The following is a 72,089-nucleotide window of genomic DNA, read 5'->3' on the forward strand; positions in this document are numbered from 1 at the left end:
AAAGGGCTCATTAACAAATTAATACATCCAGACCAAACAGGGTATGTTCCGCGTAGGAACATATCCGATAACCTCAGACGACTCCACCGGGTCATATAACACAACAGGAAGCTCAGATGAGATGGCAATTGTATCACTCAATGCGATAAAAGCCTTCAACTCCGTCAGATGTCCCTGGCGGATGGCGGCCTTGACTTACTATGTGATGGGACCAGGGTACCTCAAATGGGTTAAACTACTGTATAGCGCCACGCTTATCAGAGTCAAAACTGGCGCCATCATATTCGAGAGATGGCAACTGAGCAGAGGTACCAGACAAGGATGCCCATGGTCTCCGATGCTGTACATCTTAGCACTGGAACCCCTGGCAATATACCTGAGGAAGCAGTATGAGATAATAGGAATTGGGATAAAAGGGGAGCTGCATCTAATCTCGCTATACGCAGATGACATGCTGTTATATTTACGATACCCTGAAGAAAATCTCCAATATGTGTTGGAAGTGATGGAGCAATTTGCGTTGCTATCCGGTACAGCGGTGAATCCCAGGAAATCATGTATATTCCCATTTGGGAGGTATTTAGGGGTCCCATGCGATAAATTACCGGTCCAACAAATACCGTGGGAGCCAAAAACTTTTAGCTACCTGGGGATAGATATTTATCATACGGTGGAAGCAAAATATCAGAATAACACAAAGAAAGCGGTACAAAAAATCGAAAATAGCATGAGGTTCTGGTCCAAGCTCCCCCTAGCAATGATGGGAAGGAGAACGTTGCTGAAGATGGTAGTATTGCCAAGACTATTACATTTTTTTGCCAACATACCAAGCCTGATATCGAGGCGATTCTTTCTGAAACTACAGAGTATATGCAGGGAGTTCCTATGGCATGGAACAAGGAACAGAATAGCTCTTTGGAAATTGCAAAACACATACGATAAACGGGTTATAAAACTGCCGAACTATACGATCTATTACTTAGCAAGTCAACTGCAATATGTGGCCAAATGGCTGACGGAAGACCATACCTCAGAATCGAGATTGTTCCGTCTAGAATGCACCCCGTTCTTCCTAAGGGAAATAATCTGGTTACCTAAAGCAGAGATAAAAGAGCGCCCAAAGATGCTGGCACTAGGATGGGAGATATGGCGAAAAGCTTGCCAGGTCATGGAGAACCCGACACTGTGTTCTCCACAAATACCGCTGGTTGTACTGATGTGAAGGGATGAGCAATTAATAAGGACAATTAGGAGACACTGGGAACCAATGGGAATCGTAACAATGGGAGATATATGGCAAGGAGGGGAAATAAAAGTCTTTGGGAGGCTGGTTGAGGAAACAGGGCTGCATGGGGGGCAATATATCACATATAACAGAATGGTACGGCGGATCAAAGAAACATGGTCAGACATAATTATCGAAGAGCAGCCTGACACCACCATTGATACGAAATATGATATTGCAGAGGGTGGGCACGAAATATCTAGGCTATACGAACTTCTGATGACCAAAGCGGGGAAGGAGGTGACACAATTGAGACTGGACTGGGAGGAAGAGGTGGGAATACCAATGAGCGATGGGATGTGGGAACGAGTGCCACAAAGCACCACATAGAAATATCTAGAAATGCGAGGCTACAGCAAATACAGCCATATATAACCCACAGAGCATATATGACCCCCCAAAGAATAGCCAAATTTAAGAATGCGGAACGACAAACATGCCCCAAATGCAGGGAAGATAATGTGGGGATGACACATATGTTTTGGCCATGCCCAGAGATTGGGAAATTCTGGGAGGAAATAACCCTCCGGCTTGAGGAGGAAGGGATTAAATTAAATGTCGAATCAGTGTGGGCATGTTTTTTAGGAGGAGTTCCTAGGCCACACCAACTAAAACATGTGAGCAAATGAAAGGACTTGGCATACATACTTCACCTCCCAGCCTCTTTGTAATGCCCTGGCCTCCCACTTTAACTCTTGTCCACCTTCTGCTCTGACCCCCCTCCTCTCCCTTCTCCCTCCGGGCTTGCTCAACCTCCCTCAGCCGCTCCCCCTTTCTCCTCCTTTCCTCTTTTCTCCCCAGATGAGATTGCTAGAGAAGTCCGATCTATGAAAGCCTCATCAAAACAGGTCCACCCCTGTTCCTCTAAAATTATTAAGGATCACATTGATACCCTTTCTCCGAACCTTGCCGATTTCTGCAACCACTCCTTTGCCGCTGGATCTTTCCCTTCCCTCCTGAAGCACTCCCTTGTGAATCCTCTCCTTAAGAAACCCACAGCTGACCCCTCTTGCCCTGCTAACTACCACCCAATTTCCATTTCTCCCTTTTTAGGGAAGTTCCTGGAAAAGCTAGCCATCTCTCAGCTTAACCTTATTTCTTACTCTGTTGGCTCTCTCCATGACCACCAATCTGGATTCACAGTTGCCAGAAGTACGGACACTGCTCTCCTGAACATCCGTGAAGACCTGCCCTCTAACCTTGACTCTAACATTTCCTCCGTCCACATCCTTCTTAATCTCTCCTCTGCTTTCGACACGGTCAACCATTCCATCCTGCTCAATCGCCTCTGTGACAACCTGGGTATTACTGATCAGGCTCTAGTCTTGGGTCCTTCCTATCCGCTATCTCCCTCTCTACCTGTGGTGTTCCCCAGGGGTCTAACCTCTCGCCCTGGCTTTTAACCAATACTTGGCAACTCTCACCTACTGCATTTCCATTTTCTGCTCAAACTTCTAGTGCTACGCTGATGACACCCAACTCAGCCACCTCCTCGACCTCCATTGCCTAATCGCCATTCAAAATTGGTGTGCTGATAACGATCTTTGCCTAAATGCCAACAAACCTGAGATCCTCCTCATTGGGAAACCTTCACCATCCTTTCCACTCACTCTCTGGCTGGCCTCCTTTGGCCCTCCTCCTACCCCGACCTGCGAGGCTAAGAACCTCTGGATCATCTTTGACTCCACACTTTGCTTTTCGGCACACATCTCTTACATCTCTAAAAAGTCAAACTTCCTACTGCACCTCCTTAGAGGTACCAATCCTTTCCTCTCCTTCCCCCAGAAGCTCACAGTCTCCCAAGCTCTGGTTCTCTCCAGGTTGGACTATTGTAACAGCCTCCTTCTAAATCTACCTGCCTCCACTCTTCACCCTTTACAACTAATCCAGAACAGGACTGCAAGACTTGTCCTTGGCCTCAAGCCCTGGGATTGTGTATTTCCAGCTCTGAAATTCCTTCATTGGCGCCCAGTGGATGCAAGGATTCAATTTAAAACCCTCTGCATTGTTCACAAGGATTTCTGACTTATCAGATATACCCTATCTGACTAATCATGCACTTGCCACTTGTCTGGCTGCACTACTCTTTCACTGCATTTATTTATCCCACTTATTATTTAATCTGTTCTCTCCTCTGATCTGCACTTTCCACTTCTCCCCCTCCACGCACTTATCCCCTGTTTTCCCCTTTCCATGCATTTGAACGTTCTTAGTGTCACTGGGCCAAGTAAGATCATATGTTTTTTTGTTCTCTCCTGTTCCCCTCCCTTTGCTTGGTCGCGCTCTGAAATATCTGTGTATGAGTGTGATATAAATAAAATATCATTTCATTTCAACATTTACCAATATTTGTTTACAATAAGACTCCCAAGAATAAAGTGGACTAGTCTGCAGGCCATTGAGAGCTGTGGCTAATAGTGGGAGTAATGTCAGAACCTTAGTATGGGTGCTTAGGCATTTCCTATACAAAGATAGAGCTTGCCAAACCACCATGGTTGAAAAGGAAACTAGGCCTAGTTCAAACCGTATGATTGTAATTGGTATACTCTGTGGAACATACAAGATTTTTTTTCCAATAAATTCCTTCAATAAGGTCACATTCTGGATGATTTTCTAGTTACTTACATTGAGCTCCATATATGATAACAGGGACCACCTTCTGTTTACAAAAATGAATGACAGGGACATGGGAGCACTTGCCATATTTGTTTTGAATGTTTCTGCTTTGAGCTGTTAAAGTGCACATTTTTAATTGTAATTCAGCTCTGTATGGAAGTTCAGGTGTACTATCGGTAATATTCTGACACAAGTGCCTGTATTCATTAACAACACAGAGAGTGGTGTTAGCAAGTGTCCATCGGAATTTGCATTTAGCTTTATTAGTGCTGGAATGCAATATCAGAGTGTTTGATTTTCGGATATTGATGACTAAACCATTGATTTGTACATAGGTATTGAGAGCATTGAATTTTGTTTTTTTGTTGCAGACCCACTGATGTTTCATCAATTAAATGTGAATAGTCAGTTTATAAAAGCCAAGATACATGTTTCTTGCCAATTTTCAGGGGGAAGGAGCGAGTCGGATCTAAAACAAGGTTAATTAATATCTTTGATATAAAAGTTAAAAAGAATTGAAGCTAAAACACATCCTTTTTTAAGACCAGATGTTGTGGGAATTGCTCTTTTTAGCAGTACATTCCTTGTGAGCTTTATTGTAATGGATGTATCCGTATACAGTTGGTGTATTTAGTGTAGAATGGAAAGTGGGCAGCCTGCTTTTATTAACTTCGACCAAAGTAGCTCACAAGAGACTGAATCGAAGGACTGTTTAAAATCTATGAAGGCTAAACAAATGGGTTGGCTTGCAGTGATGACTTGTTTTTTAATGAATGATAAAAGCAGTACATTTAGGGATGTAGCTATTCCCTTTACAAATCCTGACGGGTGACAGTCAAATAAATCAGCCATTCGAAATCCATTCCATTAGATCTCCTAAAATCAGTTTTGCAAAGATTTTGCCCGGGATGTCCAAGAGGGCCATGGGTTGATTGCTTATTGGATCATCAAGGATGCCCTTCTTAAAAATTGCTATTATGATGGACTCCTTCCATGATTTTGGTATCGGCCCTGTTTTAAGCACATTATTAAAAATGATTTTTAAAATTATAGCTCATTCATAAGAATGTTTTTTGAGGATAGCGTTTGATAAGCCATCTGGGCCTGGAGCTCGAGAATGACTTAAATTGTTAATAAGTGACATAATGTCTGCGTGGTCAAAGATTAAAGTAATAGAGTTTGCATTTGGTACGGCTGTTACTGGGATTTGCGATGGCCCTGGAGCAAATAGCAATGACAAGTGAGTAATCCAAGCTTGCTCACTAATTGAATTTATTAAAACACTTGCTGTTGCAGATGTAGGTTCTTCTTTTAGGAGACTCCCAATACGAGCAGTGGAGTTCCTAGCTATTGCTCGCAGCATTCTTTCCCCAGTGTTTGTCTTGCATTAGCTCATATTTGGCGAATTGCATTCCTAGAACAAATTGAATAGTCAATCTTAGGTTTTTATCATCGACAGAGCAGCATTGTCTTGGATTTTTTCGTAATTAGATTTTTAACGCTCAAATAGTTGGGTGGAAAACTTTTTTATGCTTGAACATTGGACGATTATGATCACCAGGAGGTCATCCAGCAGCATAAGCGTGTCTATGTATCCAACACAGTTTTGCATACATGAAGCTTTGAAGGACTCTGCAAGAGTGACTTCCTCGTAATTAACTTTGGTGTGTGACCAACTCACTCTGTTTCTTCCTGGATTAAGTGTCATGCACCCATCATAGACTTCACAGGGAAGGATGGATCGAGGGGCCCATTTAATTTCCAAGATGTTATGATCACTGGCATCTGAAAAAAGAAAGAATTTATCCTGCTGATTGCATGAGAGGAAATAAATGCTTAGTCTAGGGTAGTTTCGGATGCTCCTCTGGACCAGGTAGGCGTGGGAGGGACATCACCAGGGATAGTTCCATTCAAGAGGCTGAAGTCATGCGCTTTCATAAAGAGTGTCCATCTCATTGCACGCTGGGAAAGAGAGGTGGACCCACTGGGGAAACATTTAATGTTGATATCAGCCACTATGAACGTGACACTAGAGTGACCATCAAGAGCTATAAGATCTAGAAATTGTTCAATGTAAATAAAGCAAGTGTGATCATCAATAGCGACTGGGTTCCAATATATATTAAGTAGCGGTGCTTAAAGATGATTGCTATTTGGTGTTGTTAATTTAGTTTATTGGATACCCGGGTAGTGTGAGGCCCAGACTTCAAGAGAAATGTCTGTATCTAACTTTAAGCCATCAACAGATCTGCGGCAGGGCGATCTTTTGCTTGTTTCAGGGCTGGAATCCAGGCTATTTGTTAGTCTGGCCATAGTGGTTCGCCAGTTATCCATGTCTCCTGCAATGCTATGATATCATATGAGGCTAGCTTGTTCTTCTTAGAGTGGAGTAGATGTGCAAGTCCTCCCGTATTCCATATGGCTTGATAAAGATGTCATAGGCACAGATGTTAAACATTAATGTTGAGGAATACAATTGGTCTGGTTAATCACTTTAGCAAGCCAAGATCTTTTTGTCTGAGTAAGATGTATGGGATCATCTTTAAAGTGGACCTCCCACCCTAAAGTACCTTGGATGGTGGCATATCTGATTGCAAATGGCTGGTATTTTACTTGTGGCTCATGCAACACAGAGTCTCGCTTCTTTTTGTCATGGTCAGAGGAAGAAAACCTCTGTTGATGTCTATGATGGTTCTTGTTATAGTTCTCTTCAAGGACCCCACTATCTGAATTGTGGGGCCCGGTGACCTGTTGTTTTTGAAGTAGAAATCCAGTCTGTAATAGATCATATTTTGTATGACATAATAAGTCGGCTACAATTTGGGACGGTATCACAAGCTACACCACATCATGCATAAGGGTATTTATATATCTTATTGCTTTAATATCACTCGAACTAATGTGCTTCAGCTTTGGAAAGCATGGAGGTTCTGATGTCCAGGCTGGGTAGTCCCCGATGGGAGTGGTGGTGGTCTCCCGGAACCTGGGGAACACAGTGCAGGTGACCGTGGTGGGCGTAGACATCTTGTCAGCATTGCACATGCACATAGGATCAGCTCCCCGGTTCTGTGCACTCAGTTGAATCTGTAAGGACATTACTTTAAGAACATATGAGAAGACAAATGTCTAGATATATAGCATCTTTTCAATATTTCAAATTCAGTGAACAAAAACAACTAGTCTAGATATGTCAGTAAAGGGAAAAAAGGGAGAGCCAGACATGTGATGTCATCAGTGATGTCATTAATGACATTTGTGATGTCATCTTTGATGTCCTGGGTGTCAGTCTTAGCAGTGCAGGGTGGCGGTGCGAGTTATACTTGCTTAATTTACCATAAATGGTGATTTTCTGGGGGTTTTAGTTTTTGCTTGTAACCATAAGGTCCCTTTAACAAAGTTTCTTTAACTAAATTTCATAGGTTTTTACCAGTGCACACTAATCTGATACAACTTCCTAATATCAAAGTCATCCCCAATATTTCAGCATGTTCATCCAATCTAGAACGTTTAAAGTAAAACCTGTGCCATTCCCCACCTCCTAGTAACATTCTAAACACTTCTTTCAACTTTCCACACATTTTTACATTGTTTTTTGTTCGTCGACGTTTACGAATGTCTGACGGCACTGAAAACGTCCTAAACAGCATCCCGTAACTGTGTTTGGTGATGTGTTTGTGAACGGATCTGTGCTTCGCAAATTGGTCCCTGCTCTGCGAACATTTTGCAACTGTATTTTCAGCCGATCTAGGAAATTTCAGGTTCAACGTTTACCCTTCTACAGCTCCTAGACCCATACTTACTCATTTTCCATCTGCAATCCAGGAGAGAGCAGCTACTTGGAAGCGTATAGGCACACCTGCTATTTAACTTCATAAATTGCCTCAGCCCTGGCCATCCCTCCTCCCTAAGGGCCACCAACACAAACAAAACCACCAGCTGGGAGGCCTGGACAAAGGAAAAAGCGCAATCATACAGTCAAGGTGCAAGAGGACAGGAGATGAGATAAAGGAAATGCCTACCTCCAGCACACAGATAGGATGATGGGTGTGGTGGTCCTTTAAGACCATACAATGGTTACCAAAGGCTGGGGCTGCTCATGTTGAATGCATTGTGTGTGGAATCATACTCAGTTGCGGACAACTCAGGCAGTACTCTTTTGGTACCACCTCCATGAGCCGCCACACCCGCTCCTACCACCAAGCTACTCTAAGAAATGTTGTTCCTTTCTCAAGAAGTAGTAGGCTGTCTTCCTCTACCTCAGGCTTGTCCAACCTTTTTGAATGAGGGGCCGAAGCAGTAACTTTTTGTCACCCGGTGGGCCGGCGAGCCAAAAGTCAACAATCTCACCCAAAGCTGTATATTAAAAAGTGGTGTTGTGTGACCTTTGACACAATAGCATCACAGGCAGTGATAGCCATGCAGTCCCAAAGATAGCTTTTGGTGTCCAGGGCAGTGATCAAAGGTTAGTTTCTTGTCATTTCTTCCAGTGTGTATGTGTTGATATTTTTCAGAAATAGTGGGGGCGTCCGAGCATAGCAAGAGCACTATAAGGATCTAGGGAGGGATTGCCCCCCCCCCAAGATATTTTTCCAAATATGGGGCTGAACTGGTGCATTTTACAGCAGGAAAAGTGACCAAAAAGCCATAAGTTTGCAATCTGTTCTAAAGGGGAACATGTACATTCCATGTCACCAACAGCAGACAAGTGTTGGTCTGCTGTTGGTGAAGAACACAACACATTTTAATGATCAATGTGTCCACAGTGTAAGACAGCACTGTCACTGATGTAACACATTGGCATGCTGGTTGTGCCCACAATATGCTTCTGTAACAAAAATGTCTATGCTGGCTGTTCCCAATTTAGGCCAGCATTGTCCTGCACAAAGCATGATTGATGATGCCTGAGCATGTGCAGTGTGCCCAATAAATATGCCAGCTTATCTCTGTGATACCATTCATTACTTCTGTGTTAATGGTGACGCCACTGCTGCCACGGCCCGGTTAATGTATTTATTTCTGCAATGTTGGTCGGATACCTGTATCCAACCAACATTGCAGAAATAAATACATTAATCGGTTGGGCCTCCCCACAGGGACCTGGGCTGAACAGAATTGCTGAAGCCTGCCTTTCCTGGCGCACTAGGCATGTAGTGCTGGTGAAAGGGTGAAAAGGTCTGAAGGTAAAACCTGGCAGAGGTAACTGTGGATCCTCCACATTGCCCAACTCTAGAAGATGTGGAGAGCACCCGGTAATGCAAGACTCCACACGGCTGGCCTACGGCCACATGCCCCGTAAGAGGTACAGCCAGCCTCTGCTTACCCGACAACATTTAGGGCTGGGTCCCCATGCCCAGGCTTCATGTGGTCAGGAAAGGGCATGGGTAAGTTTGCAGCAAACCGTGTTCGCAGTGTTCCCTCTTGGGATCTTTACCTGCGGTCAGGCTTCCAGTCGGCCAAACCACAACGGGCCATCTCCTTCCTCTACCCATGTAACGTGGAGTGGCAAACCGGGCATAGTGTGTGGTTCACAATGGCTCCTCGCAGCCGACATGTGGGAGTCAGGCATAAGACACGGGGCAGACAAACATTGCCAAAATAAATAAATAAAACAGGCCATTGCTGAGGCCTGTAACTGCCTCTGGTGCCCCCTTGTCATGTTCTTGCCAAAGTGGTCTAGTGGCTGCTTTGGAACATGGCCTAAATGCATCAACTCTGCATCAAAGAACGTTTCATTTTCTTAAAATGCCAAACACTGCCTGATGGCTCCTCAGTGTGAATTGGCACCTTGATTAGGTAAGCAGTGTTCATCATGTCACTGTGCAGACCATAGTTCACGGCAAATCAATGCAGTGATATGTGTGCAGCGATGATTTGTGTGTTGCCCTAGTCACCACCCTGTTTGTTAAGGTGTGTATCTGCTGCTCCTCTATCTAACAGGACATATCTCTGTTTTTATCTTATGAGACCCATGTCCATTCACACAGGAATTGTTTGTGCATGTAGCTCTAAGGAGTGTGCCATACTGTCCCCAAATTACATTGTGTGGATGATCACTAGGCACACTACTATGTTGCAACACACCACTTGTCATTCGGCAGAAGCTCATCCAGTCTTGTTTTTCTCTTGGCATTCTGGGACTTGTAGTCTAGGTTATAATGAGAAAACAAAATTACAAGTCTTGGAATGCAAAGAGAAAACAGGGCTACATTAACATCTCTGACATAGGATATGGTGACAAACCCGAAGAGTCGACAGGATGAGGACCGCGACTCCGAGACCCTACATACACTTGAAGATAGGGCTCGAGTGATTACACATCATTTTAACCTTATTCAACAGTAAAAGTACATTTACTGATAGATTACAACAATAATCTTTAAGCTGAACCTGGCCAATTGGCCGCAACTGTTTTTGATATAAGACACATCGGGCCTCATTATGAGTCAGGCGTTAAGGGGTTAACGGCGCCGTAAACGGAGCCGACCCTTAACGCCTGATTACAAGGTCCCTTAGCGCCATGGTGATTTTAACGCCTGCTTTTTGCAGGCGTTAAAATCCATGGCGCTAAGGGACCATGGTGCTACTTACGCCACCGTAATTTACGGTGGCGTAATTAGCACCTTCCCCACTCCCATTATGCCCTATGGGGCAAAAATGGGAATGGGGAAGGGTAAAATGGGAAATGGGGATTTACCGCCCCACTCACCTTGGAATGGGGAGGTAAATCCGCCAACCACCATGGCGTAAACATAGTTTACGCCATGGTGGTAAGGGTACGACCCAGGCGGTAACTTACCGCCTGGGTCGTAATGAGGCCCATAGACTGTGGGCGGTACAAATAAAGAAAAGAACCGACCACCAAGAAATGTGCACATAACCATTCAGTTTTAGGAAAATAGTGAGGGAGTTTAGGGCAAGGATCTCCACACCCCTTTGTAGGCGGTACACCATCGCTAACCTAGGGCTGGCTGTGCCATACAATGGGGACATGAGATATCCAAACACAGGGCCAGAGAGCTACCAGGAATAAAGTTTTTTGTTTTAATGAATTAACTAGTGTCGTTTTTGTGTTATACACATTGGAGCATAGACAAGTAGTGGAAGCCCATTGACTTCTACTGATAGGATATGGTGACATATATATATATATATATATATATATATTTGTTTTTTTTGCCAAAATAACTTTGTCGTGTGCAGTTGTGCTCCATTGCACCCCTGCCTGGGCAACAGCTACCCCATTATACTGAATGAGAAGAATTGCCTGAATAAGATGGCTGCCGTGGATGTAGTCACCTCCACTTGCATCCTTCCTAATCAGGATGCACCTCTGGCCATGCTGCGACCTGATTGGGTGAAGCCTGAAGCAGATGGAAAGCCCTCCCTGAGCCACGAGGTGAAGCCAGCCCCTCTCGATGGTCCCTGTCCTAGCCATCACCAACAATATGTGCCTCCTTTGCCTCATCCCTTCTCCTTCCAGACTTTACCCTCTCCCCCACCTGCCTGAATTGGTGTGCTGCGCTACCACTACCCTCTCTGTTATGTGCCCTCTCAGCCCATTACTAAACCTACAACATGTCCAGAATCGTACTGATTTTGTCTTTTAGCTCATCGCTAATCTTTCAATATGTCCCCAACGCGCGTGAATTGATTTTCTAGTCTAGTGCTAAACCTGCAACACAGATGGAAACATATGATTTTGACGTTCTTGCTTTTTACTAATCCTGTAAAATGTATGCAAAACAGATGGAAACATACAAGTTTTTGCTTTCCTGCTTTTAGCTAATCCTGTAACATGTCTGAAACGTGCCTGACTTTGTCTCTCAGTCCTACCACTTATGTTTACTTACTTACCTGAAGTAGCTCCCCTGTACCATGAGAGCGAGGCTCTGTCGGAATGTGCACTCATACTCATTTTGTCACTCATGTTTACATACGTGAAGTAGCCCCGTACCATGAGGCGAGGCTTCATACTTATTTTGTCATTCATGTATGCTTGCACACCTGAAGTAACCCCCGTACCACGAGGCAAGGCTTTTCAGGAGTGTGCTTTCATGATATTCCCTAATGCTTGTGATGCTTTGCTTGGTCGTGGACCCAGAACCGTACTACTGCACTTACTGTAACTAGCGCCTAGATGCCTGTTAGGGAGAATAGTCAGTATTGTGCTAAATTCCTCCCACCTTAGAGACCCCCAGCTCTTTTGCTGAACTTTGGGACTTTGCACTTTTAATTCTATGTGTTTTCTGTGTTTCTTTTGGTTGTGGAGTTTTACAAACTCCATAGGCATCATCTTTTACATTGTGTCACACAGCACCTTCAGTGTAGTGGCACAGGGAAGTCTTTCAAATTTCCCAAAGGTTTAAATACCTTCTCTTGGACAAACTACTGTTTCCAGGAGCAGTGAAGTGAAATTTACTTTACTTACATTTCTAACTTTCTAGACCCAGCACACTCTATCTTGCAATCGGGTGCTGGAGGGGTTACTTAGTATCCCCTCTGTCTAGTTTCTCATGTAACATTTTAATGTTACCCTTTTCTCGATAAATGGCTGGTGGCAGTGGTTTACATTTAAATACCGTGGTGGTGTTTACCAGGGGCTGTGTTTATAGCTGCAGTAAAGCCCCCAAGGGTCCCATTTTTGTCAAAATGGCCCGGTCTTCTTTTTTTGCCATTTCTTTGTGGAAAAGTCCTTCTTGAGATTCACTCTGCGCGCCAAACCAGGTTTGGTCCCTTTGCTCATTTTATCTTCGGCGGGATATGCGAGTGAGGCCCGCCTCTGGCTCCAGAGTGTCTGGTGGGAGCAGGAAGCGAGGGCGATGCCGGAAACTCCCTGTGCTTAGTCTCCTAGGAGACAGAAATGGACTCCTGGTGATTGGCCAGATTGCTGTACGGCAAGGACAGCCACCCTGCCGGGTGACTGATAGCTGAGCTGGATTGGATTGGAGAAAGCTGCATAAAAGGCAAGGCTTTTTGGCTTGGAAGACAGAGTTGACCACTAGACAAAGGAATCCGAAGAAGACCTTAGTAGAGACGCATGCTGCAACTCATGGACCGTTGGTTTGCCCGGTGAAGCCCTGCTGGTATGCTGAAACTCAGAATTCGGCTCAACTAGAGAAGCCCTGTAAGGACGACTTCTCCCCTTGAGTTGGTGGGACCAATCAACTCCAAGGTAAGCCACCTGGACATCCTCTTGAAGCTAGTTGCATTTCCACTGCAGTTGCTGCTGGAAACCGAAGAGCCAGGGAGAGGAACACCAGTTAATGTGTGTTGCTTTTAAGTTGGCCAAGAGCTCCAGGAACATCCTCCGGACTGCCAGGAAGCATGACTGACCAAGCTGAGCAACCTCAACAGAGTGCTGGACCCCAGATGCAAGGAAAGCCATCTCAACAGCCAAGAGTCCTCTGTTTTGCTATTTGGTGAGACGCGAGGAACTGAAACTGTGAAGTGTCACTGAATAGAAGTTGGTCCTTTTCTGTCACTGATCATCCCATTGTGGTACAGGAGTCCTCCAGGCACCCTCCATCTTGTCCCCACGACTGAGGCCCGGGAACACAGGATCTCCAGAGCTGCACAGGAACAGAAGCCAGCCAAAATCCTTTTCTTCTAACCAAAGGTACTTTAAAGTCTAAGAGAACTTACCTCTTGTTGAGTAACCTCACTTGTTCTCAGTAGAGAATTGTCTTGTTGGTGCTGTAGAGTTGCTAACAGCTTCTTTACCTCACAAGCCTAATCAGTTTGCAGCCATACTTTGATGTATTCTTATTCTACACAGACTTCTTAAACATTGTGCAAAATCTTTTTACCTACCTGCAAGAAATACTTCAGCTCGCCTTGACTTGTGCCCAATTGACTTTGGCCTGGCCAGGCTCCCTGAATAACTCTTCTTCCCTCTGACTCTGTGTTTAGCCCTCCTTCCAGGAAGGGGTTTACTTATTTTGCATTGGGGGTTACAAAAAGTACTTAGCTGCTTCAGAACGTTTGTTAGATCTCTTGTTTTATTCTAATAAGCTTTTTCTTTGACATGCTCCTAAGTATTTCCCTAAATGCAACAGTGGTATATTAATGTCCACAGTGTCCTAGCTATTGAAGTTACTTTAGGGTGTAGGAAGTGTCTGTGTGCCATCCCAAATGGGTATTTGCTGATTTAGGGAAACTCAGAGTGTGAATTTTGGAGTGTATGTGTGTGTTACTATTATATTGCCCCTTCTGAAGAAGGCCTACTCAAAATTACGGTTAAATAAATTAATACATGTTTAATCAAGAAACTTTGTGTGTAAGAGTTTATTTGAATACTTGTCACTGTGAATCTCTGTGTAACTCCCCTACAGCTCACATTGACCCCTCCTGAGATAAGCCTGGCTGCTCAACACGCTAACAGCCTGTGTAGTACAGACTTATACCAAAAGTTGGGTTCCTACTGCCAGGAGGTCAGGGCTGTTGTAGTGTACCCAAAGGGTACTGCATACAATCTTGCCTAACAAACAATACACCTTCAATAGCAAGACTCACCCGCATCGCCCCAATACAAATGATGTCTGTGTACAGCACAATTGACCGCAGACTCGGCAGCACCTGTACCCTTTTTATCACCTATAAAAGACCTCCATATCACCTTTATCCACTCTCCAACCTTTTCCAGCCCCTCTTTCGGCCACCAATTAACTCAAATGTGTTTTCCACACTTTTTCCTTCACTGCGCTATTCACAGCAATCGTTCCCAAAAATATGACGCAGCTCATGTTTTTGACCATCCAATCAATGGGCGCTTACGATGTTTGTGGATGTCACGCCGGCCCCTGATTGGCCCAGAGGCATCCGTGGGCTCCGAATCCAGAAATGAGTGCGGGGACCAGACACAGATATCACACATTTGTATTACCTACTTTAAGCCCATTCAAAAAACAACAAAAAACTATTGCATGGATTTACATCAAATTTATAAAAGCCCGCTTTTGGAACCAAGCCGCCACTCCTCCCAAAAATATTGTGAAAATCTGTCCAGCAGTGTGGGCTGTAGGCGTGAGCCAAAAATGTTTTCCATTGCGTCTATGAGAATTTCCACAAATGTTGGGAACTCCAATCTAACTTTGCTTCCCTTTAACAAGACTGCACCAAACTTAGCATAATCATTTTGAGGGAGCCGTATACATTTATTACAAAGTTTGGTGAGGATTCATCTCAGGGGCACAAAGTTATAAGCCACACAAAATGTGCTCTTTCTATGAGTTGAGCAACTTAACCATAACCGAAGGGCTGCTACCGCAGGCACTCTAATATTACATACATGTAACATTGAAAATCAATAATTTTGAAAGCTGTCGTGTATGCATTCCTTATTTTATCTTTGTTTATACTAAGTGCTGTTTATGAGGGTTCATCTTTCAGTGTAGGGTATATCTATTTTCCCGTAAAAGGGGTTGCTGCCTATTTTTCCATGAATAATAAACATCAGATATTGTCAGAGGTAACAGGGAAAGCGACTATAGAAGTTCATTGAATTCATTGTTCATGAAATCAATAAAAAGAGCTATACAAGTAGAAGTGCTGCTGCTGAGGTCTTTCTACCTCCCCTTAGGACCCTATTGTTGGAGCTACACTCACAAAGTCAATGCCTATGTGGCCTTGATTCCTCTTTCATGCCAGGCTCTTCCTTTCTCTAAAATGTACAATGGCACAGTTTTGAAATATCGTAATATCTCAGAAAGGCTTTAGTTCCCCATTTCTTTTTCCCATTAAACAGAATAATTTTTTCTTCGGTGTACCATATATTATTGAATGGCATTGTAGGATAAATCCTGACACTTCACTTTCTGCTACAGTTAATTATACCACAGGATCTTAGCTAGACATCTACAGACCATGTACTGTGCATTTCATTTCAGATTTGCATTTACCTCTAGGTGCAACACAAAGGAAAAACAAAGTAGACACAATAATAACCACCACACACTTTCAGTTGTGTACTTTTGTATTCCCTCGAAATAAATAACAGATAGGTAATAAAACCAACTCATATTCGGTAAACATGGAAAGATGTGTGGTACGTGTTTGCCTTGGACACTAGTGAGAATAAAAGAAAACACAATATAACGCAAAGCACTTTTCATTGGGTTAGCATAGTAATTCAAATGTAAGCGATCTTCCTTTAACCCCTTAACTGCCATGACCCCCCACCCCCAGCGCCAAGGCCTTTTTTGTGGTTTTGGTATGTCACCATTCAATCCTTTGTAACCTTTTTGTTACATGAGATAATTTGGTCAATCTGGCCACTTTTTTTCCCACATGTAGACGGTCGTAAAGCCACCAAGGAATACTAGTTTGCTGTAGGGGGTGAGAGAAAATAACCAAAAAGGGAGAACATTTTTTTTTCTTCAGAAAATGGCAATAAAATGATGGACAAAGAAGACAATGGGCCTCATTACAACTCACCTGGTATGGAAACAACGGTGGTGGTAAACCCGCCACCACCGGTGTTTCAATACCGGGTGATCAGGACTCCTGCAGACAGAGGCGTCAATCCTGCAAGGTCTGACCTGGCGGGTTTAACACCGCCCGCCTGCAGGCAGGCGAGGAAACACCGGCACCATCACGAGATGGTGCCAGTGTTTATATGATCCCCATTCCCATTGAGTTCTATGGGATTCAATGGGAATGTGGATTTACACCATTCCGCCTCCGGAATTCCCGGGTCACTGGGGTTGTATTGTCCCGGTAATTCCGGGAATCATGGAGGTGGAATGGTAATATGAGTCCGGCGGTAACAGGCGGTTTTACCGCCTCGGTTACCGCCAGACTCGTAATGAGGCCCTATGTTTTTTTCGTTGTAAGAGCTAGGAACCAATGGTTTGCTCTGATGACTTTACCATTTTCCAGGATTTCAAGAACAGGTTGAGTGGAAACCAAATAAACATATTTTGATATGCTAGGCAGCCGTTTTGTGAGAGGTTGGTGATTTTGGCCTTTTTTGTCCAATAGAATATGCGTGGACAGAATGTAAGAGAAGGGTAGGAAAACTGTATGGGAATACAGAAAGGCATACATTTCTAAAAAGTAGACACATTTCCAAGTCTAGAAAGGGGTGATTTGCAAAGGTCAGGCAATAACTATGTAGGCGAAAAGTCCATAGTTTGGGTAAAAATCGGGAAAATGACAGAAAAAAAGGTATGTGGTGGACGAGGTTGGCCCAGTTAAGGCAATACCTTCTGTGAATTTGGAGAAAAACTATGCTCCGCTACATTCCCCTGACTCTTCCAGTTAGAAAATCACACATTTTTTTGTAGTGTTTCACAAAACAAGCATTGCCACAAGCCAAAAACCTAGCCATGGTACACAGGAATTTTATACTTACAGCCTAAACCGACATACTTTGCATGTGTAAATAAGGAAAACAAATGTGGTGAGGAAGGGCAGGCATACATTTTCTGAATGAGCACAGGCAGACCTTTTGAAGGGTAGGTGACTTGTCCAGGTTACAGAAGTGTACAGTGCCTAAAGCAGCGACTAAATGTATGTCACATTTGGGAAATGAAAGGGTTGTGGGACAAAGGGCAGCTCCAAATGTGTCGAAATATTATGAAAACCAAGCAAACACAACAAATGTTATACCTTCCTGCGTTCCCACAAGTATCCCGACAAAAACAGCCCCTCTTTTGCTCATGTGGACAACCTACAGATTTGGGCCTGGGGTGTCGCAGCCACCAAGGTAAAACAGGGAACCCCATGCATTTCCAAAAAGAGTACATCTGTGGAAATCCACAAAGGTCTGACTTGCGCGAATCGACCCAGAATGTATTACCCACATCCCCCTGCAAAGTCCACAATGTGGCAAAGTAAATCTCAATTTTCGGACATTTAACTCTGCCCACCAATCGAAACATGCGCCAACAGCACATGTCCTACCTTCCCGTATTCCCACAGGTGTCCCAACAAAAACAGTACCTCATATGTGTGGGTGCAACTACCTGGGCGCAAAAAGAAATGGCTAAACAACTGGTAACCCCAAGTCTTTCAGCAGAGCAGATTTTGAGGAATTTGCTCTTGTGGACAACCTACAAATTTGGGCCTGGGGTGTCGCAGTCACCAAGGTAAAATAGGGAACCCCATGCATTTCCAAAAAGAGAACACCCGTGGGAATCCAGAAAAGTATGACTTGAGTGAATCACACCAGAATGTATCACCCACAACCCCTGGCAAAGACCGAAATGTGACAAAATGTGGTGACAAATCCTGGTGCTCTAATCATCTGCCTCCAGGGGCCCAATTCATGTGGCCCCATGCTTGGGGGGGGCAGCACCAACATTTCTGGTGGCCCTCTCCACCACTCCAAATGGATGGTGGGGCATTTCATGTAGCCCTTTTTGGAGGTATATATGGGCAGAAATCTGCCCCCAGGGAAGGCTACATGAGCTGCCTCTCATCCACTTAGGATGGGGGGAGGGCCACCCCCCTTTCAATCCTGAAACATCCTGGTGGTCTAGCGGGCCCCCATGGGACCCGCTACCCCCAACCAAATGCTGTAACAATTCGTTTTCTTTCCCCTGGGGACAGATGGGCACCGATCTCCCCCGAAGGGGCCCAATATTTGTGGCCCCATTCTTGGGGGGTCTACAACAACATTTTTGGTGGCCCTCTCCCCCACCCCAAATGGATGGGATGGCATCTCATGTAGTCCTCCCTGGGGGCAGATAGGGGCAGAAATCTGCCCCCAGGGATGGCTACACGAGGTTCCACCATCCACTTGGGGTGGGGGAGAGAGGGACACCCCCCTTTCATAACACAAACATTCCTGTTGGTCTAGTGGCCCCGAATCCCCCTCCCCAAAATGAAACATTTATAATTGTTTTTTGTTTTTTGTTTGGCCCCTTCCCTAGGAGCAGATTGGCACCCATCTGCCCCCAGGGGTGCCCGAACCTGCAACCCCATGCTTTGGGGGGCCTTTCTGGTGGCCCACTCCCCGACACCAAATGGATGGGGGTGCATCCCATGTAGCCCTCACTGGGGGCAGATGCTCATTCCTAGGGGCAGAAATCTACCCCAGGGAGGGCTTCAAGAGGTGCGCCCCATCCACTAAGGTGGGGGGAGAAGGCCACCCCCTTTCATAAATAAAAAAGCCTGATGGTCTAGTGGGCCCACCCCCTCCTGTATGTATTTATCATTTTTTTTATTTGTATTTTTTATGTTCCCCCTCATAGGGGCAGATGGGGACCATTCTACCCCCAGGTGGATCAATACATGTTGCCCCATCCTTTGGGGGCTGGAGTGGAGAGGGAACCCTCTGCCCCCCACCACCCCCACTTTACAAAAAGATCCCTGGTGGTCTAGTGTGAATTTCTGGGCGCAGATCAAGCGATCCATGCCCAGCAATGTTTCAAAAAAGGTGTTATTGGAAAGTGGAGAGGTTCCCCTTTCCAATGACACCTGCCCCGATCTGAACGGCACAATAGTGCCGCAGATCGAGGGAGCTAAAGGTGGAAACTCACCTCTTATTTTTAGTGTCACGTCAGCACGCCTTCTGCGTGCTGACGTTAAACTGACAGAAATCGAATCCCCGGGCCGCGAGGAGGAACCTCCTCCTCACATAGCCCGGGGGTCGGATTTCAGTTTTGTGCAATCGCTCAAAATGGAATGCCAAAAAGGGTGAACTATCTTGTCCTTGGCACTACAAACGTAATGTCAAGAATGAGATACCTCATCCTTGGCATTTAAGAGGTTAACTTGAAACATCCTAACTATCACTCTTTGGCTATGAAAGCAATGTAGTATGAACACATTGTCAGCTCTCAGTTACTCCCCTACCCTTGCCCACCATTGGATTAGTAGTAAGATTATGAGATTATGACCCCCAAATAATACTTTAATTCTGGCTACTTTGTTAATCCTTTGGTACCAGAAGGATTAAAAAAGTTCTGCCTTCCTTGTCCCCCCGGACACTTTGCCAATTATGATACCCTGCAGAAAGGGTCCTAAATGATTGTTGACCTATTTATACTCACACTGAACTCTCTACTTTTCAGAATAATTGTAATGCCCATGACTAGCTATGCCCTTTCTGCAGCCAAGTACAATACAACCTATTTCTGCCAGGACACTGCCCCCGATTCGAACTGCAGCCTTCCAGAACTCCCTCTGCAGTTGCAACAATCTGTCCAGTGGAGAAACTCAGAGCCGGCTACCCAGGACAGCCCCTTCTTTCAGCCAGCCAGCAGCCTCTCTCTCTCTCTCTCACCAGGCAGCTCCCTGCGCAAGATAAAAACCAAAGAACAGAGAACCCTCTTTTCTTCCTCTTTTAAACCATTCAGCGAAAGCCACCTCTCAACCTATGTCTCCGCACATTTTCTTTATCATTTTCCATCCTGTTGCGTGGGGTCATTTTTCATCCGACACACCATGTGCCAGAACCTTCTAGCACTCATCCTGCCCCCTTCTGATTCCACTCATCTAACTTCCAACCCCTGTCTTAAATGACCTTTGGACAGTGTTCTGCATATCACAGCCTCCAAACAAGGCTCCATCGCCTTCCACTCTTCCTGCTCGATTTTGATGAATCCTGCAGAATCATCACTGATTCCCCAGTGGTAGTCTCCTCCCACATGGCCATGGAAAGGCAGCCGCCACCTGATCCTGACCCTCAGGGTGGTATCAGGAGGGAGGATCACATGGGTGAAGGTGAATATCTGGGGGAAAGTGATGACTCCAACAGGAGAGATGCAGTATTATTCCCTTTACTGTGAAGAAGACCCCCTCATTTCAGAGTTTCTGATGGCATACTCATTGTATGTAATAACACCTCTAAAACACATTTATCATCTAATGTTTATGATGGTTGTTATTTAAACAAAAGTTTCCAAAAATGTAACTTGAACTAGTCTAAGGTTCCTTGGACTCCAAGTCCCAGAAAGCCTTAAGTACTGAGACGAGGAAGAGGGGTAAGGAGTCAATGTGAAGTGAAAGTAACATCAAATTCAATGTGTATTTTAATTCTCAGATTCACCATCAGCTGCACGGGACATTTAAACCTGAAAATCATTGGCAAGAGACAAGAATAGAGGAGAGCTGCCGAGAGTGCCGAGAGGGAAGCAAACCCAGAGGCAGATTCACAGAAACGAGCCATGCATGACGAAGAAAACGCTTACAGGTAGCTGCTTGAAAGTGTATCATACCAGAGGAGAGGAACTCAGGTAAAGTCATAGCAGGTGCCTTGGAGGGACCACTAGAAGTGAGACATTCGCCACGGGTCCGGACGAGACACAATCTTGTGGAGTGGTAATGGATCCATCACTGAAAGGGTGAAAAGCCAAAGCAAGTACCGAAAGAGGCTCTGTCTGACAGGGGAAGCCTGCCCAACAAAAAACATTTGCTGCAGCTGCACATTACATCAGTGAGTCAACCGAGAGGAGTTGGGGGCCCCAGAACATGCCGACAAGTTAATGAATACTTGGGGAATTATTTTGAATACCGACCAAGTACAATTGAAGGACAACGACAAAAGTGGTACACATCTCCTTATATAAGATATACATTTGATGACACTTGGAACCCGCATTGCCATGAGCCAAGAGACACTAAAGAAGAAATTAAAGGGCAACAGTTGTACAATTCTCCTTATATGAGATGTCAATTTGGGGAAACTAGGAACAAGCATTGCCGAAAGCCAAAAGATAGTAAGAAAGAAGTTGACAGACAGAATTTGAGCAGACCCCCATATGTGGGATATCAACAAGGGGGACGATGGAGCAAGTGATACCTGGAGTCAACAATGTGTACACAGTGAAGAGGTGCAACTGTGTTATACTTTAAAGGAAAGTGAACATTGTAGAAAAGACCTGCTGAAAGATACATATCAGGCAGTGAGCTTGTTTGGATAGAGATACCTGGCAGGAGAGTACACCAGGGATCTCTGAGAATCAGAAGGGGGCAATTCCTAACAAGGGAGTACATCAGGAATCCAGAGGTAGAGGAAAGGAAAAGTCACATTGAAAGATTCCTGGTAGGAGAGTGCACTAGGTAATATAGAGGATCAGTTGAGAATTCCTGGCAGGAAAACAGGCACGGCTACCGCCAAACTCGTAATGAGGCCCATTTTGTACTTAATACAGGTAGTAATGTCCTTATGGAACTATTTAAAATATGAAATCTATTCCACTGCTGCAGACCCCATTTGACCATGTGAACTGCATGTCCAAATGTCTGGTTGTAAGGTGAGTAAAGTCAAACAAGGCCAGAAGCTCATGCCATTCCCTTGCACGTTTCAGAGTGGCCATACCCACTTCAGTCCTCACGATAGACGAGGCCTCAGACATGCAGTCCACATTAAAATCCCCCATCAGAATAATTCCACCATCCTTCATTTTCATCAGCCATGCAAACAGTGTATCATGTACTGTTTTCATAAGATTGTCACATTGCCCACGGTGGGTCATACAGTGTTGACACTAGGGTGCCCCCTCTGTTCAGCATGAGACTAGATAGTATTACTGCCAAGAAATTATCGTTTTCCTTGGTTCCCTAAAAAGGGTAGGGGAGTATTCACACCTAGCCGATAGGCAAAGCCCACCTCTAGGGCGCCCAGAAAGAGGGGGAGAGGAAAGGTGGTGAAACATTGTGTAACCAACAAGGAGAAATGTAGAGGAAAGCCAAGATTCCTGGAGACAAAAGACATGGGCAGATATAAGTTCTTTTAGACCAGAGGGATTGTCTAGGAATGAATGATGGCCTTGGGTATTCCAGGATAACAGAGAAAATTGTGCTGATTGACTATAGATATTCAGTCCGGGTTGCACAGAGCCTGTCACCCAGTACCCGGGAGTCTCCTTTCGGAATCAGCAGTCCAACCCTCATTTACCCTCCTCAATGAAGAGACACCGCTCAGACCCTCACACATAACATACACCCTATATGCAATGGAAAGTGGGTAGAAAAATTGGATCGAAAACAAAAACCTCAAAACCTAGATCAAACAAAGCTTTAGCATTCAAAGAGATGCGCTCAGTAATCAAAGATGAGACCGTTGTTATTAACACCTAATTCACAGAATTAACAAAAGATGGCAGCTCTAGACTAGAAATATCATCCGAGCTGAGCCCACATAATTTCGGGATGAGCTGAAATAAATGGAATAACCAGGTACGATTCAGGAGGGGGCTGGTTTGGAGGTTTCAAGTTCTACTATCTTGACACATTTAGAAAATGCTCGACTCCCACTGGTCTCATAGTGCCGACTGTCATTTATCAAGGGTGTGCTCCCTGACTCCACAAACGAGCGCCAGGATCGGTCGGTCAGTTTAGGCCTAGAAAGGGCCTGACCTCCTTCATGTACAGGGGCAGATGTCAGTGAGTGTGTCTGTACATGAGTCTGTTTATTATGTTCACCATCCCTACAGGGTATGCATCCCAAGAACCGTTACAGGTTTACCCTGGGCTTGTACACACAATTAATCAGATCAATGATGCAGAAAAAACCCAATTACAGCCCACCGAGGGTGCCAAGGGGCTAGGGAGTAACAAACAACCAAGAAGCCCAGGCTCAGACCACCGCTCACCGTATTTGTCCACGTAGAAAATATCTCGCGTCACACCACGCGGGGAGCCCTGCAGCATCTGCCAGCCACTTTCGATAACTGCATTGACTCTGCGGACCTCTACGCTGCACGTCATTATTTAAAGGGATGCTCCTTGAAAGTAATGCCCAGGGAAAAAGACTGCTCAGAGTCCAACAGCCTTTCCTGCTGATAACTGAATTCACTCTGCAGTGACTCTGAGGCACTCTGCGCTGCAAGCACCCTATTTATATGAACAGGGCAGACTGCCGTTGCATGCTGAAGTGCCCAATGGGCAAAGGCCCTCTTGTCTAGTAATCATGGAAGTAATAGGTAGAAAGCTGCCGCTGTCACCCACATTTAAAGCAGAGCAGATAAAAATAATTAAATACGTGTATAACAGCCATTGCCTCGAGGCAAAACTAATAGAACTCACTTTATATATTTTTACCATAGACACCGAGTGGCAGTGAAAGGAAGTGGGCTTTTTTCCATGACGCGCCACCCCTCTTTTTTTCCCACCAGTATTTCCAGGTGGGGAGAAGAACACATGCCCAAAAGATGTGTGCTGTAGCCAATGAGAGGGGAAGCTAAAGAAACAGCTATACAAAGTGCGAAAACGTAAGTGAAATGCGAAGCTAACCAACTAAAACACAAATCCCTAAAAGTGAATGGGCCTCATTCCGAGTATGGCGGTAAGGGATAGCGGCCACCGGTAACGAGACCGGTGGCGGTAATGCCTTACCGCCATACTCCGAGTTCCCTTTGCGCCCTCGCCCTTAACGCCTGCTTTGAGCAGGTGTTAAAGTCGAGGGTGCAAAGGGGCCTCCAAGCCAATAACGGTGACCGTAATGAACGGTCACCGTTATTTGCATCTTCCCCATTCCCATTGAGCCCTATGGGGGCTCATTTGGGAATGGGGAAGAGCCTTGGTGAATGGGGAATTACCGCCCCGCCAACCTTGGAATGAGGCGGTGATTCCGCCATCCACCAAGGCGCTGCCGGTCCGGGTACGGCGTCAACCAAGGCGTTAATAGCGCCATTGGTTAGCGCCGTACTCGGAATGAGGCCCAATACATTTAGTGATAAATTGCAAGAGTGGACATTTACAGTTCCAACTCTCCTTTTAGGTTACAAAAAAAAACACTGGAAGCCACAAATAAAATCAACCAGTGTGTGCGCTCAGACGTCCCAAAAAATACTGTATGGACAACAGGTCAGTGATTGGGTCGATTCTTCATAATAAAATATGAGACATCACCTTTGAACAATTGCCCTTTTTGGCATGTCATTGTTACTAAAGAAAGTTTTTTATGTATTATTTGTAGATTCGAAAATCTACCACTGGGGAATGAAATTGAACTTTATGAATGTATTGCTTTTGTCCTGAAGATGTCCCAATAATTATATCAAGTGACAACCTATGACAGGGTGTAGTACACGTCAAAGGGGCCGAAACATGTGTCTAGGGAACCTAAGAGGTTTTTCCCTTTCTCCTGTGCATAACTCACCAATTGTTATGTTATTTAAGAAAAGCAAATTGAGTTACCCCATAAATGGAGAATAATGTTGTCTGAAAGTGGTGAATGGTGAATAGGAAGTAATTGATTACATGTTTTTTTATTATGTTTTTATGAAAATTAAATAAAGAAAAATGTTTTGAAATAAATGTTTTGTTATACAGAGAAATGCCTAAGTCGTCATAGGTGGTCCATCTACCAAATGACAAACTAGAGTCTGATCATCTGGCCTGTTGTACAAAAGGGACCTTTAGAGAAGGGAAGTCAATCTGTCTCCCCCTTTGTTTATACGTTATATTCCTCCCCATTGTACAGATCTGACCCCCCCCATCAACATAAATAGGGGAGTACCCCCCAGGAGGTACATGCCTGCTCCAGCTCAGTCCATGTCTGTGCAGGGCCTGAAGATGTTGCCCTATGATGGCACTGCATAAACAGGGCCAGCTGCTACTGCCCTGCAATACCACTGCACCTAGGAACCTGTGCTGTGCCTTCTCAGCTGGTGTGCTACGCGTGCCTACACTAGGATCAACTGCTTGCCCAAGTGAGCGTGGAGTAATCTCATTAACACAGAATTGACAGCCCCAGGAGGCTCTACGCCATGTCGGAGGATGACACACCAGCGACTGTGTCGGCACGTTCATCAGGTGCATTCCAGTTGGCGCAGGGAGAGTTTGTGCCATGGCAGCTGCCCATTGCTTTTGACCGTACAGACACCAGCAATTTGGGACCAGGGTGGATATGATGGGCCGAGGACTTTAAAGTTTATACGGGTGCAATGGGCCTAATTGACGATGATAGGAAGAAAAACATACTGATGTTAGCGTTGGAAGCCCCTGTATGTGAAGGTCTCTATGGACTAGTGGATGTGGAGAAGGCCACATTCAGGGAGATCCAGGAAGCTCTAGCCAAGTATTTTGCCCCACATACAAATGTGGAATACGAGAGACACCTCTTTCATACGACCAGGCAAAAGAGAGGGGAAACATGGACAACTTTGTTATTCGCCTACTCTACGCATCCACATAAAACTTCAACCAGAAAGTGCTCTGCTCCCAGGTCATCGTGGGGTGCGTATCACCTGAGTTCCAAAAGAAACTACTTCAGAAACAGAGGTCTCTAGATGAGATTTTGGCCATGGCTAAGACTGATGCGGCCATTTTACAGCACGTTGTCAACATGGGCAAGTAAAACCTATCCGGAGTGCCCAAAGACCATGAATCCATCAAGAAACTGGCACCAACCCCTCAGATGGGATGTAAATCCTCCAACAAAACATGTTTCAAATGCGGATGCACATTTTCTCACGAGGGCACGTGCCCTGCACTGGGACAGAAGTGCGCAGCATGTGGAGGCGAAGACTATTTCCGAGCTGTGTGCCATAATGCGCCCCTGGCGCCTTCACAGAGTGTTTCTCAGAGAAGTGGAAGACAACAGAAATACTGCCCGGATGACAGGAAGCTAGTCCAGGAGTATAGGAAACACCGCCCAGGGAAGAGTGAGGGTAATAAATACCAAATACGATGATCCAACAGGTGCCCAGACAGAAGAGGGTCTTAACACTACCAGCGTATTGTCCGCTACATAGAACTATGATCACACTCAAGGAGTGACTCCTCCGCCCCAGATGATCACCAGAAAAAGGGATATGTGTGGGTACTAGGCAACACAGTGGCAAATGAACATAGCCCCACATTAATCTTACAGGTCCATAATACGCCAAATGAATTTCTCATTGACACTTGTGCCACAGTCAAGGTGATGAGCAAGGATGCGCACAACCCCCTTCCCCATCCGCCGAAGCTGAAGCCGTCTTCTGTTGATGTATACCCATATGGTTCCAACACACCCCTACTGAGGAAAGGCATGTTCATGATGGTGTGTGCTCACAAGTCTCACACAGAATGCGTACAGCTACAGGCACTGTCTACGGAGGCCAACAGGGGGTGCATATTGAGCTTCCAAATGGCAGTCGACATGGGAATGGTAAAAATCCTATACTAGTTGATAGGGTACAAATACTTAGCATCAGATGGCAATGTGGTGAAGACATTCCCTGATCTGTTCAAGGGTTTGGGCAAGCTGCGCAACTGCAAAGTGCGGCTGCACATCGGCCCGTCAATCAAGGCAGTTGCCCAACATTACAGAGGGATCCCCTTTAATATTCAGAAGTAATTAGAGGAAGATATTTGGAGGCTGCTAGACCTAAATATCATCAAACCCGCAGTCAGGCCTCCTCCATGGGTGTCACCAATAGTGCCAAACCTCCATAAAAACAGACAAGAGCTCCAGAAGGCTCTCTGCCTCCCTGAAGCTTGAGGAGAACCATCTCTGCTTCTGGAAGCACCTCAAGACATTCCACTTTACTTCTGTTTTCTCTCCTCCTCTCCCCTGCTGAACTCCTGAGTAAAACTGCACCGGTCACCTGGCTACCCTCTGATCTTGGGCCCAGGTTCCTTCCTCCGCCAGGAGGGACATTGGAAAGTGAGGTTCCAATGCAAAGTAGAACTCAGCGTGGGCAGGGGTTTAGCCCCAACTCGTCACCCCTGATGTTAACCCATGAGGAGGTTACAGTGCATTGAAATGTCAGAAACCGGGCAAGGCCCTGGGCCCAGATAGGGTCTCAATCAACTTTCATGCTAGCGACACTGATGTCCGGGTGCCATACCTAATGAAACATTTAATGCCACCCTGAACCAGAATAAGGTTCCGGACTCATGGACAAAAGCTGAGCTTGTGCCTATTTTTAAGAACGGTTGCAGAGATCAGTCATGCAATTACCGGTGATATGCTTGTTGGATTCGGGAGGTAAAACTTTTGCATGGGCCTTATTGCACCATCTGGAGATTTGAGAAAGTAACAACCAAATAACTGACGAGCTAAAAGCTGGGTTTTGCGAAGGACCGAGCACCGTGGACCAGAGTACGCGGCTGCCATTCATTTTAGTCAAATATGCCGTCCTAGGGAATTTCAGTGTCTAGGCAGTCTTCGTTGACGTGAGAACTGAGTTTGACGCGGTGCCCATGCAACGGCTCTGACAGGTGCTCAGGGGGTTTGGAATCCCACAGGCCCTCATGGAGGCCATTCAGAGCCTGTACAGAGGCAACATGGCTGCAGTGCGATGGGGAATTGATGGCAGGAGCAAAAACTGGATACGTGTTGAAAAGGGTGTGTGCCAGCGGTGCGTTCTAGCACCAAGCTGTTTTGTATGTGTATCAACGCAGTTATCAGAGAGTTGCTGACCTCTCAGACCAATGCCCCAGCCCTAGCGGGAGACACAATACCAGCTTTGATGCTTGCGGAAGACTCAGTTTTGCTCTCGTTAACACCTGCAGGCGCCCAATTTGATATATTTGTTACTTTTTTTTAGAAACAATGGCCTGGCACTGAATGTATCCAAAACTAAAGCGATGATATTCAAAAGCAAGCCAGAGGGAAACTCAAGGTTCTCAAGCTCTGTCTCGAAGAGGGTGCTATTGAGCAGGTGGCCTTCTATGACCATCTGCTGGTCATGGTGATGGCCTCTTGCAGCTGGTCCATGCAGCTTGAGAAGGCAAGGGCTACCCTGAGAAGATATAGCGGGCCTTGTCCAGGTTCACAGCTGAACATGTAAATGGGGTGGTACATGTTCCCTAGAAGCCTACAAGGCCCAGGTGAGACAGGCTGCTATTTACAGCTTAATTTCTAAATAAAAGAAAGAAGTGCTAAAAAGCGCTGCTCTCGGAAAATTGAAGCAAGATGCTGCCACCATTGCCCTTGGATCTCCGCTTTTGGCGCTCTATTTAACCATTAAATCACTGGCAGGATAGGAAGACTATCTTGATTATGTCGACCCCAAGTGTGAACAAAGCGATTTAATCTAAAGGATCGATCTGGCACATTGCCCATAGCAATTGTATCATGTAGGTGGCAGACTGAGGGCCCAGCTGTTTGCCCCCTTTGTAAAAGTGTGGTTGAGGATCTTGAACACTTTTTTTTATGCTATGCCCAGCTACTCTAGCACTGAGAAAACACCACCTAAGGCCATTCTGGCGCGTGCGTGGATGCAGGGCCATCGCTGATGCTATGGCAGTTTTGCACTAATTCTGCTGATGCTCGGGCAGTCTTTGCAACCTGCAGGTATCGTCGATGGGTGTGGAGTGCAAGAGTGAAAACTCTTGGTGCGAACTCTGTATGAATGGACTCAGGGAAGCAGTGGGATGCCAGAGGTCCTCCAATTCCTCGATTGTTTTTATGAACCGCAGGAAATATGGCTGGCTTGGGATCCTAGTTGCTTCGTGGACCATACAAGGTCCGGATGTTTTTAATTGGCAGAGCAAAATAAGGAGGTTGAAAAAGCTTCACAGTTGGCTGGCCAGCTGTAGATATTAAGTGAGGTTGCTAGCTTGCTCTCCTCTTGCTCGTTACACAAACTTCTTGTACCAAACTTAAATTGGTTCACTTGTTTCAAACAAGATAAGGGTTGTGGCCATCTTTTACTCTGTATTTAATTATTTGACACCCTGGAATTAACCTAGGATCTGCTTGAACAGCTGGTGCATCACTGCAATGCTTATGTTTTCCCGGTTCTTCCTAGGTCTCTTATTTATATGTTGTGAATATTAATTGACTTTATTAGGGAATTCTATTTGTATTTGTATGGCTTTCATAACTTCAGTCGAAATAAAGTTATAAGGAACGAAAAAGACAAAAAAAGACAAAATAAGTCTATAAAATTACAATCATACAAAAGTATCATTAAATATGCTGTTGATCTGACAACATAATTCACATTTTTATATTGCTTTACATAAGTTGGGGCGCTCTTCTACTAAGTATTAACATGACTCAAGTAGCCTGTTCTATGTGATGTATCCTCAGTAGGGTCTACAGCGATGTTTTAGCTCACTGTACCCACCAAAGAGTACGGGCCTCATCACGACCCAGGCGGTAAGGGGTTTACGACGCCGTAAACAGCGCCGACCCTTACCGCCTGAGTACGAGGTCCCTTAGCGCCATGGCGAATTTAAAACCTGCTTTTAGCAGGTGTTAAAATCCATGGCGCTAAGGGACCATGGAGTTAATTACGCCACCGTAATTTACGGTGGCGTAATTAACGCCTTCCCCACTCCCATTATGCCCTATGGGGCAAAAATGGGAATGGGGAAGGGTAAATGGGGATTGGGGACTTACCGCCCCGCCAAGGTCCGAATGGGGCGGTAAGTCCGCCAACCACCATGGCGTAAACGTAGTTTACGCCATGGTGGTAAAGTCACGGCCCAGGCGGTAACTTACCGCCTGGGTCGTGATGAGGCCCAACAACTATCTCTTTGCATATCAGTCTGGTCCCACTCACAAGGGCATTCCAGCATCAAATTGCTAGGCAATTCTCACCTGAACAAGAGTATCACCAGCGATCACAGATTATGGTTATGAAATACAGTCAGGAAAAATTATTCACATTTTGGTTTTGCTTACATCTCCCCAAGTGGGACGGGTGTGCCCAGATTTGGATCCCAAATGTGCCTGCTGGGCCTAGTCGTTCAAACTACTCCTCACTGATGTCACCCAATGAGTACGAAACTTGAGATGCTTGTGATCTCATGCAGAAGGGATGTAACCTAGAAGTTTGGGCTGGACTGCCAGTTTTGGGGTGGGACCAAGCCTGATTTGCATATGGTCCTTCCCCTTCTGTAATGGCCTTGGCTGGTAGAAAAACGATGGCCTTGAGCGTTGCGCAGAACAAGACCCATGTTTATGATTAATTAAAAACCTTCCAGCCATCACTTTTTGGTTTTGCTTAAGCCTATCATATCATCCATTGATGTCTTGAGTATTCCCCTTTTATTATTATATGCAACATAGCTGGCCAGCTTGTAATATATGTGGCACATATTTTATGAAAAAGGTAACCTATGCATTTCTAAAGTGTGAAAGATATGTGCTCTTTGGACACTATTTTGAAATGCCTAAAAGTTTTTGAGAGGGGCTCCCTGTGTACTACTAAGGTGACATAACACAGTAAAGATGCGATTATGCACAAAGATGGGCACACCCCTCTATGCAGAGAGCAATCAGTAGCCCCAAAGAGACAGTGCTTCATGCTGAATGCATTCAGTGAAACAGGGCACTATGGCAAGTCTGTTTTGGGCTGCAGAACTGGGACTTTCAGAGAGACACACAGACATCTTCACCAAGCCCTGCCACTGTACATACTGAAGCAAGAAACAGGCAATCCCCTGCCATGCAACAAGTTCAAGGACGTGCCTTTGGCTACAGGAAAGCAATCATAGCTAGTTGGATGTTCATATGGCATGGATGCCCTACTGAACGTACTACATATAAGAAGACATTTCAGACATACATATGATTCTTTATATGACCATGGTAGCCTTAAGGTCTATCTACTGTCTGCAGATATGGCCTAGTATTGGTTCCAGTATCACTAGTGGAAAGACACCGGAGTAGGTCATCTGCAGGTGAACTCGGCTAGCCATTAATGGGTTGGCAAGATTACATGCCCTTCACAGAGGCAAGGACACAGCAATGAGGAGCATTCTTGTTCATGCTGGGGGTGCTGGCAGGGGGCTGTACAACAGTGCCAGAAGCGGTAGGCTGGGTGTCTGTCTGGCGAGTTAGACTTTATGGTGGGAGACAGGGGGGACAGGTAAGATGGGAACATTTCACAAGACTTTGTAGTTACCATACAGTGATGTAGTGCTGCCCCCTCTTTAAACCCTTAATTGCTCTAACTTCAATAATTTCATGTGCAGAATAGGACATGTACACATACTAAGAGGATCACAGCCACCCAACCTAGCATTCTCCTAAACAGTGTGCCCAATGTTGCAATTAGAGAGTTGCTTCCAGTGCAGTGGTGTGCCCAGACTCTTTTGACTGGGGTGGCACAACTGGGGCACTGATTTATGCAGGGGTGGCATGAAGTATGTGTGTACTAAAAGAAAGGGGGTGAATGCTATGTGATGCACCCACCCTTGAGTAATCTTTTGGTTTGCAAATCCAAATCATTTTAACTAATGTATGTACAGCTGCACGCGCCCAACACAGACTACTATTCACATGTAGTGTCATAAATGGTGAGTATAACATATGATAGTGGGGTAATGCACTAAATCTTGAATCAAAACACAATTATAAGTTGTTTACTTCTACATCACTAATTAGATGTTTATTTGTATGCCGTATTCTTATGCCAACATTAGCCAAATGGGGCCCATGCAAATGTTTTGCCCTCCTAGGGCTTTCTCAAGGCACAAAACACTTCTTATATCTCACATTTTCTTCTAATTACTATCCAATTTATATTTACATTCTTCAGATTTCAATCCATTTTGCATTTCAACAGTTTCTTCAAATCTCATTCCAATTTACATTTCAATTTGAGTTCATAATATTTCCTAATCACTCATGTGCTTTATTTTATGTACAATTGTTTTCAGTATTTACACAAGAACCAGTTTGAATTTGGTTATTCATATCCATATTCCATTATACGTTTGTGTGGATCAAAGCGGATTACTGCCCATGAAGAGGAAGCCTTTATTTCCAACACCCTCATGGCCTATTGCCATGCATCTAGACCCCCTGTTAGGGAAAGTAGAAAAACCCTTTCCCAAAACCCTGTAGATGAAACTTCCATCCATAGTCTAAAATGTGGAAGCTCAAAGACCTCCTTTTCCAGTTCTAATTATTCACCATATAGAGCTGATTTATCATTTAGAACTGTTGAAAGTGATTTTCCAAATAATCTACCTCACCGGACAACACTGGTCTCCTTTGCTCACAATCACCCAAATACTGGAACAACGAAGATGGAAAGAGCCATGCAGAACACAAGAAGTCCCAAGCTCAATGAGCGTTCTAGCTGTTTACAAGAGGCACTTGTACGCAAGAGATTTAAACACCATAGAGCAAGTAATAGCTGCGGCTGATGTTTGAAGGCTGTCATCTCATTCATCCGTGAAGCTTGTGGAGGCTAGAAGTATGAACCCGGCTCACCGGAAAAGACATGCTGCAAGGTCAGTCCCTTCACAGACATGCCAGGAGCCAGTGCAAAACTACTGGGGCATGCGGCAACCACAGAAAGCAGTCTTTTTATCTACAGAGACCTGAATCGAGACAGGTGTTGTGAGGCAAAGCTACGGGGCACACCAGCTACATGAGAGCAGTCTAGAGAGGAAGGTTGGCAGTACACATTTGTTGCTTGAACACAAACAGAACCGAGATTGCCAACAAAAGCTGTGAGTCAACCAAAACACAGTGGGGACCCCAGGGTGTATTGGCGACGTGCCTTATATTAACTGTAATAATTAAAGCCACAGAATGAGAGAAAGTAAACAGACTGAATGAGAAACAAGCAAGTATATTTCAAATAATGCCCCTAAGGAGATATGATTATATGGAATACATATAAGAGGGGAAGACAAATCAAATGATGTATCAAGAAGATACACTATATCAAAAAGGGTATGCAAAACTGTGGAAGTAAAAGAGAAATTACCTGTAACTAAAAGAAGTACTTACAGGATAGTAAACAGGCAGTGACAATTCTGTGTGAACACAAGAAGCCCTGGCAGGAGAGTATACCAGGCAATGATAAGCGTGAATACAAACCGTCCTGGCAGGATAGTATACCAGGCAAGCACATGTGAATGAGAAGTCCCGACAGGGGAGTATACCAGGAAGTTGCAAGTCTGCAATAAGTCATAAGAAGAAATATAGAACTGAGAACTGTATTTACCAAACAAAAGAAACATTTTGAGAGAAGTGGAACTACAAAGCTAAGCAGCTTTGGAAATAACAGTACTATTGTGAGCCAAGAAAGACATCAAGAGCTGTGAGACAAATAATCATTTCTATTGAGAAGAATTCCAGGAGAATGGGCCCACCCCTGGGAAACAAGGCTTTTCACCCTAGGAGAACATTTTGTTCGGGCTGTTTATTCTTCCTTTACATACTCTTTTTGCAATCACCTAAGCTTAAAGACTTTCCCTTTTTACCTTATAGTTTAGTTTATAGTGTGAGGGTCAGAATAGAACTTTTGGAAACAAGGCTGTTTTTGATATTGATATCCTGACACAGACAGAGCCTTATTTTTTGGTTTTAGATAGGAAAATTCCTCTTTGATCAGGGTCAGAGAGGCCTCTTCCCAATCATTATGTTTTCAATAAAAGTATTTAACCAAAAGCATGACTAACTTGTGCCTGGGTTTCATTCCTGACTCCTCATGATCCTACCACTTTACACAATCTTGTTGTATTGTAATTCAACCAATAAGTACATTTTAAGACACCCATTATGAAGGTGGCTACATGTATCTTGATGTGACATGCACCATTTGTCTACACAGTCCTATGACCATTGTCTATCCATACTTGGCCTAATGAACAGTCTGCCATTGAGAAGGCAGTGCAGACACTACCCTTACAAACTAGGAGTTAGTCATAAGTGCAGTCACTACTTGCCTGTCCTGCCTACATTCAAATGTATGTGTTGGTTTGCATTTTCTGGTCTCAGTGGTGAACTCATTGTGCGTGAAAGAAGTTTACCACGGAGGTAGCTAGAGAAAGAGGTGGCAGGGAAACAAGCACAACTGCTAGACAAGTATTAACAGTGATTAAGTAAAGCCACCTTTTAACGTTGTTAAAACCAGAAAAGTACAAATTAATTACGAACAAGCATTGCCCCTAGCAACAGTTTGGGCCTTTTTTTAGGCATGGGAAATGCACTTGCCACGCACTACCTTAATGGTATTAACTGACCATTGATGGTAGCACGTGCAAAACGAGAACCTGGGAATCTATAAAAAAGGGCCTGGCAAATGACTAATACTTATATACAAGCCGAAAATGTTGGCTTTGCCAATGCATGTTTTAAGTGAAAGACCCACACGATGCTTATAAATAGAGTGGCTAAACGCAGAAGTGATTAAGACATGTTTGTTATAGCAGGAGTGAGTTTACAGCTTTTATTTAGTCATTAACTCTCAGAAGATTTATTTGAAAAAAAAACACTGGCGGGCACTCTTTGTCTATAGTTAGATAGTAAGGCTGCATTAAGGCAAGCTCAAAGAGTTCCCATGAGAACGTATTTTGTGGGGGAAGTGCAGGAACTTGGTGGAAATGGTCATAGGGTTTACCTTGGCCATGGGCAGTCAGTGAGTCGGCAAATAACCACACAACACCTACAAGCGTTGTGTCCCTCCTCATATGTCATTAGTACCTATCTGTATTCTAAAGAAAATGTTTTGGCTTATAAGTGGCGCAAGCACCACCTAGTACCCATAGCTAAAAAATGGGCATCAGGAAGTCATAAACTTCAATAAATTGCCAAGTGTTTCAAATATGGCTTCCAGTTCTTGAGATTTGGAAGTATTTGTAAACATGCTGATGGCATTGTGTATTTTCCTTGAACATTTCCTAAAATCACTTAATACATTCCTTGTGACTAGTTGCTGATTTGTTATCCAGGTTGTTCTCAGACTTCATAACAAAAAAGCAGAATTCTGCCAGTCTTTTTTCTCTAGCAGTTGCAATGGCCCGCAGGTACTGGAATCGGGTTGTGTGTCTGTGGGCATCAAAAGGCTATCTTTGCCAGGGAGCATGCTTCAGCTTCATCTGTTTCTGCCAAGGTTGCATGAACAAAACATATAAGTACACGTCCAAAGAAATTATCTGATAAACTTTATTAATAAAAACTGAACAACCTACAATCATTGAAATTAGCCAATTGTCGTTAGCTAGATATTCATAATTAGAAACAACTACACCCCCTCAGTATGCATATCACACGTCCCCACATTTCACATTCCACATGATATCATTGTTGACATGATATATGTGATGTATATGATTGGTGGCTCTCTTCCACTTATTTGGTTGTGTGTCCTCCGGGAAAGGGGTCCTTTGTTTTTGCAGCATCCACCCTGATCTCCTTTCCATTGATTTTTTAAATTTCTAAATAATAATCTTAATCTGTCTCTTTAGTTTGTGCCAATGTGCCCTCCCCAGCAATGGCTGGAGTGATTTCTTTGTTGACAATTGAGTATTGTTCCCAATATTTCACTTTTAGTGCAATATGTGTTTAGGTCTTCAATTTCTTTCAAAAGTTAAGATCCCTAACATTTAGAATATTCCCGAAAAATCAATTTGCAGTACAAAATATACAGAATAATCGAAAATAGACCCGGAGAAGGAAATTGTGCAGTGTATGCGGAAGAAATGGCATTGTGGTTAAGTGATATGCCTAAAGAGAACATTAACCATCAACACTGTGTGTGCCAATAAACAATTCAATAGAGGACATACTGCAAGTCTAAAAAGATCTTCAAACTAGGCCCGAGAGAAACTGATCAATGCTGGCTCGGGAGAGAGGATCCAACTCTCCCTTGTTGTACGGCTGTACTCAAAATTTGCAGTTTTGGACAGATGTGATAGTATGATGGAAACCATGGATTAACCAGATGCAGGTCTTCCAGTCAATGCTGCCTAAATTATGTATAAGTATACCGCTCTCTCCCTCCCTCTTGCCAGCAGAACTGGAACGCGTTAGTCACCTGTGGGTCAAGAAATTACTTTCTTGCCAAGATGGTTGATTCGCAGGTCGTGGAAATTTAATAGGGAAAACAATATAAGAAGTGATGGAGGAATTAACATGACATAACCTAACATAACAGGTGTAATTGTAGACCGCATGTTCACCCCCAGGGGGGCCTCTTGGCGTTATTGACAGATGACAGATGTGTATTAGCTAAGCTTCCAAAAATGGAACAGATCACATTAAAGATATGATACAAGGCATATAATTTCTCCAATATGAGGAACAAGTATGTTGAACTCAACGTAGAGTTAACCCTCGATCCTCAGAGCTGTGGCCCTCCCTGACTGCTATCCAACTTTGTTATCAGATGTACTATGTGCCTGTGCTGTGGCCGGCAATGCCCCCAAAAACCAAATACAAAAATAAGGATGAAAATAGCAAATTGTTTGGGTCGAATTTGTTTGCACCTTATTTTTTTAAATGATAAATAGATGGACCTTGAGTTAGGGAATAGAAAACCGAGTGGGGGTTTGTGGGGAGGTCTTCCCCTTGCATTATTACCCCTTTTTGGATGTACAAATCACTAACGGTAGGTGTTATGCCCAGGGATGAAGGATGGAATTTGTTCTGGTGTAGTTGAGCCATGTGTGCCTTGTTCATTTGACCTTCATTTCTATCCTGTTTAATGCATATCAGAAAGGATTTGATTTGGTGCCCATGAGTATTTTATTTTCCAGGGAAGTTCAGTAATTGCTACAGATGCCGAGCAGAAGGACTTCTTATGTCGATTACCATATATGTCAGTTTTCTTAATTACTATTATTGCTTTTAAATCCTTTCTATTTCCCTGATCCGCAGCACTGCTGTTTGTGGACACAAACTTAGAGAAAAAGTCAATGAGCTGTCAGAGGCGCGAAGCACTTTGATGTTGATCATTGGCATCCCCAACTTCTCATAAATAGGACAAATGTGTCTCACTGCCATCCAAAGCGGTGTGCCAGGAAGGCATTGGGTGATGGCTCTAAGCAGCTAACCTCAGCCCACTCTTAACAAAACGACCAGAGGAAGGTGATGTAAACCAGCTGTATTTACCACCAATGATGTCAAATGAGAATGCAACCTCCACATTAGCTGCACAATCTTCCGATTAAGAGGGTGAATACTGTAATTGCCCACCCCCTGCTTTCTTTTACACTTCTTCCCAGGCTGTGTATAGGTGGTGGGGCTGAGTCACTAGGATCAAGTCAATGAAGGAAGGGGATGACCAAGAATGAGTAGTCACTTGGGGTGAGTAGGAGTGGGGAAGGGAGATGGTGACGGCACCTGTGAAATCAGTGTTCAGAGAGATGTTCCAGTTCTGTAAAGAAGAGTTTCTTCACTTTATCCATGAAGCGATGGAGCAATGGGGCCTATCTGGTGTGTGTTAGTAGGTTATTCCGGAATGCGGGTGCATAGCAGTGAGAATGACTGCTTTGAACTTTTTGCACATTTTTTATTTCTTGGTTTCCAGACAGAAGATGTAACGACTTTTGGCATATCAAAGTTCCCCTGGACATGGATAGATTTTCATACAGGCATACTGCTGGATTGGTCATCATTGCCCTGTAGACTATACCGGCTGCCTTAACGATGGCGGAGGCCTTAAGAACTAGCCAGTGTAAACCCATGAGGGTGAATGTGGTGTGGCTGAATTCATTCTAGCCTGTGATTGGGCAGGCTGCAGCCTGGTGGACAGCTTTCAGACAAATCAGCTTTCAGCCCAAGATACCAGTGAAGGTTGTGTTCCTAGCAGACGTCTACGATCAAGAAATGACAGACTATAAGAAACCAGAAGATTTTTGCAGAAATAGACATGGAGACTTCACTTTCTCCACTATGGTAGCCAAGCAGTGGATCATGCTACCAAGGAAGATCTGCATCCTGAAGAACCAATCTGAAGTTCATGAAATGTCTACAAAACCTGACCTTCAATACTTAACAGACAGAATGTGTAAACTGCATCCTTCAAGCAACACTCCCCAATAGTTCACACACAGACAGAACCTAAGGGAACTCCTTTCTGGGTATCACCCATCCACCCTGGCACATCCCATGACGCTCAGGCACCTATCATGACTAGAAGACATCACATCAAGGCACTACCAAAACTGGAAGAGAACACCTTCCTATGTCTCCCAGAATAGCTAAACCTCAACACGGGACACCTTCCCACATCAATCACTAAAGCTAAAGACCTAAAACTCCAATACGACCGACAGCAAAACCAATGATTTGAAAGTACTGTGGAAATCCGTAGAATACGCCTTGCCTTGTGTCAAACCATACATTTTCTGCACCATACTCAAAACACACAAACGCACACCAACCAGCCACCTGTAGAAGGCTTTACATAAACATGTAAAAAACACTCTACCCAAACTCTGAACATCACAATCTTAATCCTCCAACTTCTACCATAAAACCAACATTCTGAGCCCTTAGGCAACACACGTCTGCATTATACGCATGAAGGCACCACTCTGGGCACAGAGCCGTTTGATGCCTCCCGCACTTCTCAACCTGAACGCTTCCAAGGACGCAGAGGTCAGGGTACTTCCAATCTGCCTCCTCAACACAAAGCTGTGGAGGAGGCTCTCCTCCCAACTGACCAAACCCACCCACTCTTTTTCAATCTACCAGAGCCTCTGGTGACTATGCAAATGGCAAAGGTTATGCACACATCCTAATAACAGAAATAACAAAGGGTGAGGAACCTTTTCACAGTGGACACTCTTAGAAGTAGACCTCAGCGCCCTTATGTTTGTTCCAGAAATGATATGTAGTAGTTGTCGCATGAGCTCAGTAACAACGGAGTATTAATGGTTCCTCAACTCCGCTTTGGGGAAAAGGTTGTAAAGTTATTGTTACACTTTTTACCTTCATGCGCCAAGTCATCAAACGAAAATTATATAGTGTCACTATAGAGCAATTGTTTTCTAAATACACCTAAATACACCATTATATAATTATTACCCTATTGAGTGGAGCTTTTCTTTTGATGACCTGGCGCATGAAGGTAAAAAGGGTAATAACTTTACAACCACATCCTATTAAGATACTGGAGATCTCCAGCTGTGCTGGACCACAACTCCAATGATTCTGCACCACAGTCTATGCTGGCTTGGGTTGGTGTGAGTTGTAATCCAAATCATCTGAAGAGCCAAAGGTTGCAGACATCTGATCTACGTGGGCGAAGACTCGATGCATTTCTGAAGTCTTTGGGGAGGGGGGAAAGAGGGTGGAGTAAAGTGCTCAGGAGCTGGAGATGTAGATATGTGAGAAGGGTTTGGTCTTTTGAAAGACACCTTCCGCATGGGACAGCAAGTGCTCGGAGCTTTCGTAAACAGCAGACTGTGCAGACACCAACGTGTTGTGCTGAGAGGAAACAGCTGATCAAATGATACCTTCTGCCTCTGACGAGGGTGAGAACAGAAAGCGCCGGCCGAGATGCGGCCAGAGAGCAGCAAACATGCTGTGCGCTGTTACAACAAAAAAAAAAAAAACACCACCTCTCTCTCTCTCTCACGCAGCTGCTCCAATTCTCCAAGGGGAGGCTGTATGTGGATAACTGAAATCCCCGGGAGCTCTTCCACTGCCGATGAGGTATATAACTGCTGCTGGAACAAAGGCAAGGCCGGGTTGTGACCACAGAGCATCACTTATGTACTGTGGACAGTATCTCTCGTTACCTTGGTAACGTGAACCTTCCCGTTTTGATAAGAACACAGAAAAGGCGGCCTTTGAAGCTGTGCAGCCTGCGCGCCACTGCCCTCCTTTTTTGTTGTTGTTTCTAAATGCAGAACTCTTCTTTCACAGTGCAGGCTCCTGTTCCTTGGGGGATATAGCTCCGTGTGATAAAACCACACAGTTTAGCACCACTTGACTCAGTTATAAGTATAGTAGTCCCTGCGCGGGGACTCCCACGGGGGGGCAGGCGTGAATACTGATGTGCCTTGCTGGTTAGGCCACACAGCGCCTTCTCGCTCCACGCCTGGTGGTTGCCACCTGGGATTTGCCGCCTCTTCCTGAGGCTTTGATGCCAATCTGCTAGCTTGGTATCACAATGGACATTTGAAAAATCACAGAAACCATATGCATGTTGTATCAAGGAGGAAGGGGCACAGTAAAGTGACCCAAATACAGCCGTAGTACATTTTTTGCTGCATTCAATTATTTGCAGTTGAAAGTGGAGCTGCATTAATGCACAGTTATACACGGACAATAGCATTCAAAGTGTAGTGTGTGCGTGGGTGTGTGTGTGTGAGGGAGCGCGTGACTGTGTGCCTGCAAGAATTGTCTGAACAGTGGCCCTCATTACAATTCAGGCGGTGGACCATGGTGCTATAAGCACCATGGTCCATGCCGGATTCCGCCATGGTGGATGGCGGAATTACCGCCCCATTCCAAGGTGAGTGGGGCGGTAATTCCCCATTCACCATTTGCCCTTCCCCATTTTTGCCCCATAGGGCATAATGGAGATGGGGAAGGCGCTAATTACGGCACCGTAAATTACGGTGCCGTAATTGGCACCAAGGTCGCTTAGCGCCTTGGACTTTAACGCCTGCAAAAAGCAGGCGTTAAAGTGTGAATCAGGCGTTAAGGGTTAACGGCACCAACGGCGCTGTTAAACCCTTAACGCCTGACTTGTAATGAGGGCCAGTGTGTGTCTGTGTGAGTGTGTGTGTCTGTGTGAGTGTGTGGAAGCACGCAACTGTGTGAGCGCGCAAGAATTGTTTGAACAGTGTGGGCCTCATTACGACCCAGGCGGTAAGTTACCGCCTGGGTCGTACCTTTACCACCATGGCGTAAACTACGTTTATGCCATGGTGGTTGGCGGACTTACCGCCCCATTCCGAGGTTGGCGGGGCGGTAAGTCCCCAATACCCATACCCTTCCCCATTCCCATTTTTGCCCCATAGGGCATAATGGGAGTGGGGAAGGCGTTAATTACGCCACCGTAAATTACGGTGGCGTAATTAACAACAAGGTCCCTTAACGCCATGGATTTTAACACCTGCTAAAAGCAGGTGTTAAATCCTCCATGGCGCTAAGGGACCTCGGAATCAGGCGGTAAGGGTCGGCGCTGTTTACGCCGCCGTAAACCCCTTACCGCCTGGGTCCTAATGAGGCCCTGTGTGTGCATGTGTGTGTGTGTGTGTGTATGTGAGCATTATGTAAACAGTGTTGCATCAACAACAGAGTTGCAGATCCACTATCCAACTCGTGATATGAGTAAAGGTCTTGGAGACTGTTCTCCAAATGCGCCCACCTTGCTCAATGAATCCCATTGCTGAAGTCCCCCATGCTCTTCTTCCCCATGGACGTTAACAACGATTCCAAGACCAATGTCTGTGCTGTGTCAAAGTGTGGACCTACCATTATTAGTATTTGAACATATGTATGCGTGTGTATGCACACATTAACATACAGATATACACATATAGTTACACATTGATTGAAAGGACATTATGGTGGTAGGGCAAAATAACTAAATCTCTTGGATGCATCATTTTTCTTTAAATGATATACACCAACATACATTCAGTGCCCACTGGTTATGGACTTTGGCAATGCCCAGTGGGCACTTAACTCACAGGTATCTCAATGCCACCTAATGGACACTGCCCATGACATGGCATTTTTCCATGCCCAGGAACAATCAAACTCCCCATTGTGACAATCAGCTTGACCTCCGGTCACACTCATTAGACTGCCTAGGGTCTCAATACGATTATGGAGGTAGCCATGCCCTTAATAAGGGCATGGCTGCCTCGATACTGGGTTCCAGTACCAGGTTCCTCCAATGAGGACTTACTGGGCTGTAAGAGGATTCAATTCAACACTACAGCTAAGTCAACGCCTAGTCTATAATACTGAATGAAAACCCTTATTGATATATCTTTAGGTCCAGTTCATGCGTTCTGGATGACTACCCCTATATAACACCCCTCTCTTGGAATCCCCCTGACCCCACTGAGCCAAGAAGTAGTTCTGTTTTGCAAGTTTAAAAGGTTTATTTGATAATTTAAACAATATATATTATATCACGCTTTATAATAAATCAATAACTGAATAGCACACTTAATCTGATATGATGAAGATTAACAACGGAGAATCTGGCACTAACACACTTCTTATAATCACTAATGAGTGGACATGAAATGGATAAGGTAGCACACTGGTAAATAGGAACAAAAGAAGAAGGTGGTACAAAATGCTTTATAGAGTTCAAATGGATGCAAGGTTGAATGAATGAAATGCAGTATAGAAAACAACTTGATATGATTTCAGCAAAACAATGTAATCACTTTTCTCTGGCAATCCCCTTCCCCCCTTGATGCAAGGCAAGGAAATGGAAGGAAGCACACAGTTCTCAGAAATGCAATCAACTGTGATTCAGTTCACCCCAGCAAGCTTAGAAAACAGAAGTTTAAAAACACAGGCCCAAATTGCTTTGATATGTGCTGGCAATGAATTAAAAAATATGCTAAAATGCTTTTAATTCCCTTTTCAGAGGTTCAGGGTGAGTGGTATCTAGTTAATATTAGTCCAGGCTCACACTAGCAATGATGCAGGGATAGTTAGCAGGTTAAACGAATTTCTGGCAAATGAAATCAGGCAGCAGCAGTTTTTTTTACATGTGAAGAAATTGCAAATCGTGGCAAAATTCACGGATGCGCCGAGCGCTATTACAAAGGAACCGCAAGGACTATCTCTACCGTTTTGGGGTCCTAGGAAAGCCTGGGATCTCAGCTTCCAAATGAAAGTTATTGCAAGTCTCTAGCCCAAACGGTTGCGGAGATATGAGCAATTTAGTAAAGGTCGTTTTTGGTTTTGTAAATTTTAAACGCACACTTTTTCAAAATGACAAATTTTACTAGAAATGACAGGTGACAGATAGGAGGCAGTTCTACTTAGGTTAAATAGATTGAATTAGATGAATTTAAACTAAGAGATGTGTTCTGAGTTTTGCTAAGTACTCACAAGAGATTTTGAACAGGAAAGCGACTTGGTCACGATCTTCAGTCTGGTCAGGTCTTTCCGGATTCTGCTCACAGCGCCTGGTCTGGTCTCGGCTAGGCACAGCACTGCTTTCTCTCTGGTCTGGTCTCTGCTAGGCACAGCACTGCTTTCTCTCTGGTCTGGTCTCTGCTCTGGATAGATTGAAGTCTCTAGTTTGGCTTTCTGGAGTTTGATGGAGGTAAGTATGGATTTTTCCGGCAGGGCTTCCAGCGGCAGATGAAATTGCATGTCTCTATGTGTCCTGACTCTCTGCTTTTATCTGTTTCTTGAGAATGGGTGTGTGTGTTGCATCACTAGACTTGCCCCTCTCATTCGTCATTGGTCAGGCTTCCATTCCTCCGCTTGATTGGCAAACTGAACTGTGAGTCAGATTGATGTCATTTTATGATCTCTTGAAACAACCTCCCTTATCATCTGTGCACCCAAATATATATATGATCAAAATCCATACTTCAGAGTTACACAGTTGTTTGAAATTACATATACATGGTGTGGCTGAATTTAGCCATGTCTATGTCCAAATCTGCTCATTCTCGGAGCTTGCATTCAAAGAGTGTACATAATTGACTTTTTAACTGCTTTTTCAATTTCCGACATGGACCCAACTTTACATACATGTGTGCAGGGGGTAGGGACATTAACTGATGAAGTTTCAGATTTTTAACATGCACACATTTAGAGTAATATCCACTTTTCCGCTAAAACCCCCCTGAACATACCACCGGTTCCTACCACGTCTTAAACTGTGGGCAGAAAAATCACAAGAATTATGGTATCATTTATAAAATTTTCACATGTCCGCACTATGAATTATCCCCCTTTTTATAAAACGATATCCTTGCTGCAGGGGTGTGTCTTTTCAGGTCACATGGTACAGAAACCAGTCTTTCCAGTTTCTGCCAAGCCAGCTTGCTTCTCACAGGCAGTGCCCCTCCCAGCTTCTCCAGGAGGAAGCCACTTTTTACGACGTCTGTAATAAAAACCTTTGCCTGAGTGGAGAGGGCTTTGTTCACTCTCTGGCAGAGCACAGGAAATTCAATTATCAGATAGATGGCATATCCTTAGTGTGGGCAGCAAAAGGAACATTGGCCTGGGAACATAGTTGTGACTCAAGTTTCACTCCTGATGGGATCCGTTGCTAGGCAAAATCAAGTTCCTTAAGCCAGACCTTCAGCTAACTTTTTGTTGCTTTTAAAATAACTTGTAATTTTACACATGCAGCTAGAATGCTGATTCTAAGTGCAAAACTATGACATTTCAACAGTTACAAAGGCATGTGACACCAAACATAGGTCACTCATTTAATTTAACATTTTCGATTTTGGTGGTTTTAAATCCAGTTGCAGTTAGGCTTAAGCTGCTGACTCCATAGCATTTTTGTTATAAGCATTGTTTTTGGGCTCTTCATTTCCCAGATTTTGTAGGCACACAAAACTCCATTCTGCCAAATGTCTGCTGGTGTTCAGTAAATATTTTGCACATATTGCAATGTTTGAAAATAGGCATTTTGACTTGCCTTCAGGGAAACAGAGTGGTTTTAAAACGCCGGCTTTTGGATAGTGGTGAGTACTGGTACTGCACCCATTTTTGGGATTTTCTTGGATTAATGCATTCTAAACAGGAATGGTTCTTACATGGTAGTAAATCCTTGCTTAACATTGTTTTGATGGGGCTCCTTACAGTAAGATGGTTATGTGGAACCCCACAAAAAGGGTTGAATCTTTAAAGTGGTCCAATGAGTCACGATTTCAGCAACTTTTTGACATCAGTAAAAGTGGATTTTGTTAACAAAGACCTTTCTTTACCCTGGTGGGTGGCAAGTTAGGTAACCATTTTGGTGTGCGCACAACTGCGCAGCTTTCCTGGATTTCGGCGCACATGTGGGTTGTCCGCCATCTTGAATTTCCTAAGCCCACAGCACCAAATGTTGTAGCAGGGTAGCTTAAACGTGGGTCAGGACACCCTACAGGGCCATTCCAACCTTGGAGGACCTGGTAAGTCCTCATTGGAAAAACCCATCCCCATTCCCATTTGAGCCTGTATAGGGCTCAAAGGCAATGGGGAGGGAGCTAATAACCGGCCCATTATTAGCTCCCTGGTCTCCTCGCGGGACCCGCTAAGGACGCCTGGTTTTACCAGGCGTCCTTACCGGGTCCCTCAAGGGAACCTCGTAATAGGGCATCACGTAATGAAGGGTGCCGGTCCCGTAACGGCACCCTTCATTACAGGAGCACCTGCCTCGTAATGAGGCCCCTAGACTAGGGACCTCCCATTGGGTCCTTCCAAGGTCAGTGTGGTCCCTGAGTATAGCCTGCTGTGGAATATGCTCCTTCTGAGAGTTTTGAAGGGTTGCCCGCATGATTCAGTGTTAGGCATGGGAACCCAGGTATAGCAGGGTTTGCTTATGCGCTTGGTGTTGTCCACTAATGACAGCCACTATCAAAAAGTACAAATTGCCACCATTACAACCGATGCCTATGGACAGCTAAAAGCAATCATAATAGTTAGGATCCCTGCATCTCTTCCTGCATCAAAATTCTGATGCAGCCATAGATGAGTTCAGATTCCAGGATGGAGTAGGCAAACACACAAGGCAGAATTTAGCTCCATGTCTATATATAATATATATATATACTTGTGCCTTTTTCATTGTATATCCTCCAATGTCTTGAAGCACTTAGGCAGGGACGTCATTTTGGGGCTGTCAGAGGTCGCACCTGCGACCCCTGAGCTCTTCCTTGCTACCCCTGTGGTCCCCCTTGCTACCCCTAAATAAAAATCTCTAAATAAATCTTTTTTTTTTTTTTTTACATTGCCGCTCAGGGGCTGTGGCCAGCAGCATGTGGCTCTTTATTTCTGGAGTGGCTGGTTTTCTGATAGCTATAGCCGGCAAGAGAGCTCAGTGGGTTGAGAGCTCACTGCTGCAATGTGTGTGTGATCTGCAGGTTGCAGGTCTGACTCCCGGCAAGGTCAACACAGTCTTTCATCCTGCTAAGGTTGAAAAATGAGTACCGACACATGTTGGGTGATATTGTATCTATATGTGTTCTATATAAAGCACTGAAGCATAAGTGCTATACAATAACACATCGTTATTGTTTGGCCTTGGACGTCTGCTTGCATTCACAGTAATTTGCTAATATGGGCCTATGCACACTGATATTAACGATACTTATGGTGATCCATTCGTGTATGAAATGTATAACCCTTTACAGTGATATTGTAACCATATTTTTCGTAGTGTACTCAGAAACAATGCTATGTGATGCCACTTCCTGTTTGGTTAAGGGGTGAAAGGTTGTCTTCCATTGCTTCCTGTGATGTCTTTTGAGGTGGGGTCAGATGACATCACTTCTGATGCTGTCATCAGAGGTCAAGGGTCATGTGATGCCACTTCCGCTACCCCAGGCATTTTGGTGAAATGACGTTCCTGCACTTAGGTAGGATTTACATTTACTAATGTGGCTTCTGTGATGTGGACTTGGCTCTCTATTTTAGGTTGCTTTTATCAACCCAGATAAGGTCACATGTTCTGCTTTGACAGGCTCTCAGCTGCACTATGCATTCAGGAATTACGGAACTCTTCTGCTGCTATAACCATTTTATTCTGAGACTACATGTAGTCTTACCTATATAATTATGATCTAATCTTCCTGGGATTTGCACACTTTCAAAGCCAACCTGTTCTATCACAAACCGCTTTACCTTTCACCATTTATATGTGGCTGTTCTTTTCACTGTGAAAGGAGTTGATGCTTCACATTCCATAGAGTCTGGGAGCACTTTTTATACATGTCATGTGCACAGGGTCTGTTGATTGTTGTGTGATCAAGTGCCTAGAAGGGTAAAAAACGCGTCACTGGATGCCTCCCAGCCTGATCTTTTTACTGAAACTGAAACTTCAAAACAGATGTCTATCTGACGGATTGCGTCTTTAATTCTGCTTGAATGCTGCTGCCTTTCCTGTGCGACCCTGACACACCTAGTGCATTTGTTCTCTTTAAAAAAAAAATATATATATATATATATAATATATATATATGAAAATGGTGCAGCTGCAGCAAAACCTGTAGAAATATGCTTTGCATGGATTTTCCCACACCATCTCCATTTTAGAGAATAGAACATAAGGTGCCAGTGCTGTTCCGTAGAGTCAGAATCTTGTTGCAAATCAATGATGTTATAATACAAAAATAGTACTATTATCTTTATTGATATAGTAAAACTTGGGGAAACTACATCATTATGGCTGCCGATCAGCAACAGCCACAGTGACTAATAGTTTGGGTGCAAAACAGATATTAAGATATATAGTCCTGACGAAGTGCGATTGAAGGTGCGAAACACAATTTGGCTTCAGTTATAATATTTTGTTTCATAGCAAGATCGGGACTCTTGGGAACAAAACTGTGTTTACAAATAAGAACATTTTTTAAAAATTCTTTAAATGTTAGTTGAGAAATAATGTTGATCTGAACATCATACGTGCTGCTTACCTGTGGATTTGGCGCCACTAACTCCCATTTTAATACTATTCTTCAAGTTGCTTTGTCTGACCTACAAAGCGTACTGATCTACTGGCCTGAAGTACGTCAGAAAATCAACACCAAGATGGCGCCTTTGGTCAGCCGAAAGAATGACGAATCTGCTTGGTGAATGCCTGCAAACATTCTTGTGGCAAGATCAAAATGCCATCACCCCCAGAGCATCCTGTCTCTCAACATAAGACTCCAACAGGATCACCTTAAACTCGGCAATGATTAGAAGGCTGCATTAGCCTGTTAAGCTTTTCTATGAAGAAGTAAGTACTAGCCAGTAAATTGCAGTCTCCAGGAGTGAACTCAATGCTAAGTGTAGTGGGCTGTGATCCGGGAATAGTGTGTGCTACTAACTAACTTCAACTTCCTGTTCCAGCCATAACACCCTGTCCCTGTTCTTTCTGTCTCTTCCTGTCTCTCTCTCTCCCTCCCTCCCTCTCTCTTTCTCCCTCTCTCGCCCTCTCTCCCAGTTCTCTATTGCTGTCTTCCCCTCTCTGTCTATTTCTCTCGCTTTCTCTCCCTCTCCCACTCTATTTCTCTCTCTTTCGTTCTCTCTCTCTATCTTCCCCCTCTTTCTGTCTCCCTCTCTCTTTCTCTTGCTCTATTTCTCCCTCTCTCCCCCACTCTCCATCTCTATTTTTCTCCCTCTCTCTCTCTCTTTCTTTCTCCCTCTCTCCCAGTTTTGTCTTTCTGTATCCCCTCTCTCTCTATCTCCTGGTTTCTTTCTTTCTTTCTTTCTTTCTTTCTTTCTTTCTTTCTTTCTTTCTTTCTTTCTTTCTTTCTTTCTTTCTTTCTTTCTTTCTTTCTTTCTTTCTTTCTTTTTCCTTCCTCTCGTTCTTTCTTTGCCTCGTTCTCTCCCTCTCTAGCTCTTTATTTCTAAATGGTTCCCATTCCCTCAATTCTATTTCTTCTATCAATCCCCAACCCCGACCTTCTTATACCCTTCCTGCAAATCGCTTCTCGTCAAACTATCCCTCCCCCGAAAATTCTCCCACAGTCTAGAGCGGATGAAACAAAGGGATGGAACAGATGGAGTGGATGGAACAGATGGAATGGATGGAATGCATGGAGTCGGTGGAATGGATGGAGTGGATGGAACGGATGGAGTGGATGGAACAGATGAAGTGGATGGAATGGATGGAGTGGATGAAATGGATGGTACGGACTGAGTGGATGGAAAGGATGGAGTGGATGGAAAGGATGGAGTGGATGGAATGGATGGAATGGACGGATGGAACGGATGGAGTGGATGGAACAGATTGAATGGATGGAACGGATAGAGTAGATAGAACGGATGGAGTACATGGAACGGATGGAGTACACGAGACGGACGGAAGAGATGGAGTGGATGGAACGGACGCAGTGGATGGTACGGCCTTACTGAAAAACACTGTATCACATTACCACGCGTACTCTCTCCTATACACCACCACTCAACTAGAACACAGCGATACTATGACATATTCGGTATAGCTGTTCTCATCCTAACACCTGCCTCTTACTCCACAACATCATAATTAAACACAGCTAGCTGAGCACACACCGCTAGCCTAGGTGTCTCCTCAGGCCCAACACAGCCAGAAATCAGTCTGGGTGTCAACCCTCCAGAATGAACACATATTCCTGACCTCCCAAACACCTCACCTACCGCTAAGAAGCAGCTATCATGCAAGTGCCTCACCAGCTGCACACATATCCAGTGCACCCACGCACCTTACGACTCTCTCTCTCTCTTTCAACTGACTTGAACTACGGTTCCCGAGGGTGTTCAACCTACCAGCGCTTTGAGATCATACCACTGATACATAAGGTGCTATATAAATGCAAAGTAACATAACATTAAATATGGCACTCTGAAGAAGACGACGCTGCCTGTGGCGTGACAGAAATCCCGGGTACATTAAACACGTACAGATTCTGTCTATTTAACTTGCCCCGCTGTGGCCTCTGTCTCTGAGAAATGCTCCTGTAAATGACAGTACTTTCCTATCTAAACTTTGTCCATTCACAGTTTGGATTCCTTAACACGCACAATCAGACATGCACTAATAGTTCAGAATCCCTTTTTGCATTTCTTTTTCCACTCCCATCTTTCCCAACTTGCTCTAATTTGTTTGGCTACTGGATTCATTCCATGTTTCATTTAGTTGTATTTGTATTTTTTTGTTGACGTTGTTATTATGGGTCTTGCTAATGGTTGAATGCGGAACTACTGAAGACCTCTGCTCTTCTAGGCCCTTGGCTCTCCAAGTGCATATCTTCAATGATTATTCTCCTGTTGCCTCTCATCCACAGAACACACACCCAGTGTCTGCATGTCTGCTAACTTCACCAGATGTTCAAGGTGCCACTTCACATCCCCCCCTTGCTAAGAATTTACCATCTTCACGTGCATGTCCTCCTGCAATTCACTTCAGAATTGCAAATTGTTCTACCCGGTAATTCTTTCTTAGCACACCAATTTCCATAAAAGCACTTTAGCAGAGTAAATCCGTAAATAACCAGAAGGCCTTGAGCTAGCAGAGTTTGTGTGTGTATTTACCCCTGAGAAATCATGTACTGCAGCGTGCTCTTCCAGGCAGTGTCATGTGAAGCACTTAAGATGGAGCCAACGCACACCCACCAGTGTTCCTTCCGTGAAGTAGGCGATGGAGAAACAGGGTTTTCCCCATTCCATAGAACGTTTTTGCCAGGCCAAAATGATTCAGTCTGATAAGTGAGCAATGTTTCGTTTTTTATTGATCTATTGGTCACTTGTTTGTTAAACGGGATATCATATTGTACCTCCTTTTCTGTATATATTGTCCTAAACCCAGTCGCTCTGCGAAGAAATCCGCGTTGCAAGGTTCTGACCTTAGATCGATTTAGCCGCCATTTTAGGTTCATTCGCTATTTTGATTCTCACTCCAAAGTCACCCTGTGTTCTAAAATGGTGGACAGTGTTCTTCTGTTTGTGTTTGTAACTTGGCCGTCTTGACCTCTACATGAAGTTAATGCCTAAACTGCCCGCAGGCCAAATGTTATGGTTATGTAAGGAGACCTTGTACTTCGTTGACCTGTAGATCAAGGATTACCTGTGCCAACGAAACTGATCCGCGAGCATATATTAGGCACAATGTTTAAATACTGAATGTGAACACTTGTAGAACTGCACTGTATGAAACATTGTACAAAGGCTTAATGTTAAATCCAATGGTACACTTTTGCCATTGTGATTTATTTGTGTATAAACTAGGAATAATTTGTTTGTGTATAAACTAGGAATAACCCATATGCATATCGGTGAATAAATTAGAAGTGAATGCGGCACAAACCCCTAGCCCTAGGAAAGATTAACCTGTTGATGGGCTGGACATCATGTTAGAGAATTGTATAAAAAGAGTGAGTGTTCTGATGTAGAGCCCCACTCACTTCTCACACCGAAAGGGCTGGTATTTCCTGTGATGTACTGAGGGCCAGATAGCCATCAGATACTTTGTTCCTTTGAAAACTGTTCAGTTGTAGAATAAAAATCTGTGTATCTTTGTAAACCCGTGTTTGGTGTATTTCCTTTTGTGGTACTCAGCCTCGATATTCTCTTTTTGCTTTTACAGATGGCACCCAAATAGGGACCCTCAAGATTGATGCCAGCTCGTTGAAGGTTGACACGGCTATCGGACCGGGATCGGACGGTGTAAAGGCGACCCCTTTCTTGGATGAGAAGCGACACCTAAGCAGCGCTGCACGACCCGATCCCTGGACGGTGAGCACGTGGGCCGATTCGGCATCTTGACGAGGGTCCATATATCGAGGCGGGCAGATTTACAGAAATCACCAACCTCAAGGAAATCTTTGTTAGAAAACTTTGTAATCCGATCGGACCTCCTTAGGATTTGATCAGGTGAGTCGTGACCCGATTCTTAAATATCCTGATCATATTTTATGGCGTATTGCACTCGTGAGTTCAATTATTGACCAAGTAACACCAGTATTCTTATATGCCTGGGAAATTGTCTGCCTGCTTCAGGGCATTATTCCGCAAGGACAGACAATCTTTGGATTTTGGCCAACCGGCACCAATGGAGGGGTCGCCGGCCTGTACTATAAGCTGTAAGCACAGCATTGGTAGTATAGCATTTAATGATATTTGGCACAGACAAACTAGGTATGCTTCCGAACTTCAGTGGCCAATCAATGGTAGTTTTGAAATCCCTCGTATTGAATACTTAGAATCTATATAATTGAAGAAAAAGGCTAGACCTGCAGCATTTGATGTATTACAGAATTGGAAGAAAGAAGCTTTGCAGCAGCTTAAGAGTAGAGAAAAGCACACGCGCCGTCATATGACGAACACTGAAAAAGCATTGTTGTATGACCAAAATAAATAGTCTGAGTCAGGAATATGGATAGGGCGTTTTTCACTTGGGATTTAGAAAATCTACCCTTCTAAAGACTTTCATGTATCTGATGAATTTATCGATATACTATTAAACGAACGAAGGCCTGGTGCCACTGCACCACCTCCGTATGTTCCTCTTCCTGCTGTTATTCCTCCTCCCATAGTTCCTCCTGCTCTTCCTATTGTTCCTCCTGCTGTTCCTCTTCCTCCAGTCGTTGTTCCTTCTCTTGTCATTGCTCCTCCACCCGTTCCTCCACCTTTGCCGGCTGTACCAGTAATAGCACCTCTGTTCCCTTATGTTCAAAACCTGGCTACTCTCCCACTTCCAAGTGGTTCTACACCGCTTGTAGTAGATCAGGGAGCGGGATCGAGGGTTGTAACTCGTAATACTATGTCTCCAGAGAAAAAACGTGAGTTAACTGCATGTGCTAAGCATTGCATGGAGAAGGGGGAACAAGGTAATTTATTTGCCACACTTTCTAATATAGACAATCTTCTAGAGAAAAAGGTTTTTATTGAAGGATTAGGAATTCATTTATGTGTAATGTGGAACAGGCTGAATGACATAGATCTCCCACAAGGATTGAGGGATCTGAATACTTTAGCGTTCTCTAGAGATACTGCAGAGAAGGTGCGAGAGCATGTTGAGAGGATTCCTGAGTATAGAAAGGAGCTGGAAAAGTTACAGAATGAAGATGAAAATGGTGATAGCTTGGACTTTATGTTTGTACAGAAACGGTTCCTTCCTTGTCGGAAATCAATAACTGAGGAAACACGAATTTGTACGAAAGATGCGATTAGATGGGTCGATAACTCCCGTAGAAGTATATGACACTTATAGTCAGTATACGTCAGAAATGCAGAAGAAAGTGATACAGGTAATGGTAGAGTACCTACAGGATGAGTGTGTAAAGAAGATTTGTTGTTCCACAGAGTTATTGAGTATTTATAAGAGGGCTTTTTCGTTTGACACTTCTTCAGCTGCTTTAGCACTCAATTTGGCTCTGTTGCTTAGTAAGCGTTCGGAGTTGCCTACTTCTCAGTTGCCTATGAGAGAGGTCCCTCTGACATTACTCCCAAAAGTAGAGATTCCCGCTAATCCTGCAACAGGCCCAGTTGCTCAAGATATTCCTGCACATTATGCGTTGCAGTTTGTTCACATCCCGTTCTCAAGACAGGAAGTGAACACCATTAAACAATCTATTCCAGACATCAGGAAGAATCCGACAGGGTTCTACAAAGAAATAGAGTCTGTCTTGCAATCATCGGTACTCACCTTAAGTGATATCGATTTGTTATTTCCCGTACTCCTGCCTGTCGACTTGTGGAAACAGATTAGAACTATAGATGATGTACCAGGGCTAGGAGATACATGGACTAACATGGTTAGTCTCGATGGAGAAATGCCAGCTGTCGAAAGACCGCCTCAGGTAATACTAACTTTACCTGACAGAATAGTTACGAAATTGAAAACTGTAATTCCTGAAAAGAGAATTATTTGGGACAAGCTTACTGCCTGTGTCCAAGGGAAGTCTGAGGGTGCTACCGAGTTCTTAATCGGTTCGAACAGGTATTTTCAGATTTCAGTGGAAAAGATTTAGGCACAGAGTCTGGGAAAAGATTATTCGTGGACAAATTTGTACGTGGATTGCTGCCTGACATCCAGTCGCAAATTATGTCCTCCGAGAGCGCTTGGCAAACAAAGTCTCAGTCAGAAGTATTGCACATGACTCAGTATTATGAGAATCATGTCAATAACGAAAAAGAAAGAGTTGAAAAGAGAAAAGAGACTTAAAGACGACAGTTCTATTGCAGCAAATTGTTAGAGGCCCTAGAGGGTGTAATTCGCAATTTAGAGGTCAGTACGTTCCACAAGGAAATGTGTCCTTGGGTCCTGTAAACATTAACCAGTGTGCCTATTGTAGACAAGAGGGTCATTGGCATGCACAATGCCCGATCCTCCAGCAGAGGTCAAATAACACATTTGGAACTATGGGTAGATGATCCAGAGGTTGCCCAGGTGTAGGGCGTCCTGGTAAAGGTGAGTTTTCACAGGATTCACAGCAAACTTTTTCGCAGGACAATCAGGCATTGAGTGTGGATAATAGAAACATTTTTGATCATCCTTCTGCTGCTTACCTCTCTGAAGAACTTCCTTTTGATGACATTCTGTTTCGCTAGGATTGCCCGAAACAGGGTTTGAAACCAACACCTATTCCCGTTAATCAGAAAGGTCCCTACATTGAGATGTTAGTGGGAAATAGGAAACATCTATTCTTGATAGATACAGGGGCACAGAAGTGTTCCATTGACCATTTGCGGGTTCCAAACATTACACTGTCAGGGCAAAGAAATGTTTCTATAGGGTTTTCTGGCACACCAGTTGTCTGTCAGGTTTCTTTGCCGGTACCGATTACCTTGGGTCCATTTTCGGACCATTGTCATTTTTTTTTTTACTACAAATATGGAGAGAATCTGTTGGGGTTGAATCTGTTGAAGGAATTAAATGTGGTAATTCATTTTTGTTCTGTTGGAGTGCCATCAGAGTGATGATTTCACCACAGCAACTTTCTGCCTCTCAATTCTTGACCAGACCTTTGCTGCCGGAATTTAGTCCTGTTCCGGAGTGTTTGTGGGCTATTGATGATAATGACGTCGTTGTCTTGCAAATTGAATCTGTTAAGATTATCTTGAAACATGGATTAAAGCTGCCACATATTCCCCAGTATAACGTCTCGGTCGATGGTGAGCAAGCTTTGAAATACATTGTTTCCGATTTTGTGCATCGAGGGGTGATTGAGGAAATTGCAGGTAGTTTGTGCAATAGTCCGATTTTACCCGTGTACAAAAAAGGTGATAATGCAATTCCTTTTCATTTCATAATTGATCTAAGTGCCATCAATAAGATCGTTGCTCCACAATTTCCAATTGTGCCTGATGTGACGACAATATTAACCATGATCCCTGCTTCAGCTACTCATTTTAGTGTTGTGGATCTAAATAATGCTTACTTAAGTATTTCTATACACAAAGACCGTAGATACCTGTTTGTGTTCACCTTAGTGGGAAGTTCGTTTACCTTTACCAGTGCACCGCACGGTTACACGGAAAGTCCTAGTATCTATAGTAGGGCTTTGAAAGAGCAGCTCGATACCCTTGAGTTGCCCTCTACTTGTACACTGCTTCAATATGTTGATGATCTGCTTTTAGCTGCTGAGTCAGAGAGCGCTTGTAAGGAGGGCACTGTGTTGTTGCTTATTCATTTGGCTAAACATGGATATAAAGCTTTGCTTAAAAAATTTCAATACTGTTGTCAGGAGGTCGCCTATTTAGGATATCTCCTGTCAAAGGAGGGAAGAAGGTTGACACCTGAATGGATAAAACTGATTTCTAGCATGTCTGTCCCAAATACGCAGAAGGAAGTTAAAGCCTTGATAGGTTTGGCTTCTTACTGTAGGCAGTGGATCCCAATTTCTCACTAGTGATTAAACCAATGTTGGCTTTGACGAAGAAGGGCATTTTTGTGCCATTACCGTGGAACTTGGAACACCAGCAAGCATTTGATTTGCTCAAGACTGCATTGTGCTCGGCACCAGTTTTGGGCACACCAAACTATGAAAAGGCCTTTGTGTTGTATGTGCATGAATGTGATGGATGCGCTTTGTCTGTATTAAAGCAGGAACATGGAATGGAAGAATAGGCTGTGTGGCTACTTTTCTTCTGCCCTTGATCCTGTAGCATGCGCTTTGCCAAGATGTTTGCGAGCTGTTGCTGCTGCTGCTGCATCCGTAAAACAGAGCAAGGGAATGGTCCTAGGCCATGCTGTAATCCTGATGGTACCTCTCTCTGTAGATGTTCTATTAAATAGAACACAAACGCAACACCTCACCTCCACACGATTAACGAGATATGAATTGATCTTGTTTGCACCGCCTATACAAATTAAGAGGTGTTGTGTTCTTATTCCGGCTGAACTTTTACCTTTCCCGCAAGGTACTGCTTGCAGTGATGAAGAGTCACATGACTGCCTTTACACTACCGAACAATAGACAAAGGGTAGAATCGATCTGAAAGATACTCCTTTGGATAATCCACAAGGGGAGCTGTTTTGCGATGGCTCCTGCTTCAAACCTCCGGATGGCACATCCACAGCTGCTTATACAATCACTACATTGAGCATGGTCGTGGAAACCAAGAGAATCACGCATAACTCTGTGCAGGACGCAGAGATTATAGCATTGACCCGAGCTTGTGAACTTTCTGAAGGGCTTACAGTAAACATATATACTGACAGTCAGTACGCCTTTGGGGTGGTTCACAACTTCGGTAAACTTTTGGCAGAAAGAGGTTTCTTGACTTCACATGGTACAAAAATTCAACATGGCTCTTTGATAGTACGGTTACTCTCAGCGCTTGCACTCCCTATTCAGCTAGCTATCATAAAATGCGCAGCGCATTGGAAGATTGTAGATCATGTAGGAAAAGGGAACGCTTTTGCTGACCAGATAGCCAAACAGACTTCCACTGATCTCTCCTCAGAAATGTATACTTCAAGGAAAGTCACAAATGCCTGTAATTTGGATGAGGGTATTGATTCCGTAAGGGATATCCAAGCCGATGCCACATTAGAAGAATCTAAGAAGTGTGCTGAGGGTTTGGGGAAACTGGATGATGATGGGTGTTGTGGCGAAAAAGTTGAAGGGAAGTGGTTACTGCCTGATCCATATGATGATGTTTTTTATGGCTCATGGTCCCACTCATATATGTGCTTGTAAAATCACTAAAATGTTGCAAAATGTGTGGGTAAATGACAAAATCCCTAAAGTAGCTGAACACTTCATTCAGGGGTGCATGATTTGTTTGCAGCACAATATGGGAAAGGACACATCACCTCCTATGGGTAGTTTTGGTCCACCTTCCATCCCCTTCGAGGTTATTCATTTTGATTTTATTGAGATGGAGCGTTGTAACAATTTCAAGTATGCAATAGTCGTCATCTGTGCTTTTAGCAAATGGATTGAAGCCTATCCTGTCAACGATGCCACAGCTATGACCACGGCAAAGACTATGTTAAAGGAATATTTTCCAAGATTTGGGTTGCTGAAAGTCATCTGGTCGGACAATGGTCCACACTTTATCACTGCTATAATTCTGCAGATATGTGCGGGATTACAGATCGATAAATGGTTCCATTCGACCAGACACGCTCAGAGTGCTGGACTAGTAGAAAGACACAATGGCATCATCAAGAACAAGCTCGCTAAGACGTGTGCTGGCACCAAATTAAAATGGCCGGACGCCTTACCGATCGTGTTGTTATCTATGAGAACAACCCCTCAAACTAAGACTGGGCTCTCTCCCTTTGAGGTGGTTATGGGTAGGCCAGCTAATATTTGGAATGTTCCGAAGTCTCATTCTTTACGAGATGTCGAAAATGTACTTCTCTCTAACTATTGTGGCCAGTTAACTAAAAATCTGTATTTGATTTATCACCAGGTGCAAGAGGCTTTACCTGTACGGTACGAGGGTCCCGGTCACAGCATACGACCGGGAGAGTGGATCCTCATGAAATCGTTTGAGCCATATTTTTGCCTCTCACCTCGCTGGCGGGGCCCCTTCCAAGTTTTACTGGTCACACAGACGGCAGTGCGAGTAGCAGGCCGGAAGCATTGGATACATGCGTCGCACACCAAGAAGATTCCACACCCAGTGCCACACGATACAGAAGATGCAGAACCCCTCACCAATGCTGTAAACAACAATCACGAAGCAGCAACCCACATCGAGAGTGCATCAGAGATCCTCCCTGTGCCTGTGAGGCCTGGGGAAACAGCCATTTCATCTCCACACTCTCCAACAGTTTTGTCTTTTGAATTTGTTCCGGATCTTGCATCAGATCCTACTTTGGATTTTTCGCTTCCAACGGGAAGTGACGACACGTTGTTCACAGATCACTCACACCAGGCACCACAAGGTGCGATCTGCATCTGAGGTAATAGACTTACTGCACGGTTCGGCTGTGCCATCAAGGAAAATCATCGAAGGGCTTGTCTTTTTGGCCCGATCATTTGTACATAAGGGGATTCTGTTGGCTAGGGTTTGTGGAAGGATTAAGAAAACACTCGGCATGGAGGTCGCCAGCAAATAACATTGGTGCTTTCGTTTGAAGAATACAATGCCTGCAACCACTTCCGCATGCACAGAACAGATAACAAAATATATGACCAGCTGCGAAAATGGACAATCCATTGTGTGGGGCCCCAAAACGTATTGTTGTCTTGTGATAATGTTAATTGGTTTCACAATAGTCATTGTTTTAGGTTTCTGGTATTTGGAAGAAGTACATCCGTTTGAGAATCTGTTACCTACTAATAATGTACCTACTGTTTCTACTCCTTTCGTGCATCTGCATACTCTATCTCCTAGAGACACTCAGCATGGACAGAATTATCACAACAACACACTTTTACTTATCATGAATGCTACACATGCCATTTTTAAAAAATCTAATTGTTGGATCTGTTCACATTTACTGCAACAAGGGGATATGGGGTTAGGTTGGTATATTCATCCTTTACCTTTGACAACTGCTTGCTATGCTTCTCTTAGGGCACTATTCTTTGGCCGATGCAACAATAGCATCTCGGAGAATTTCGTTGGGACTAACTTGAACGAGTTTGAAAAAAGTGTTTTGACGCCCTGGGATGCTCGCTTTTGGCAAATAGGAGTAAGCTTAATGTTGCTTCTATTAGGAATTCTGATAGACTGTCCCGTCCTTTTCAATCTTTGATCTCTTTCAAGATGGCTCCTATAGGCATTAAGGATGCCACTCCACCTTCCTGTACTGTTAACCAAAGCCCTGATTCAGTTTCTTTCTGCATACAAAGGAATGGTACTCAGTTAATGGGTGATTTTAAAGGTTGCGCCAATGTTGCGAATTTGACTGATGAGGACAGACCCTTGTATGTAGGCGAACTTGTCTATTTCGTTTGCGGTAATGTAGCATTTCCGTGGTTACCCAGGGATTGGCAGGGAACTTGTTATTTATGGATTCTGTTACCCGGGGTATTCATTGCAAGTACTGTAGAGATTTCAAAGGCTCGTCCACGGTGGGACGAGAATGGTGATACTTCAGCACAAGTTCTGGGCGATGTAGCTAAATCCTTTGTGCCATTTTGGGGGCAAATAATGAACTCTGAAGATATCAGGAGACTAGCGAGAATACTGGAGTGGACCATCAACCGGACCATCGACATACTCTATAATATGACTCTAGAACAGAAAGCAACAAGGTTAGTAGCACTTCAGAACCGGATGGCATTAGATGTCATCTTGGCTGAGCGTGGTGGGGTATGTAAATTAGTGGGGTCCGCTAGCTGTGTTTTCACACCAGATTCCTCCCCAACTATCGTTAAGGAAATACAGAATCTGCATGTCCTAAGTTCAGAAGTGCATGTTCCCGAGGGAAACTGGGATCTTAACGCTTGGTTCTGGGACTTCTTGCGATCTTGGGGATGGAAACTACTTTCGGTCTTGCTGATTATTTTGGGTATTCTGTTGTTTCTTTGTTGTTGTATACAATGTTTTCCTGGTATGTGTTCGATGTTAGGAGATTGTTGCGCACAAGCGATGGGTACATTTGCACGTAAAGTATACGCCCCAGAGAAGATCTCCAACGAATATGTGCTGAAAGAAATCTTAGTATCCAATCTTATGGCAATTGATATCTCCAATAGTGATTCAAGATGTATGGACATTGAGACGTGGAGTTACCCATAAAGTGACAAGAAGTAGTTTAGCGCTTGGCTTAGGCCAAAAGGAGGGTTTGCTAAACGGGATATCATATTGTACCTCCTTTTCTGTATATATTGGCCTAAGCCCAGTCGCTCTGCGAAGAAATCTGCGTTTCAAGGTTCTGACCTTAGATCGATTTAGCCACCATTTTAGGTTAATCCACCATTTTGATTCTCACTCCAAAGTCACCCTGTGTTCTAAAATGGTGGACAGTGTTCTTCTGTTTGTAACTTGGCCGTCTTGACCTCTACATGAAGTTAATGCCTAAACTGCCCGCAAGCCAAATGTTAGAGTCATGTAAGGAGACCTTGCCCTTCGTTGACCTGTAGATCAAGGATTACCTGTGCTAACGAAACTGATCCGCGAGCATATATTAAGCACAATGTTGTTTAAATACTGAATGTGAACACTTGTAGAACTGCATTGTATGAAACAGGTACGAAGGCTTAATGTTAAATCCAAAGGTACACTGTTGCCATTGTGAATTATTTGTGTATAAACTAGGCATAATCCATATGCATATAGGTGAATAAATTTGAAGTGAACGCAGCACGAACCCCTATTCATGGGAATGATTAACCTGTAGATGGACTGGACATCATGTAAGAGGATTGTATAAAAAGAATGAGTGTTCTGATGTACAGCCCCACTCACTTCTCACACCAAAAGGGCTGGTATTCGCTGTGATGTACTGACGGCCAGATAGTTATCTGATACTTTGTTCCTTTGAAAACTGTTCAGTTGTAGAATAAAGATCTGTGTATCTTTGTAAGCCCGAGTTTGGTGTATTTCCTTTTGTTGTACTCAGCCTCGATAGTCTCTTTTTGCTTTTACATGTTAGGCGCTTATACAATTAGCAAAACTGTTTCACGGGAACGCAGGGCGACAGGGTGGCGACAGGGGAAGGTAGACACATCAATTACAACAAGATAAATAATTGAATTAATAGTACAAACAAATCATGAAAATGGATGGGAGGGGAGACAAACCTCCTATGCCTTGTGAGTGTTAGGAACGTGCAAGTGCACGTGAAATGAATAGGAATAGATGTTGGTACAGAGCCTCTTGTTGTGCATAGGGAAAGTGCAGAAACATGCTTTCTCCCCATTGAATAAAGAGGAAAAGGAAAATAAATGATTTTAGAAGGTGTACTAGCTTTAAGGTAAAAGGTGCACATTATCGGTACACCTTATGGGGATTATGGTGATAGGTGTGTGAAAAATGTATTTAAAAAATACACTAAAAGAAAATACAATAACAATAACTGTGTTAGGGGGATGTGCTAAGACTTCTACTCTCATTCAAGTGTTTGAGAGTGAAATCCTGCACATGTATAATTCTCCCAGGATGTTTTGCATCGGGCCAATCACAGCACTGATTCCCTTCTGAACCAAACCTATTATAACATTACTTTTCAATTTTGGCCTATGTTCCTCAAAGAATAACACCAAGCCCAGTGTACTTGTTATACTCAGTTACTGAAGATTATCACAGACATATGTGTTCAATATAAATAACAGTGGTGATTCTTAGGTACCCAACACACTCTTTAATTATATACAAATAAGCCAGGAACCCTCATTGATACTATTTGCGCCCCTTTATCATAGAGGGATTGTGAAAGAGTACAATGTGAATATACACAACTGTCCAACTTGGAAAAATAACCCTCTATCAGAAAATAATGTGTGTGGTTATTATAGGTTTTTTTAAATGTGTATTACTCAGTAAGCAAGTATAACATATTTTTGACTACCATATATATTGGAATAATTTAATTTTCAACTGTATTTTATGTTGCGAATACTCATAATTTTCTTTATTGAAATGTCCCTCTTCTTGAAAATGGTTGCGCTCTGATGATCTGTTTATTCCATGAACACCGATGCAACGTTTACTATTGCATGCTAAGCAAAGATTCTACAAACACTGAAAATGTAAACCAAAAATTGAAAATAACAAATGCATTTCCACATCCTGCAGTCTGGTCCTCAGGGCCCTTACCAAGTCATCTAGAACACCAGTAGCACCCTGCTACCTGTGGTAGGCCAGAACAAGGAGACTGGCCAACTGGTGGCAGTCCTGCAAGGTTTGTTTATTTTTAAAAAAATGAAAAAGGCCTACCTATTCTTAAAAAAAGGGGTTGCCCTACCTAACACAACACTAACTAGGGTGCTTGTCATCAGTCGTGTAGTCTAAATCAACAGTCTATCCTCCATCCAGAAGCTATCCTATTCTGAACCTACCAATAATCAAATCCTCAAAAGAGAAAGAGTTCCAGCAGAATGGCTACCTTCTTCTGCAAAGGCTTCTCTAGCCTCACTAATTTATCTTTAAATAGTTATTTGTGGTTATGTGAACCAGTTACTTTAATTCTTCTAGGGGCTTCTCCTCTTTCATTCTTTAGACACAGTTCTAGGGTTTATCCAGATAGGATCTTGGCCCCCATTCCTTTGGGATTCTTGCAGTGTCCATTTCTTACTTTCCACTTTAGGTTTGATTCTCAACCACTTACTGGCTGAATGAATTGTGTTCCAAATTATTCTTCAATATCATTACAATAGTGACATCACTGGGATGAGTATGTTCTCGAGGTCCTGGCACCCCCATCTTGCTCCTCTGCCCTGACAGGCTCTTCTGGGCTTTCCTGGACTCTCTTGGGCTGTCGACACGTAAAATAAATCACTCAGGCAGTATACCATGAGGCGGAGACAGCTTTTCAGGGACGTTCCGTTTATTCACGCCAGACTGACACCCTCAAGGCATCTTTATCCAAATCAGAAACTCTGGCCCCATAGAAGACAGAGCTTGTTTAAATAGCATTTTTTAGAAAAAGCCTGACCCCCACCCTTTCCTAATACATGCCCAGGCAAAGCTTTTCATTGACTTTACTCTCGCACATGGCTGTTAGTCATTCTCTGCTTAAACCTTCAAATTGAAATACATTTTGGCATCTGTCACTGGATTTTCCCAGCTCAGCAAGCCTTATTTGGTCATGCAGCTGTGTTCCTTGGCTAAGAACTCAGACACGGCCTCGTTATCTGTCTGGTCTCAGACTGCTTATCTGATTCCGCAGGGCTCTGTGGCCTTGAAACTTTCCTGCTCAGGAGGCTGACTCATACCACCACTGTCCAGACATCTTCTTCATTTAATCAATTATATTTGCTTATTAAAGGCATTGTTTGAATTAAAGGCATTTGCCAAACTTACACAAAATGGTGGATTTCTTTTCTGTCTGGTTACATTTAAACACTTGGTTATTTCTCTACCCAATTTTTATAATACACATTCTGTATCCTGCCTACTTACTAAATCATGAAAAAAGCATTTTCAACTTTATAAAAATAACACCCTTTAAAGTACGAATGTCTTTTAACCATATGAGTTCTATTTTCACACATTTAAAATACTAAATCACCCCACATGAATTTCTATGCCTAGCTTTAAGTGGGGGGGGGGTGCCCCCTATTGCATTCAATTGGCAGTACACCCTTTTCATACTGGTACCTTTACAAGTGTACCAAGTCCCTTTGTACTCTTCACTTTCTTTAAGGTGTTCACAACCACTGTGATGAGTATGATCTGTCCCGTTGTACACTTAACATTCTTAACTACAGCCAGGAAAAATTATCATAATGTGGAATCCCATGAACCTAGGATGAGTAATCTCGTCCTTGGCACTTAAGGGGTTAAGGTATTCACAACCGCTGGATCATGTTTGATGAGAACCATGGTACTGTTCACTTTCTTTAAGGTATACACAACCACCAGAACGAGTATGATAAGTCCTTAGGTACTCTCCCTGCCCTATTCCCCTCTCCGGCCACTCACATTACCTTAATTTTGTCTGGTTGGCATCACTGTTTTTTCCTGTGGGCTCTTGCTCTCTCTGGCAGTCTGAAGCGCTTTCAGTGTCTCTTCCTTGTTCGTGTTTCAATAAGTGGGTCCACGTAAACAGTTCTGCTGTAGTCTCTGTGTCGTTTGAGGACTCTCTTCCTCTTCTCGGTCACGCTACTGCCTGTAATTTCCCTGGGCAAACACTGATTAGCTCCCTGTCATCATTGTGCCTTCTTCCCTTCTTGTTTGAAAGGGTCCTCTCAGCCGAGGACGTCTCGGACGGTCCTGGTTTCTCTCTCTCTCTAGATTTGAACCTCTTTGGCTTCACCAATATTTTGTGTTGGTCCTTTTCTCCCTTTTTTTGGTAAGTTCTGGGTCCCCCCCACGGTAGACCTGTATTCCTTTGTCTCTTTTCACTGAACATTCTTTCTTACACGCTCAATTTTCTATGTCCCTGTATCGTTGGCTTCCAATCACAGAGTAATCTTCATTTCTTGCACACTCTTCTTCTTCTCCGTATGTTTGTCTTTCTGCTGGTTATTTTGGATGATGTTACAATAGCAAACAGTTACTTTCTTTTGGTTTTCAGGAAGCACTGATGGTGTTAGTGTCTCCCCACAGAGTGCTTTATGGAGTTCCTTGATGGAACGGGAGAGCTTTCATTGTGTTTGAGTATGAATCATTATGACTCCTTCATATTTCTTTGTCCCAGTTGTGAACAGACATGCATTCTTTATTACTCCCCTGTTCTTACTCTTCACAGTACCAGATATAAATTCTCCTGGATCAAAATTACAACACAAGATGTAAGAGAAGTCTAATTGTCAGTCAACAGGTATGGTTGGACTTGATTTTGAGCATAAGGAAGAGGGAGTGCCTCCTTGGAAAAGGAGTCTTTGTCCCAATGGGGAGAGTATCTTCTTTTGAGGTCCTGCTTGCCACCACCACTAGGGGGAATGTTAGGTAGTGGGTTCACCTACCTTGCCTCACATGGAAAAGTTCCCCCTGGGGACATGTGACTGAATCCCTCAGAACCTACCTGCATCTCCCTTGCCTCGTCCGTATTGACAATATACCTTCAGTGCTGTGATATTCTCCAGGGCACGCACATCAACAATGAATGCCTGCTCATATCAGCCTGCCTACATCTCAGGGAATGTCCCTGTTGCTGCTGCTTTTTCTAGCATATTCTATTTCCCCTTCAAAATATCTGGGTTTCTCTACCAGTGAACAGCTGGGGGTTTCTACAAATACCCCCCTGACAATACCAGAGAGCGAGAGAGACAGAGATAGAGAGATAGAGAGATAGAGTGAGAGAGAGAGAGAGAGAGAGAGAGAGAGAGAGAGAGAGAGAGAGAGAGTGACAGCTCTAGATCAGTAGCTACTTTGGACATATTGTTCTTTGTTTGTTACTAGAAATGCTCGACTCAATGAGCAACACCAGCGATAAAATGTTTGACAAAAATGGCTGCCTTGATCAGGCATAGTACTGCAGATGTGTCTCGTCAAGATGGCAGTGAGCAAGTGAAAAATATGGTGCAATCAGATAAGAAAATATTGTCTCCCCCCATTTCTGAATCACAAGCCTGCAATGATATATTTATTCACAAACCTGTTCATATATTGTGAAAGAGTACAGAGGACAGACACAATTTACCTAACAAGATGTTCATTGTCGCACCTTCAAACATAATGTTTACCAAATGCAGATACTTAAAACATTAGGAGCTTCCTTAAATAAAATGCACACCACTTAATCACAATATAAAATAGTTCTAAATACACATAGAGAACACTATGAATGGATATGGTACATTTACGTTGTAAAACATGTGAGCCTCATTACGGCGTCCACCGGTTATAACGGCCGGTTGCCACCGAAATCGTAACACTGTTCCGACGCCTGATATCCCGGTGCCACAAGTCCTCACGGGGCGGAATGTCAGGCGGCGGAAAGTGTAAGTCCCCATTCTCGTGGTGTCTGATAGGGCTCCATAGGAATGGAGAACACGGAAGCACTGGTAACTGTTGCTAAGGGTGCAAGTGCTTCTGTGAACATCATGCCTGCAGGGGCCGGTGCCCTCAGCAGGTCAGACCTGCCAGATGCACCGCCTCCTGCAGGCATAGTTGTAGTCTGGCAGTCCAAATAGGCACCCTTATTTCCGGACCGCCAGACTTGTAATGAGGCACACAGTGGCTAAAATTGCCATTCCATCACCGATCCCCAAGTTGTTTTTACTTTTCTGTGTGACATTAATTTGGAACACAAAAAAGAAAGAAAGTCATATTAGTGTGTTGTGCCGCTGACCTTATAATAGCAAAGATCACATTGCGTGTCGGGCTTGACTGCAAATGTTGAGGACAGGCACTGGGATACGTACTGTTTTTTTTCACGGAGGCAAGTGATATTGGCATCTTAACAAGATATGTCTTCTTTCGATGTCAACAAGTAAATCGTTTCTGTGGACGGCCAACGGCCCTTTTTTAGTCCATCCAGTTGTTCCTTTTACAGAGTTTTCCATAGAACATGCAGGCAGGAATCGCTACCTATTCCATTCCCAATTCTCTCTGTGACATGGTGCTAACAAAATAATGCACTTTGAGTCCACCCCTGTTTCAGAATCAAAACATGCGTGAACTGTGTATTTTGATGGAACCGTTTATTGAATTGGTTCACCTTGGCCCTTCTCAGCTGACATCTGTTTTATTGCTCTCGACCCTGCATGGCGACAGCTAGGAATATTACCTGGTCTAGATTTCCATTGGAAATATTGGGCAAACTCTACAGTGTTTACATAACAAGGCATACAAATATAGCGGTGTGGGAAAAAAACAGTGGTAATCCAGTGGTACATTTTTTAACACTGCATTACTGCACCGCCATTTTGTGGTAAGCTGGAGGATCTTGCTCCAGGACAATGCAGGTGGTAAATCCACCACCGTACCACCAAAAAACTGCAAAATCAGCAGAGTTACCACCGAAGGAATAACTGTGGGCACTAACACTGCCGAAATCCCCATGGATGCCTGTGGACACCAAAAAATGGGGCCTTACACCGCCTACCACCACTTGCAAATCTGTGGTACCAAGCCGGAGATAACTCTAATTCCGTTTGGTGGTATTTCAGCATATTTACCACCAAACTTGCATTGAGGCCCAAAATGAGTCACTTTCATCCTTTTGCTGGTATGATCATCGGGGGTTCCATTTCTGGTACCTGACATCTTTGCTGCAGCGCTATGGCGTTCAGAACATTGTCCACAGAGTTGACGTCACCTCTTAATGTAATCATTACATATGAGTTGACCGGTGGCGTGCTTACTCAGTGTGTTCTTCTAGCCTTCAAGTATCATAAGGAAGTACCCAAGGGAATTTCCTTCTTCACCATCAGTGTCTTTGATCATATGATGTACACAACACAATCTTTACGTCATCAATTCCAATCATAATGATTGGGTAAAATATGTACATTGATGTGTGCTTTAATGTTATAAATAAACTATGACGGTGTAACCCATTCACCACTATTCGTTTCATAGTATTAAATATTAAAATGATTGCACAGAGATAGTCATGCCAATGAACTCTGCACATACAACATTGGTATTTTGTGACTAGGCACCTAATGCACACACTTTAGTAAAACATGTAATAAAAAAGAAATCCCACCTAACTTCTGTCCACAACACAATTTGCAAGCAAGCTCATAAATAAATAAAAAAATAACATTAAAAAAGATAACAGCCAACATAATGACATGCAATAAACACATTGACCCCAAAAACGCAAAAATAATTTAATTCTATGAAAGGTATTCAAATATACTTTTTTAAAAAAATGTTTTAAAAGGTCTGTTTTGCCTAAATGGGAAAGGATGGTTTCCAACCCCTATCGGGAACAAGTTGTCTGGGAGTGTGTTATTTTGTCGCATTGCTTGCACCATCATATACGTTATAAAAAAGAAAAAAATGAAAAACACTTTGAAACAAACCTTAATGAAGGTGTTAAGCCTTTAATACAATATTTATAAGATTTTCGGTATGCCCTACATTTGTCTAAAGACAATTCAATAATGTTTATTATTGAAAGTGCAGTAAAAGCGCAAATCCTAATGATGATTAGTCATTTAATAACATTGTTTATCAGTCTCTCAATGGGTTATCCACACTTTTTCAAAATCTTACTCATAATATGGAGAGTTTCTATACTTTTCCCTTTATAATCTGGTCCACTCCCTGGGACAATTTTACAATAAGTTAAATCTCACAGACATTATTTTATGAGGGGCTTTTACTAATGGCAAGGCTAGCAAATACTCGTTTTATGGGATACCTTTTTACTATTTGCTTTGCAACTTACATCGCAGTGCGGTGATGTCGTGTCACGGCAGCCATTTTGGGTAGGGATCCAGCAGAGTAAATAACGTATATGCTCCAGGCCTTTCTCAGCAACAGTTGCTGGGGACGCTGCAACTTACTCCTGCCTACAACTATCTCTGCTGCTGTAACTGACTATCAGAGCCAAGCACATCACACCTGATGCACCTGCATTTGACCTTCGACATTCCGAAGTGTCCTTCCATTCATAAAATTCCCTGTCTCACATATATGGCCAGGTCGGTAGTGGACATATAGTTTCCATCCTTCGCTCACCTTTTTGTGACACTATTGGAAAAATAGAGATGCCACAAGAACACTTTCATTGCTTGTGTGTAGCACAGCGACTCTGATCAGGAGCAGATGAGGGACATGCATGTTGCCTTTGGTGAACTGAACTTTTCCTCCTGCAAAACATTGGTGAGTCACATATGGGAAAATGGTGTTTGGTTGGTCCTGAAGGCATGGCCATTTAGGACAAGTTCCGGCCCTGCTCCCATTCTGAACATATTTATGAGGAACTTGCATTTCCTTTGAAGAAGATCCTTTTGCTCGGGCAGGACCGCCTGAAGCATCACTGACAGGCCTAGGAGGATAGTTTTGTTCTATGTTTTTTTCTGTAAAACAGATGCTTGTTGCTCTGTGTCTGTGCCATTTTAGCGCTTCTAGCACTAGCTCACTCTGAATGACTCAAGGCCCAGTAAGCATGTTTTACTGCATTTACCCCTGTTCCCTGCCCGTCCTCGTAGCGCTTTGAAACACGGTTTTTGTGTATAGGTGCTATAGAAATGACCAATACAATAAATAAATTGACCTCAAACAAATTAAAGCAGACAGCTTTCTGTAGCCTTATATAGCCCCCACATTCACCAGACATCAAATCTTTCACTTTCCGCAATGACCCATGCCCAGAGGCTGCCCCCTTTTAACCCTGTTTCCGAGGAGGAAAGGAGGAGCACCCAGTCAGGCAACTGCCTATACTGGCTTTAACCAGGGACTAAAGCCTTTTTACAAGGATCTTGGTTGGAGACAGAGTCACTAGGAGGAAGATGACTTCTAAATGCTGTCAATTTCTGCAAGCATGGGAACTGATACACAGTGGGATTAAAGTTATTAGTTTGGGAAGTTACATGAAATGGAGTACAGGGAATACAAAACAACTTTCTCGTTGCATACCCAATGAGTTGCTCAAAAGACTAACAAGATTGGTGCTTGAAAGGTCACTCTGTGCTTGACATGTCTCCTTGAATCATATTGCAGCCTCATATCAATATTAAATAGCTTATACTTACAAGTAGTAACCAGTGTGGGGTGTGTCGGTGTCTCAGCCAATGAGGAAGGTCAAAATTGTGGCATTACCACATGGTGATCCGGCTGTCTGGGTCCCCTCATAGCGAAAGGCTGCTATTTCCCCTCTGCCAGGGTCTCAGGCTAGTGCTGCCCCATGGCCTGCATCCTTGTCTGGCCGTCCTCGCCCCCTTTTCCACATATTTTCCCCCTCCCATTGCTGCCCCACTTACCTTCAGAGCCTGATGCCTCAACGATGATGGGAACCCGCAAGGCTCCTGGCATGTCCCAATGACCATCATTAAAAGGGAGAAGAGACTAGGTATTCCCTTCTCCTAATACATGGCGGCCATCTTTTTCTTTTTTTCTAAGCAAACTATTAGTATCTGGTACATTGTGCCAGATACTAATAAAAATATAACCCTTGCAGGGGGGTGGGGGAGTATTATTGCTTAATTATTTGCCTCCGCCAAACCATTAACAATGCACATTAGGAACTGCATTCCCAACATTGTTACTGAATCAGTCTTAAAAGCCTGATTCATTGTCCTTCAGGCTTCCCCTTCGCTTTAACTTTCCTTTCTCAGTGCTCGTCACAACCCTTTGTACCTATGATTCAGCTTTTTGGGGAATAAACATTTTTAAATGTAATTTTTTTAAAAATCCTTAGTCATCCACTCATGTTTTTGTGTGTGTGTGTGTGTACCTTATTAAACCTAATTTTCTCTTTAAATTCTAAGCAGAGAGTGGAAAATGAGGTTCAAGTTTCACACCTCACCCTGCTGTCTGGGAATTCGGTCTTTTGAATGCCTAACTTTGTACACATGTCGAAAACGCTGAACGCCAAATACTGGGCTTCATTCCAAGTCTGGAGGTAACCATGCCAGAAAATCTGTCAGTTTTCTGCCGGACCTGGATTGAATTACTGGCTCTGGACTTGCCGGAATTACCGGGGCATTATATATATTTATTTATTTTGTATTTAGTTTATTTGTAGTGCGCACCCTGCCCAGGGGCATCTGGGCGCATGTTTAGATAGGCAGTTACAGGTTACAGTAACAGGTACATTTACATTTTATACATATTTACAAAGAGGATAAGAACACTGCAACACTGCGGACCAACGTATACAGTATATACAATGTGCAGCCAGTTTGCTGCTAACTGTTGCATGGATTACAGTGGGGTGGCCAAGACATCCTGTTCATGAAGCCACAGTTTGGTTTTATTTTTGAATGATTGGATGGCAGGAACATTTCTGAGAGCATTGGGTAGAGAGTTCCAAAGTTTAGCCGCAAGGACTGGGAAGCTTGAGCCTTTGGCTGTCTGAAGCTTGAAACTGTGAATAGCTAGAGTGTGAGCCTGAGCCGATTGTAAGGGTCTGGTTGCTGTATGTTGTGTGAAGCGCGTGGACAGGTAGGCAGGTGCTGCATTGTTCTGGGCCTTGTGAGTTGGGACTAGTGCTTTGAGGGATATGCGATGTGTAAAGCTAGCCAATGCAGGTTGCGTCTGGTGGAAGAGATGTGGGAGCGCCTAGAAACGTTGAGAGCTGCCCTTATGGCATTGTTCTGAGTGACCTGAAGTTTATCAAGATGTCTTTGACTAGTCCCTAAGTAGAGGGCGTTGCAATAGTCGATTTTGGAGATAATTAGGGTTCTAGCAAGGATCAAACAGTTGCCCGTTGTCAAAAAGGGGCAGCACGCTGTGATAAGTTTACAAGTATACAATGATGCTGAGGCTACTGAATTGGTTTGCCTATTGAGAGAAAGAATACATTCCAAGTGTTTTGGTGACGTTAGTGACTTTGATAACGTTTCCATCAATAATGAAGGATTTGTATTTGGGGTGGAGTTTAGTGAATTTGGAATGAGAGCCTAGGATGAGTAACTCTGTTTTTTCATCATTAAGGCAGAGCCCATGATGTACCATCCAGGCCTGGATGACAGTGTAGACTGCATTTAGTGCTTTGACATCAGTTACATAGTTGCCAGTGATAGGGATGAGTATCTGGGTGTCATCCGCATAATTAGTGTATGAGACACCCAGATAATCAAGTATATCAAAGCGCAGTTTAGTAAACACATTGTGAAGGGTGGAAGATACACAAGAGCCTTGTGGTACACCTCACTGGACATGTGCTGGGTCAGCTGCGGCTAGGGGAGAGAAGACTCTCATGGATCTGTTTGCCAGGAAGGAGCTGATCCAGGATTTAGCTGCATCAGAGAAGTGACCAGCAATCTTGAGGTTTTGGCAGAGGATTTGATGATCGACCAGATCAAAGGCTGCTGAAAGATCAAGGAGGAGCAGGAGTGCTTGTTT

The sequence above is a fragment of the Ambystoma mexicanum genome, chromosome 14 (genome assembly GCF_040938575.1).
Source record: "Ambystoma mexicanum isolate Mex_15411 chromosome 14, UKY_AmexF1_1, whole genome shotgun sequence".
NCBI lineage: Eukaryota > Metazoa > Chordata > Amphibia > Caudata > Ambystomatidae > Ambystoma > Ambystoma mexicanum.